Genomic DNA, 72,089 nt, shown 5'->3' on the forward strand with positions numbered 1-72,089 from the left:
TTGTGATTGATTTTCACTTGTACAAATTTAATTATACAAGAATGGAACATAACTATGTAGATTTTGACAGTTGCATGAAAGAAACATGCATACTTGCAATTTTGCCTAAATTTGGGTTAAATAGTTTTAATTATGTCTTTAGTTAAAACCCTTTTTCAATTAGCCAAATGGCTTTGATGTGTGCCTGGTTGTTGTAGTTTTTCATTTGATATGCATATATTCATTGAATTTCGATAAGTATTCCACGTTGTTTCATGTTTTCAATTTAAACTAATATTATATTATAATATTCCTAAATATACGTAGGCTGCTGCTTCATGTTTTGATTTAAATTAATATTATATTATAATATTCCTAAATATACGTATGCATTTATATATTCATTGAATTCCGTAGTTTTTTAATGTACCTACATATATTCCTAACATTAACGTGTATATTATCATAATATACTATTATATGTTTAGTTATTATTATTATTATTATTATTATTATTATTATACATGTACATTACATTATTTATATTACAAATTGATATTTAGGATATTATAGTGTTATCATAGCATGATTTTGAAAATGCTTATTGTCATGGAATTGGAAACATAATGGTTTGATTGTTATATATGTGTATGTGTATGTTGTGACCTATGAACATTGTTATAAATGTTATGAAGATGTATAAATGAACGTGAGGTGGATTAAGTGATAAATTGAGGTGTTGCATACAATGAGTTTTGAGCTATGAACTATGTAATCACATAACTGTAAGATCATTTAAGGACGACGAGTTAATGCGCAACGAGTTTGTGATGGGTTCCACTGTGGGGACCCGGCGAGTTTAATCACTTGAGGCGTGACGAGTTAAAATAAATTTTGAAAATAATTGAGATTTTGAAAACAATTGAGTAGTTGTGTGTATTGAATAGTTTATAGGCAGAGTCTGTATATTAAAATATTTTCTAGATTGGACCTAAATCAGGAAGGGGAGGCCTTGACAGACTTCTCAGAGTCTAGGCCTTGGGGATAAATATACTCGATTTGAGTGCTCCTTTAAGCATGTGTCAATCCCACATGGTTGGAGCATTCTCGCAAAACAGAGTGAGACTAACTGATCTCCCTATGATTTCACTTAGTAAGAGTGACCTGACTTATTCATTGTGAGGCATGTCTTGTCATGTACTCCTAGGTGCTTGACGAGGTTTTTCACTGAAAATGATACCACATTGCATGTAGGCTTGAGTATAGTGTATCTGTTGCATAATGCTTGTGTTTGACTTTCATTGAGTTAACGATTGAGGTTTTGGTGTTATTTTTTGGAGTGTGTGAACTTGAATAAGTGTGAATAATGTGTGTGATTTTGTGTAGTGAGGTTGTTTATGTAAATTCAGCTCTAAGTATTATATGTTTCACATGCTCTAGTATTCTATTATATACAAATGTGATAACTCATTTCCGGTGTGTATTTGTATTTGGGTTGAATGTCATTTTGTTTCAGGTGAACCAACATATGATGAGTTTCATGCTGGAGATGGAGAGGCTTAGCCTGTGCCAGGGAAATGCTCTAATAAATGTGACATCAGGGCATAGGGTTTCATTTCATATGTTATAATTCCATGAATAATATAGTTGTTTTATGTTTTCCGTTTTTAGCTTGACTTCTTCTCATTCAGAATGAGCGGCCTTGTTTTGAGCCAAGATGATTTTATCATTTATTTGGACAAGTTCTATTATGATTTCACTAAGTGAATGTGAACCTTTTACCCTTTTGAAATATTTTTTATTTAAATGTGTTTTAAAACTTTTAATTAATTCCACATTTCTATTCCTTTTATTATTAGTACATATATGTATGGGGTAGGGGTGTCACACTGATCTCCTTCGGTTAACCAAAGACCTTGGACCTTTGAAACTAACTCAATTCTTCTTGATAAACAACTTAGACTAGCTCAGTTTGTAGATCCTCTTCTAACTTCCACAAAAATAGGTTGGCATTCCCTTCATAGATCCTCCTTAGAATGCCTCCATGCGACCTATAAGATTATTCTTCTTGCCTCGAATACTTCCAAACACCTTCATTCTCCACACAACAAGATTATTCTTCAATTGAATATTATTCATGAATGGACCGTCATTTTGCCAAGAGTTCTGAAGAAGCAAAAGATAACTAGGATGAGCCATCCAAGCACATTCAAATCTAAATGGGTTTAGAAAGAGGCTCATCACCTTCTCATCTAGGGAAATTAAAATAGGATGATGATCCAAGAATTCCACCCTAGAAAGGACACAACACTAGCTTGAGGAAAAGAAAGCCTCCACCCATCATTACAAAGGGCACTATCCAATTTTTCATAAATACTATCCAACCCATGATGCTTTGGGCCTCTCCAAGTAAACCTGGGCCCAATGGCACCAAGGTCCCTATGATTATATTATCATTAACTCTATCAACAAATCTCTTACATTTTCTGTTGGAGACCAACACATCACCCTTCTTCTCTAGTAAGGACATAATGTCATTAAAATATCCTGCCAAAAGCTAACTGCCTTGCATATCCTTTGCTAGTTCTGAAATAGAATCCCACATCAAAGTTCTCTATGATTCATTTGGGTTGGCGTAAATCAAGGTGAAAAACCAGGGCTCTTTTCCATCATATAGAATTTTAAGATGCATAAATTGAGGGTGTTTACTTTCAACCATAACCTGAACATTTGAAGACTTCTAGACAACAAGGATTCCTCTCGCCTACCCCTGCCCAGCAACAAAATCAAAAGAATCATACCCTAACAAGTTGATAGTTCTAGTCAACTTGCCAGTGTTACATCTTATTTCCAAAATGGCTATAATATCAAGATGATGAACATCCACATATTGTCAATAGTATCACAGAAAGGACTTGTTAGCCGCCTTCTACAATTCTAGACAAATAAATTATGATTTTTAATTATCATAACAAACACAAAGTTATGATTCCAACCTATCAGCTCCTTGCAAAGGAATTGTCTCCATCACAATATCCATCACCCTTATCCTTGAACTCACCCTACCCACAATAATGTTAGGAAAGTCCAAAGGAAGCTTATCCAAAGTCTCAATTCCTTGGTCAGGAGACCTAGAGGAATGACGAAGATCCTCCCTGCCTTCTTGAAAGTCCATTTTTCTATTCTGGGGATCTAATTGAGACTTCCCAATTTCTTGGACCATCGGGTAATCCTCTCCTTGATTACTAATGGTAGAACCTCCCCTTGTTTTTCATATTTCCCTCTCTCCCGTGTTAAAGTATTTTGGTCCACTCTCATTGTTCTCCCAATACGATCCCTTATAGCATTCCAAATTTTGGAGTCATAACACTCAATGGGTAAGCCAAAAAACCTTACCCGTACAACAACCTTTTCTAGAGCCTCACTTGAAGGATGGAAGTTTGGCATCCACTCACGAACAACCAAATAATGGTCATATATAAGCCATGGCCCCTCAATTTGTGCCTTCATCATATCCTCTTTATGAGAGAAGTAGACTAGGAAGTAGTCATTCCCAATGTCAATCATATGCAAGATATCTTCCTTATACATATTGACTTCAATCTAGTCTCCAAAGCCCTATGACCTATTTTTCTTTCAAGAAGCTTGATCACCACTACTGACTTCCACGACCTATTAATCCTCTGCTACTCCTTCTCAAATAGAATGAAGGCTTTTCTACCACCTTAATATTCTCCAACTCCTTATTTTCTTCTTCATCTACATTCCAATCATCATCCATATCCTCTTCAATGAGCAAGGAAAACTCTTCATCACTACCCCCTAATAGAGCATTTTTATACTCATCTCCTTTAAGCCCAACCATCTTATCTTCTATGGGTTCATGAATACCAACATAAGAGACATGCTGAGAAGACTCCCCAAAGAAACCTTCCCCGTCCCCTTTAATTTTCTTCTTACTTCGGCCAAGCAAATCCTTCTTTTCCGCCATCAAGGGTCGTGAAACCCTAGCATAGTCAGTATTTTCTCTTTCGGACATTCTAGAAACATATGTATCGATAGAGATAGGATTTTTGTTTTAGTTTGATGCTGGATAAATTAATTAGAGGTTAAAAACATAATTCATTAGAAAATATTCCATGTATATATTCCCTCAAGCTCCTTAATTAATGGCATTATAAAGCACAACTCGCCAGTTGAATTGGCAATTCCCAACCTGCTCAACTGAGCTCAAATCGCCGGTGGCACTGGCGAGACCAGTGCCACGTGTCACCCCCAGTCCGAACTCGCCAATACCTTCTACGATTTGCATGGCTTTTACGTAAAAAATGACACCATATAGGAAATAGTTTGAAAAGAGCCCTATTTGCGGAAATAGTTTGTAAAACAAACCCCTTTTGGAAAATTTGCCTCTTTTTTCAGTTGATGTCCTTAATTTTCTTCAGAGAGGAACGAAGGTACATAATTGAATAGAAGTTGAGCATTTGACTTATTGATATACAGAGACCAAATTATTCATCTAAAGAGTCACTAAACGGTAAACTAAAATAAGAAAAATTAGTATATATGTTATCTATTTTCTCTCTCTCTCTCTCTCTCACTTATGCCTAATGGAGAAGTGGATATTTTCTTTTTCTTAACTCTCCCGTTCATCAGCAGAAAAAGCTTCTAACTAATCCGGAGTTTGGCTAAAAGGTAAATAAAGCCTAACTAATAATTGTTTTCATCAAAGATTGGACACGGGTAGAAGTGTATATTCTCAGCCATTTGTTGGAATGGAACTACCTTCCTCACTGTAAGAAGAAAACAAGTATTTGAAGACAGGGCACTTGAGGTTTTTCCAGCAGTGTAGAAGTTCTTCCACATACAGCAAGTCCCTCATCTTCCCTTCTTCCACAACCATCTCCACTAAATAGTTCTCAAATTTCTTGCATGCGTCTTCCACTTGAAGAGAAGCTTCCCTTTTGTCTACACTGCAAGCTATAATAAATTTTCATTTTGTTTGGTTTTTCACCAATTGATTTGGTCGTATCCATCTTCTAAACTGCTTCAGATGCTGCCTTGTCCAAACCTAACCTTTCCAACTCATCTGAAAAATCATCTGAATCTGTTATGCTGATTATTTATTGGCTATGGTGATTGGTGAGTATCAGGAAATGAACCATTTATCACATTTCCTTATACTCCAGTAAGGCTTTGTTGATGACATCTCCTACACGAGCATAATATTGCTTACACATTCCAAAAGCAACCGTGTGAAAACTATTAACGATTTTTTTTAAACTAAAAAAAATTAAAAGACTAAAGTAAAAAAAGCCCATTATTTAATAGGGGTGAAGGGCTTATTTAAGCCATATAAAACTAAAAAACACTTGTAAAAATATTATTTTATTTTATTCTCATATTTATAAGAAAGGTAGGTAATTCTTGTGCAAATCTGCTAATTTTAGTGTTTTTACTAGCAATTCTTACACTTGGTGGAACTATTCCCCTCTTTTGTTAAGAAAGAGTTCCTAAAAAATAGACTAAACATCCCTAATTACAGGTCTTGCTGACTTTGTTGTTGGGTCTTGGCCCAGCTAGTCCCCACTCAACTTGTGTTCTCTTCTTTTTGCTTATTTTTAATCCCATTGTTGAGGGGTGTTATTGTGTGCCATTTTGGGATGGATGCCAACCTAGTTGGGGGTTTCCTTAGTTGTATCAAGCTTCACTCTCTTATTTTATATGAAAAAGAAAAGTTCATGAATTTAGTATATGTTTGATTTCATATGGAGAATTAATTTTAAGTTTTCTTTTTACTTTATTTTAGATAATTTTTTACATATTTTAGAATTGATTAAGTATAAAATTAATTTTTAGAATTGATTAAGTATAAAATTGATTTTAAGTTGATATGATTCTAAATAATTATTAAGTTAAAAAAATAAATTATACTGTATAAATTTTACCTTTAAATTGACTTTATAATAAAAAAACATTTCAACATGAATAAAGTCACTTTAAAATCAATTTATCCAAAATTCTCCAATTAATTTTGCTTCGAATTTCTTGTCACAGTCTCTGCTTCGCTGCAAACAGTGATTCACTGATCATTGAGTAGTAGTGATTGGAAAGATGAACCAGAACCCGCAATCAAGTGATGGAAGGAACGATGACGATTCTGCTCTCTCTGATTTCCTCGCTTCCTTAATGGATTATACTCCCACTGTATGTAACCTACTTTCCCTTCATCTTCCTTTATTTTTATTTTATCTCGCTTTTCTTCTTCCCTATGTTACAATATTTAATCAACCCCCTTTGTTCATTTAGATACCCGATGAATTGGTGGAGCATTACTTGGCCAAGAGCGGTTTTCAATGTCCCGATGTTCGATTGTGGGTACTTCTTTTCTTTATTATTCACTATAAATCAGTTTTTTTATTTTTTATTTTTTATTTTCGTACCATTGTTTTTCTGTTTCATAATTGTTATTAGCTCCTTCAGAAAATTGGAACACTGGAATTGAATTTTGTGCAAGGTTTCTTGTGATGAAACAAATTATTAATTGCTATGGTTCTCTCCTGCCCTTTCTTGGGTTCAATGGTTCGAATGATGCTTACTAATGAATTTGTTTCCCATCTTTCTCTGCCCTAATTTTAACATTTAAGAGAGAGAGAGAGATGGGTTAAGGGTGTGTAGGAAACCTCTTAAGACCGACCAAGATTGGTTAATTACTTTTTTGCATCTTGCTGGAGTTTGGACTGTTGGCTAATGAATGTAAAATTAACCCTTTTGTGGCAGTTTTTGACTGAGCTATATAGTATTTGTTTTCAACTAATTTGCTCCCTCTCTCTCTCTCTGTGGTAAGTCTTTGTCTGTTTTGAGTTTTTGGCTGTTAATGTGGTTATCATGCTAAACGATGTAAATAAAAGGGAGATAAACTGAAAGTCCATGTATTTGCAAAAAGTTGAGTGCTAGTGCAATACGATATTATGATAAGTTTGTTGGATATCTCTACATATTTGATGTATAAAAATTAAAGGCAGAAAACTGATCTTTGCATGGAAATAAAGAACCACAGTTCTTTGAACCCATCACAGCCTTGTGTACCTCTGGCCTTTTAGCCTGCAATCTGAGAGTTTTTAAGTTGTTTAGAGATATATGAGACGCATTATCTAAAACATATAAAAATATAAGAGATTAACAGTTTATATTTCATTTACGCTTTCTGTGCAAAACATTGACTCTTGCCTTTATTTTTTTAATGTATCTTACTCTTTATGTGGGATCATTTAACATGGTACAGTCATTATATTGGGAATGAGCGCTGACTGTTAAAGCAATTTAAGTCAGAGAGTGATAAACTTCGTACCCCATTGCCCAGAAGCTCTTCGCTATGCGAAGGTATGGGGGAGGGATGTTGTACGCAGCCTTACCCTTGCATATGCAAAGAGGCTGTTTTCGGATTCGAACCCATGACCAACAAGTCACCAAGGCACAACTTTACCGCTGCACCAGATGAAATATGCAAATTGTGTTGCTCTGATTTTCTAGCTATTTTTTTTTTCTTTCCACTCTTACTGAGGTTTATTTGGATTTCTTGCTGTTTATTGTTGTTTTGAACTTCTAATAACATTGAAAATAAGTGCTTGTTCATTGGGATTCAACACTTCTTCCATTTTGGTTGACTATTGTTGACTGATTTATTTCTACATTAAGTTTGATTCTTAGCCCCTGCATGTCTTGTTCATATATTGTGTGCTTGACTTGAAATGCTCATAACTATTTCAGGACTAGGTTGGTAGCTGTTGCCACTCAGAAGTTTGTAGCTGAAGTTGCAGGAGATGCACTTCAGTATGTTCATTCTACCTATGTTTTTTTATTGGATCTTCACCTTCTATCTTTTATTTGGTTTTATTTGATTTATATTTAACCTTGAATCACTGCATCACAGCTAACTGTTTGTGTGCATAGTAAATTTGGGCGCTATTCTTCTGTTGAAATTTGTTTCTGGTTTCCTAAAATGTATTGAACATTTGGCAAAAGTTAGTTCATGCATGTGAGCAAAGGTGAGAAGTGTCTGATGGAAATTTTTTTCTTTAATGAGTGCATGTCTAAGGCATTATGTAGGAAATGCACATACATGAGTGCATTACTATTTCTTTTTTGGCTAAGTCATAAGTGCATTATTATTAGTCATTCAGTTGCCCTGTCTTTCTTTTACGTGTCCATGCTGGCGTGATGAGTTGACTAGATGCTAACTGTAGGCACTGCAAAGCAAGACAAGCAACAATTCCAAAAGACAAAAGAGACAAGCAGCAGAAGGTTTTGATTGCTTTTAACTGGTTTTGTCTTTACAATCATTCTGTGTGTAGAGTACTTACATTTTTTCCATCTATAACAGGATAAGCGCCTTGTTTTGACAATGGAAGACCTTTCAAAGGCATTGCGTGAGGTAAGAATAGTTCTCTATTTCAAAGGCATTGCGTAGGAGTCATTGCAAATTTGCAATCGATTATTGTATTATAGATGTTTACCCTTACTAGGTAATATCCACTCTTCTCCTGGCTATATATATTCACTCCGACACACCAGCCATCTTTAAGCCTTTGCTTTGTTAGCTTACCTAGCTATTGCATACAGTCGGTACCCCTGGTCTTTGGGTCTTAGCATCAGCAATTCCACTCTCTTCAAGCCTATTGCTCATCTTTTCTTAGTATGCTGCTCTGTTGCAAGTTTATAGAAAAAGATGGTGATTGTGGCTAATATTCACTAGGCCCAGTGTGACATCCTCTACCCCGACATACATATCTATATAATATCATGCATGAAAATTCAAAATTAATTAAAATGATTTTATTCAATAAACATAAAGGAGTTCACGTGGGTAAAGGATCACATTCGCTTTACTATTACTAAATAAAACTTATTAAAAACATATATCATTCATGATAAGGCCTTCAAAGGTTACAAAACAAATCTTGTTAAACAGTGAAATAAAATAAAGTAAAATAACATCATGCAATTGAATGTCACATCCTATCAAAATATTGTGTCCCAGCATCCTCTAGCATGAGATTCTTTAAAGTCCTCCACCTAATCATCCGCTCTCACGAACACAAGGTTCGACATCATTACAAGATCCAAATACAAACAACACACAGGAAATGAGTTATTACATTTCTAATTAAAATACAGATAAATAAAGACATAATCAATATAAATTATAGAAGTATTTATAACATAACTCAACTTAATACAATTCACATTACTTCACCACTTTATCATTTAAAATTCATTTTTTAATCACTAATCACGTTACACATGAATCACACACTTGAGTTAAGACGTAACAACACTCATCAATTTCATAATAAACAATTCACAGACGTTATGTAACAATTATACTAAGACTCAAGTCTATATGTAATGTGGTACCATGTCAGTGAAAAACAATACCAGGGCGCTTAGGAGTGCATAACAAGGCACGTCATACAATGGGTATGTCAGGTCATTTTCACTAAGTAAAATCATAAGGTAACCAATTAGGGTCATTCTGTTTTGCAAGAATACTCCAATCATATGGGATCAACATAAACTTAAAGAAGCACTCAAATCGAGCATATTTACTCCCAAGGTCTAGACTCCAAAGAATCCGTTAGGGTCTCACCTTCTCGATTCAAATCCAACCTCTAAAACAACTTTTGCATGTAGACACTGCTCATAAATTATACAATATCCACAACCTCACACTTATTTTCAAACACATTTAACATAATGCGCTACAATTTAATACCTCAGGTTCCTAACTTAGAACCCTACACTTTCCTTTTAACACCTTGTGCATTGCGCTACAATTTAACACCTCAGGTTCCTAATTTGGAATCCTACACTTTCCTTTTAACATCTCGCGCATAAATATTTTTTCTCAAGGTAAACACCAATTGGACTATTGTATAATTCACAACTCATAACACAAATAATATCACTTCAAGTATTAACAACACACTTATTCACAATCAAATTTCATGTTCATAATTTTAACATATCACATTACAATTCACTATCACATGTTTACGTGTATCTCACAAATCAACGCATGTTCAATTTATTCATTACACATAATTTCATGATCCCAATATAATAATTTATCACGCTAATCTAGTAAATCTTGTCCAAAATACAAACAAATTATATGAAAACACTTCTCATAGCATGTGAAGTAAAACCCCTCAAACAATTTCACATAATCATATCGGAAGAATTACAATATAATAAATATCCCAAAATAAACCTCAATTTGATCCTTTAATGATTTTTACATATCTTTATGCTAATTCCAATTGCGATAAACTCATTCCTTACCTTTAAGCGGAGTCACGTGTGTAGTTCGACAATAATAATTGCATCTCTAGCGGTTTCCTAAGATTTCTCTCTCAAGTTTTTCTTCTGGTTGCTCTGTTAGGGTTTTCAAACATTAGAGAGAAGGAGAAGGGATTGAAACTCCATTCCACTGTCCACGTGTGAGGGAAATTTCTCTCACCACAAACATAATTTCCCAAATTCCAACGGTGGGGATGTGAGAAAATGTGTTCCGGACCTGGTGTCCAAATTTCACGACGATTTAACGTTTAACGAGTTTAGATCGTAGTTTTATTGGGATAGATTTGGGTGTATACGGAAAAAATAAAGAGCTATGTGTGAGGGACATTCCCCTCGTCACATACATTATTTCAAAAATCCCAACCGTGGGTATGCACGAAAATAAGTTCTGAACTTGGTGTTCAAGACGATCTAGCGGTTAATGAGTTTTGGATCGTAGTTTTTCTGAGACAAATTTGAGTGTATGCAGGAAAAAGAGAGAATTTTGGGAGAGGAAGATAGAAAAATGAAATTGAGAGGAAGAGAAAGCGTATAGACATATCGTCAATGTGAAAACTGACCTAGTATGTCTCTATTTATAATTAGGGTACGCAAGGTCTATTATTTATTCTATTTTTCTTTATTTTATCATTTTATAAAAAAAATTCTATTTTACTCCCTATCAAATGAATAAATAAAATATTTTTTTTAAGAACATGTATTTATTTTATTTACCTTAAAATTATTATTTTAATTAATAAAATTATTTCTCCTTATTTAATTATAAAAATCTTATTATTTTTCTAAAATTCTTTATTTTTAAATGAAATCTTTTTTAATTTATTTTACGAAAAATAGGATGCTACATGGAGTGGGCAGAGGGCCTTAACAAAGTTATGACAATGTTATGGTGTTAATTGAGCTCTAGGATTAGAGCAAATTGTGCTGATATGTAAATATTACTTTACATTTAGTCCACTTATTATCTTTTATGAACAGTATGGCGTGAATTTAAGGCATCAAGAATATTTTGCTGATAGTCCTTCTACCGGAATGGATCCTGCTACTCGTGAAGAATGAGTCCTTGTTTGTGTGTTCAGGCTTCTAAAATGTCGTGTTTAGTAAGTATTTCTATATACAAATTCTGAATTGAATGTATTCTATTGATATGTTGCTAGTTCTCTAGTTTTATGCACTGTATCTGAAGTCATAGCACAGCATGCCCATTTTATGTAGTTGGATACACATCATATTACTGGCTTCAATTTGTGTTTCATTCCATGTTTTTAACTGGTTAATTACCAAATATGTTTTGTAGGAGCATAGTTAATGGAACAATTTTCAGGATATGATGCTCAAACTATAACAACCTCTTCCTCGAATCTGCCAAAGCAATGCAATTGTTCACCACTAACATTAATGGTGCTTGTAGAAATTCGTGAATCTGATTATCAGCAATGAACTCATCTTATGTTTCTCTGTTTTTTTTTTTTTTTAAATGCCCCCCGTTTGTATCAGCAATGAATTTTCACTTAGTATGGGATTTGACATAATGCATTGTAGAAGTCATAAAGGTTATTATGTCCATCCGTTTTCAATTAATCTTTTTTTTTTCTCTCAGGAAAACAGAGACACTAACAGTAGTATATCGTGACTTCATTTGTAAAACAACTTGCGTTTAGTCTGCATCATTGTTCTCCTATTTTATGTTAGCAATATTTGATGTTTCAATGTTTGTGCAGCCTTCATTCTCCTTCCACTATTTGGTTAATAACCCACGGCTGCCAGTAGGCATTGGCGGACTTTCATGTGACTGTCATGTTATTTCAAAATATTATTAACTAGTATCTTAGTAAATGTGACTGTCATGTTATTTCAAAATATTATTAACTAGTATCTTAGTAAGTGAAATTTATAGGATAAATGTTTTTTTATCAATTAACATTAAAATTTATAAATAAATAAACTATATTATGATTAAATATTTTGAACAAATAAATTATATTATGCATTTATCAGAATAATTTGTAATTTATATTGTCATAAAGATTATTTTTAATTATTGATGTGTAAATAAAATATTGAAATTCAATCTATAAATAAAGATGAAAAGGGTAGATTAAAAGAGATAAGCGGATAAGAAAATCAACTTTATGGATAAACAAATGATGGTTTGAGAATAAAATTTGGGTTAATTGTCAAATGCATGCTGGATATTTTCTGCATGTCTTTCAAATTAAGAGTTTCAAGTTTGCTTCTTGGTAAAGTATCATTCATGTTTATAATAACAGAGCACAGAGAGTTAGCAATATCATGTAACCACTTGGGATGTTAGATCTTAGTTTCCGGGATAGTTATAGAATATGTGAAGAATTCCAAAGGAGAAAAACATTCATATCATGCATTCATGAACTTTAAAGCCAAACCATCCCAACTTTTATTTAGATATCTAATATAAAGGAAATGAATGGCAAAAAATTGTAACTTGTAACACCATCATGTCATATAAAACTGCCGCGAATAATACCAAAATCACAATAATTCCAACAGAGATATGACACAAAACAACTGAATACAAGTTCATCATCAAATTAAGAGTACACAAACAAAGATAAAAGTCATGAACAACATTTGATTTCACTTTTGACCTTAATTTCTAGGCATCAATCCATTACCATAACAACTTGTCCAACGATACTATCAAATTATGGTGAAGTCCTCCTCCTCTTGGTCGTGGGAAGAAGTTGTTCCATGCTTTCTTAATTTTCTGTATTAGAACCTCCAACTCCATTTCCAATTGCTCTAGACTGTGACTCATTATCCGAGATTTGAGTAATGATTTCCAATTCAAATATTTCCTTGCTACTACTACCAAACAGCTTCAACCCCAATTCTGAGGGATACACTGGGAAGACCCCACACCCTCTTATGCTTTCTTGATCGGGTTCATGTCTAAACCGGTGACAGCAATCAAATTCAAATTTAAATTCTATGTTGCTGAAAAAATCACATATTTTAACATATGAAAACAGCACATGATCAGAAATTAAATTTGTGCAAGGTATGGAGTTCCTGTCCCTTGGAGAGAATGATGCAATAAATGAAACCACAAAAGTTTGGCAGTGGGAGATAAGGAACTGTTATTGAACTCTCTTCTGTGCGAAACCAACACTCATCAGTGACATGGTCTCCCGAGAAGATGAAATACCCACTGTCATAATCCTCGCCATCAGGTAAGTTGTGCAGGTGGCTCTGTAACATGTGTTGTAACACTAGCCGTTGAGTGAAGTCTGTCTCCAAAGAAGTGCAGTTAAAGGCCCTCATTTCTTTCAGGGATGATGGAAGCTCTGGCAGAGACATAAGTTTCCTACAACCATCTAACCAAAGCCTTTCCAACATTGAAAGGTTTTTTTATGCTTGTAGGAAAGCTCTCAACATTTGTTCCATCAAGGTCTAACATTTGTAAAGACGATAAATTGGCAATCTTGTGAGGGAGTGCTTGTAAGAATGACAGACTCAGTTCAGTGTTAAGATTGTTACAACCCTTAGAGAAACAAAACGAAGTTCCTTATTGTGCCAAATTGAGGTTGGCAATGCACATCTAGCTGTGTCTTCTAAATCCAAGACCATCATTTCCTCTGATATCACTGAGAATTCCTTGAGAGATAAACTACCATTAAGATCAAGTTCACAGAGAGATTTTGAATGAACATGAAGGCTTTCAATCTTTTTACAGCCACTTAAATAAAAATATTTAAGCTTGGGGAGAAATAACATAGATGGAGGCAGCTGACTCAAGCTTTCACAATAACGAAGAGATACACTTTCAAGTTTTTCTGTCTTAGATAAGTCTGGATCTCAATCAGGTCTTGGGAGTCCCAAAGGCCAATTCTCTTCAAAACAAGATTCTCTAATAAAAACAATGCGTGAAATTGTTCAGAAATTGTTAAGTTCAAAATCATGAGCCTTAACTAAAAGAGAAACTTAAGCATACATAGAAGCACATCATCCTAGGCACGGCTCTTGTGAATATACTTTAAATTTGTTTTTACTCCAGTGCCCTCTATGGATTTTAAGAAATCTCACGTTAGTTATCTTTGCAAGGGAATCAGAGCTCAAACCTAGATCCCTGGTTAATGTATCCAAATCTAAAATTATGCCTTCAACAACATCAGTTCCCTGACAAACAAAATTTAGAATAATAGTTAGTAGGACTATCATACTAGCCACGTTATAAAAAAATACATGCATTAAGAGAAAGAAATAATTGAATATTCCACTTACCATTTCATTTTTCAATACATCATACACTTCCTCAGGTTTCCATAATCAACTTCGTCTTCCAGGATCTTTGATAGATTCTTGACGAACAATTTCCTGATCCATTGCTTGTATCAAGTCATGCATTTCTATCTTATTGCAACCTGAAATTGTTATGAGAGATTTATCTAAAAGGACTTCTATCCCAGATGCTGCAAAGAAATTGCAAGCTTCCAGTATACTTGCTACCCATTCTCTTCCTTTTCCTTTAAAGAAGCATGCAATGTCTAAAAAGATGCCCTGTTGAGAGCTATCTAAGCCATCATAACTTAATTTTAATGTGACATTAATTTATTTTCGTACTAGGAATCATTTGAAGTTTTCTCAATTCACTTTCCCATATGTCTTTACTTCTTATACGAAGACTTGCACCCAGAGCTTTTAAAGCTAAAGGAATACCTTCGCAATAGGAAATTACACTTCTTGATAGATCTTCATACCCATGTTTAGGTTGTTTTTCTCTAAAAACAGTCAAACGAAAAAGTTGAAGACTATGATCAAAACTCAATTCTTTGGTATTATATATTTGATCAACTTGGGTCAATATTTGCTTATTTCTAGTTGTAACAATAACTCTACTTCCTGGTCCCAAGAAATCATAATCTTCAATTAGATATTCTAATTGCTGAGGTAGCCACTTCATCCAACACAACTAAAACTTTTTTACATCCAAGCCTATTCATGACAAAATGGGGTACAAAAAATGTGCATCAAAACAACAATTTTTATTATCTAACAACTTGGAAAAAGTTCATTGCGTAAAGCTTCCAGGCCACACTTGTCTGATTTTTCCCTTACATTTGTGAGGAAGCAACCACCTTCGAACTCATGAGACAGTTTGACATATAGAGCCGTAGCAAGGGTGGTCTTGCCTATGCCTCCCATGCCTCATATTCCAAGGGTTCTAACTTCACTTAACCTAATTTTTAGAAATGATTCAATTGTTCATAATTGTACTCAATTCCAACCAGTCCTTTAAGTTGGCTAGGATATCTAGGAGTCAATTTTCGCAAGACGTCTCCAACAATGTCCTTAAGGAGTTCAGATTCGGTCCTAGCATATGACAAAGGGTAACAAATGAGATAAATAATGTGTTGTATGTCTAATAAACTCAATTTTTTTTTTAAAAACTATCAATTATTACATAATCAAGGACCAATGTGGTAGTGTAATAGAGAAAAACAAAAAAAAAAGTAATTGGGTAATAAAAATCCAATGACCCATAAAAGATAATCAATGCCTCTGTTTTCTCTATACAGTGAACTTATTAAGCAAAATACTATGAAAGTGGTTATACTACGAAAGTATACTCACATGCATGTAAGTTAGCAAGTAAACATACAGGGAATGTAATGGATACTGATAGAATACTATTTTTTAAAAGTCAGGGTGTAATGAATATGCGATTATGTATCATACGATTGGTGTCATAATTGTATCACATGATTTGTGTCAAAAACTCAAAATTTATCATTCGTATCTTTTTGTTGGATTTAGAAACAAATTTGGTCAACTCAATTTAAAACAATACTAGTACATTATCTTTCTCAATTTTTTCTTCCAAGAAAACTATTCAGGCTTAATTTTATTTACCTATTTCGAGAATCCCATCCTGCTAAATTGGTTACTTCAGTCAGAGCAGCTTTCCATTTGTTGCACCTAGGTTCTTCCTCATGTTTTGAAAAGGCTTGCTCATAACTCCCATTTTGCTTCCTCACATGGGATGGATCTATATTGTAGAAAGCCGGTATGACAATTTGTGCTTGCTTTTTCTTGCATTCCTGAATCTTGCTAAGTTCAACCAAGCACCACTTTGAGGAAGCATAGTTCTCTCAGAAGATGACAACTGATGCATGAGAATCTTTGATGGCCTTAACGATTGCTGGAGAGATTTCATCTCCCTTTTCAAGCTGGTAGTCCATATAGGTTTCAATTTTCTTTTGCATCAAAGCTTCATAAAGATGGCTTGTGAAGTTCTTACGGGTGTCCTCACATCGAAAGCTTAGAAAAACACCATATTTTCTAGAAGAGTTAGAGGAAGAAGCAAAATCACTAAAGATTTGCTGCTCAGCCATTATGAATTTCAAGTGTTGCACCTGCAATGATTATAACACTACACTTGAAAGAAATATACAAAAAAAAAGCTTTTATGTTTCGATGTGTTCTTGACACTTGTCCTTAATATTATTAGTTGAAATTTATAAATCTGTCTAATATGAGATCAAATTTTTCAAACTTCTAAGTTGATACTATTGCTCACTTATGGAAGGACAAATAGACAAATGTTAGCCAAATTTCTACCGTGACTTAGAGTGTTTTGTGATCCTTGGAGATATCTTTTGCCTTGACTAGTAGCTTGCTTTTGACTTGGGTTAGCTGATAGTCCATTTGAACGTATCAGAAGTTCAATAAAAAAAATTAGATATAAAAAAGCCTAATAACATGAACAATGAATCAAAACTTCAAATTACACTAAAGCAGTGTAGATCGAAACCTAAAGTCCTTAACTTCAAATTCAGATCAATATTTCTTCGACATTTTATCAAACAGATGACTGTCTAATACCTACCATTGATTGAAAATATGCAGTATGTTCGTGAGTCATGACACTGCAGCTGTTCAATGGCCATATGTTTAGAAAATACTCTCAACTTTAAATACAAAGTAGTATCAATTAACAGAACATAACATTAATTTAACAGCTGAATCTTTTGTTTCAACTTCTTTACAGAGCAAATGGTGCTTGTTTTTCATCTGTATGCTAGAAAACAAGGACTACTAAAACAGAGGAAGCAAGTAGAAATCGGTCCAATTTGTAATAAAGCTTTATATTGATTGGCCTGAAAATAAAACCTGAAATTTGTGTTAATTGAGAGTTATAATGTGTGTTTGCTTTCCATCAAACCAAACAAGGTTGAAGTCTAGCATGCATGGTTCAACTTCTATTATTAATAGTAGATGCTATTTAGAACATTAACTAAGCCTTAAACAACTTTAGATCCTGAGAAAAATGTTGACGGTAACATTCCATTTTTCATAAAATAATTTAAAAATAATTGTTATCTATAAATAAATAGAGTTTTAAAAAAATAATCATGTTTTTATAAAGAAATAAATAATGAGAAATAATGGTTTGAAAAAAAAAAGATATTTGATTTATTAATTTGATAGGAAATAAAATATAATTTCTTTTTTATAAAATATTAAAAATAAATAAATAGAGTAATAATAAGTTGTGTGTAACCTAAGTATAAATAGCGATGTTAGGTCAGTTTTAGACTGACGATGTCTCTTCTTTCCCTCATTTTTATTTTCCCTCTTCTCCTCTCTAAAATTCTTTCTTTTTCCCGCAGCCCACAAAACCTCTCTCAGAAAAATGATGATCTCCGTCGTGAAATTTGAGTACCACGTTCACAACCCAATTTCAAGCATTCTCACCGTTGGAAATTGCAAAAACATGTTAGAGCTAAGAGAAATACCCTTCGCACCGTAGCTTTCTCTTTTCCCGTAGAAACCCAAAACGGTCTCAGTAAAACTACAATCCCAGTTTTGTTAACCGTTGGATTTTCATGAAATTTGGATATGTTGTTCGAAATTTAATTGCGCATACTTTTACCGTTGGGATTTACGAGATAATATTTTTGGAGGGAGAAAAAGGAATCGCATGAAGACAGTACGAGTGGAGGCTTCAATCAACTGACCAAACACAGGCTAAAGGCCCAAGTGGAGAAGGACGAAGACCCAAGTGGAGTAGGGCAAAGCCCCCGAGTGGAGAAGGATGAATACCCAAGTGGAGAAGAAGGCCCATACCAAATATGTTCTATTTTTACTAATAATTTTTATTTATTGTAATTTTGGCCCAAACTGTTTAGAAAATCCATGTCTATTTTTATCTTTTTGTTCAAGTACACTATAAGTATTGGTTTTTGTTTTCAATAAAAGAAACTTTTGGCATTTTCATAAAATTGGGTGTGAGCTTCTCTCTGGGTTCATTGTTGAACCAATCTTAGACTTATCAAGGTAATCCTTGTGGCGTATACCCTGACTTACCTTCCTTCACCGGAAATGACGTCTATCCTGACTTATCTTCCTTCACTGGAAGTGGCGTCATCCAAAACTCCGTAGCCTGTATCAAACGTTCCGCCCCGTAAGGTTGACATCATCTAGTATCAGAGCTTCGGCTCTTGATACAAGTTCTATCCTATCCTATTCTTTTTCTTTGTAATTTGTCCAGGTTCGTGTTTTGTCCTTGTTCTATTATTTGCATTCTTGTTTGCGTCTTGTTTTGTTCTTGTTTACATCTTGTTTCGTACTTGTTTGCGTCTTGTTGCTTTCTGGTTTTTGTTCTTGTTCTGTTATTTGTTTTCTTGTTTGCGTCTTGTTGCGTTCTTGTTTGTGTCTTTGTTTCGTTCTTGTTCTTGTTCTTGTCACGTTTTTTTTCTTGTTCTTGTTTCTTGTTTCTTTCAGACTTTGTATAAAAAAAAACTCTGTTTCAAGTTAAAAAAAAAGTTACATAAATTTTGAAAAAAAAAGAGAAGAAAAGAAGAAAAAAAAGAAGAAAGAAAGTGGGTGTTTGATCTTTGAACACAAATTTGAGGAATTTAGAGGCTTTTTTGGCAGAAAATCGTGTACCAAATCCCTTTATTTGGATTCTTCTCTGAATTCTGAGCGTTTTGATATATAGTGGGCCTCAAACGGACAACCGTAGCAAAAGTTATGAGCATTTGAAGTTTACTGGTCATATCTGTTATCTTATTTGTTATCATATCTGTTATCCAAATTAAATCTAATTTGTTATCCAAATCCAATCTAATATGTTATCCAAATAAAATCTAATATATTATCCAAATCAAATCTAATCTTTTATCCAAATCAAATCCAATCTGCTATCCAAATCAAGTCCAAGTTGTTATCCCAAATCAAATCTGTTACTCAGTCTGTGATAATTATATTGTCTTTCCTTTAATTTTATATTACCTTGTGTGTCTAATTTGGTCCATCCAGGAACTTAAGAGGGAACACGAGTGGTAAAAGACAAGAGGGAATACATTACACAAAAGCCTATATTGAGAGCATCAAACACGAGTGAACTACCATCAAAGAGAGAAACACGTGAGTAGAGTGTGGTGAGGTCCTTAATTTTTTTTTAATTTACTGCAAAATTCTTTGTTCCTTAATCATGGCAGGAGGCTCTCACCCAATTTTATGAAAATGTCAAAAGTTTCTTTTATTGAAAACAAAAACCAATACTTATAGTGTACTTGAACAAAAATATAAAAATAGACATAGACCTTCTAAACAATTTGGGCCAAAATTACAATAAATAAAAATTATTAGTAAAAATAGAACATATTTGGTATAGGTCTTCAGCAACAATTAATAGTTTTGATAGTGTCTCTGCCTCTGGGCCTTCATCCTTCTCCACTTGGGCCTTTAGCCTGTATTTGGCCAGTTTCAGGATTCTCATCAGAATTCTATCGGAGCAGTCAGAGGAATAACTGGAGGAATCTCAGGGAACCGCTAGAGATGCCGCTATCACTGTTGGAAGACACGTGAGTTCGCTTAGAGATAAGGGGTGAGTTATTCACAATTGGGGATTAGTGAGAACATGTGTAGGGATCCTTTGAGGATTAAATTGTGGTTTTATTTTGGGATGCTTATTAAATTGCAATTTTTCCTTTATAATTCTAAATAAAATATTGATGTTCTGATGAGAATTGCTTGATAAATTATGCTCTTGATATTTATACATTTTGACCTATGATTTTGATATAATTGTGTAATATTATTTGAGGGGTTTTAGTCCCCAGGTTGTGGTAGTCTTTTATATAAATTGTTATATTGAGGATATGAAATGATGATTCAAATTGTGAGTATGTGGTGAATTGAACATGTGATGAATGATGGAATACATGTATATTGAGAGGTGTATTGTGTTGTGAGCTATGAATTGTGCAATCACACAACTGTAAGACCCTTTAAGGGCAACGAGTTTTACACGACGAGTATTGTGATGTGATCCATTGTGGGAACCCGACGAGTTTAATCACAAGCGCGACGAGTTAAAATGATTTTGAAAATAATTGAGTAGTTGTGTGTATTGCATTGTTCATAGGTAAAGTGAATATGATTCATGAGGTGTGATAACATGCTATTTTGAGATTATATCATTGTAATTGAGATCGAGTGTATGTGATAAACTGAGTATGCACGTGATTGAGATGTTGTGTGCATTGAGTTGTAAACTATGGATTGTACAATCACACGACTTTAAGACCCTTTAAGGGCGGTGAGTTAATTATAAGACCCTTTAAGGGCGACGAGTTAAAACTATTTTGAGAACAATTGAGGAGTCGTGTGTTTTGTACAGTTCATAGATAGAGTCTGTGTGCTAAAATGTTTTCTGGGTTGGACCTGAATCAGGAGGGAGAGGCCCTGACGGATTCTTCGGAGTGTAAGCCTTGGGGGTCACACGGTTTGAGTGCTCTTTTAAGCTTATATTGATCCCATATGGTTGGAGCATTCTCGCAAAACACTGTGACCCTGACTGGTCTCCCTATGATATTACCTAGTGAAAGTGACTTGACTTGCTAGTGTGTGGTTTGTCTTGTCATGTACTCCTAGGCGTCCGACGAGGTTTTTCACTGGCATGGTACCACATTGCATATAGGCTTGAATCTTAGCATAACTGTTGCATACGCTTTCTAATTATTTATTATGAAATTGATGTGCTATTATGTCTTGATCGGAGTGTGATTCTTGTGTATTGTGATTGATGATTGAAAGGTGTGATTGATGATTGAAAAGTGAATTTTGAATGACAAAGTGATGAAATAATGTGAGATATGCTAAGTAATTTGTATTTGGCTACTATATGTTGTCTTGTTTCTCTCTAGTAGTTAGGAATGTGATAACTCACTCCCGGTTTGCTGTTTGTGTTTGGATCCTGTGATGATCTTGAACTTTGTATTCGGGGGAGCAGATGAATAGGTGGATGACTATGAAGAACCTCATGCTAGAGGACACGGGAACATAACGCTCTGATAGGATGTGACATTAGGATATAGGTTCTATATTAATTGTATGAAGCTTAGACGACCTTGTTTGAGCCGAGATGACTTTATTATTTATTTGGACAAGTTTGAATATGATGTAGAAGAAAGTGAATGTGAGCCTTTTACCCCTTTGAAATGCTTGTATTTAAAAATGTTTTAAAAATACTTTTAATTAATATTTGAATTTTTATTCCTTTATTAGTATATATGTGAGGGGTAGAGGGTGTCACATTGACATCAAATAGAGAAGAACTGAAATTTGCAAACCACTTGTTCACCACAACATGGACAGTCATGCAGATGGCAACAAGCAATAAATCAAGTCATTTACATTCTTTCTACTTTCTAACCATTTAAAACATATATGCTTATCAGTTATAATTCACAAATCTAATAACTAAAAGTAAGTCTACTTAGATTAAAAGCGATTTTTTTATGACTAATCTGAACAAGCTCATGCCATTGGAATTATAGTCAGATCAACAAAAAGAATCAAGACATCCAAACATGGCTATGTCTAGAAATTTGAGGGTCCACATATTTTTTTATAAAGAAACTCAAATGCAATAATCAATCGTCATATTAATCTCCTAGCTTTTTTTTATAGTATTTTAATTTATTTTACTCTCAATTGCTAATTCATTCGATTTATCTTATGACATTGTTTAACTAGGAAAAAATTAATCATTTTTAATTTTCAAAAACTTCTTGTTTTGGAAATAGGAATTGCAGCAGATATTGTATAAGTAATCCGTACATTTAGAAAAGAGTTTAATCTTTTGATATATTTTCATAATATATTGGAGTGCTAATTTCTTATTTTAATACTCCTTTCAATATTTTTAATTTTGAAAATAAATAAATTTTCTCAACATTAGAAATTTTAATTCAAAAAGTCAAGATTATTACAATAATATTTCAATTCATTCTCACAGAAAATTTTAAATTTTTTGGATTCAAATAAAAAAAATTGTTTTATATAGTAAAAATATTCCAAATCGAGTCTCAGTACAATAGATTGGCTAATCTACCCTGTATAAAAAATATCCAATTTGAGAAATGTTCTATTACAAATTTAAAATCGGTTGAAGTAAAAAAAAAATATATATATTTATAATATAGTGTGCGTGCCTGCATGTGTCCATGTGAGTGTGTGTACATGTATGTGCTCATGTGCATTTACGTGTATTCGTTGCAAATTGCGATACACAACACAACCATACACTTTCAATTTGCACTCTCAATTATTTAATTTATTTGTCTCACTAATTAGTTATTGAAATATTAAAACATAACAAAACATATATGATTATTAAGTTGCATTAATGTTAATGAGGCTTAAGAGTTTAAGACAACTACCTACCATTAAAGATATAAAGGAATGCCATGGATGAACTCAAATGAAGAAGAAGAGATAGCTAGTGAAGAAAATTATTGGAATAGAAAGAATATATGATCATAGAAAATGGTTCAGAATTATTTTTACCAAGTATCATACAAAGTATCTTTCATTACTTATATACACTTTATAACTACCATAACAAAAAACTAACCACCTCTAACTAACCTCTAACTAATTATAACACTTAGTTAGTTAGGTAACTAACAACTAACAAACTTAGTTAGTTAGGATGGTTAATATCCCCCCTCAAGCTGGAGAATGTATATCTGACATTCTCATATTGCATTGAAGAAAATTGAAGGCACCTAGTGGAAGTGCTTTAGTATATATGTCTGCAAGTTGTTGAGCAAAAGCAATGAGTAGCAACTTGATAAGGCCTGAATGCAGTTTCTCTTGCACAATGTGACAATCTATCTCAATATGTTTCGTGCGTTCATGAAAGACAAGATTAGTAGCAATGTGAAGAATGGAGCGATTGTCATAAAACAAAAGAGTTGGTCGAGTGTAAACAATCCCAAAATAATTAAGCAAATGGATTAACCATTGTAATTCACATGTAGCACTGGCTAGTGCCCGATACTCAGCCTCGGAAGAACTTCTAGGGACCGTGGCCTGCTTTTTGGATTTCCAAGAAATAAGAGAATTACCAAGATAAACTGAGTAGCCAGTGATAGATTGCCTGGTATCAATGCATCCTGCCCAGTCAGAGTCACTAAATGCTTTGAGCTACAATATGATGGAAGCAGAGAAAATATACCAGAACCTGGTGCTGCTTTCAACTATCTAAGAATCCTATAGGCTGCTTGTGGATGAGCTGAAGAAGGATGAGCTACAAATTGACTTAAGTGTTGCATTGCATATGTGATATCGGGCCTTGTATTGGTGAGGTAAATAAGGCGACCAATGAGCCTACAATATGATGAAGTTGTTGTATCATCAAGTGGAGTTCCAGATTGTTGGTGTAGTCTTACAACATAATCAATTGGAGTAGAGACAGGTTTGCTTCCTAACATGCTTGCATCATGCAATATATCAAGAGCATATTTTCTTTGACAAATATTGATCCCTTGTTTACTATGAGCCACTTTAAGTCCAAGAAAAAATTTTAAGTCACCAAGGTCTTTGATTTTAAAGACTTCATCCAGAAGCTGAGTGATGTACTTAATCTCTAGAAGATCATTGCCTGACAAGACAATGTCATCTACATAAACCAGTAAAGCAGTAAAAGATTGAAAATGCTACTTAATAAACAAAAAATGACCAGAAGAGCACTGTCTATAGCCATGTGAGATAAGGAAAGTAGACAATCGAGCATACCACTGTCTACTGGCTTGTTTAAGGCCATACAAAGATCTTTGTAATCTACAAACTTGATTAGATTTTGTTGAGTGCATACCAGGAGGCAAAGTCATGTAAACTTCTTCATTAAGGTTTCTATGCAAAAAGGCGTTATTCACATCTAATTGCTTTAAATGCCAGTTGTTGACAGCAGCTAAAGCAAGTAACAATCTCACAGTAGTTATCTTAGCCATTGGGGAAAAAGTATCAAGGTAGTCTTGACCTTTAATCTGAGTATACCCCTTGGCTACTAACCTAGCCTTATATCTTTCTACTGACCCATCAGCCTTGTGTTTGACTTTATAAACCCATTTACATCCAATAACATATTTGTTAGGAGGGAGGTCAGTCAAAATCCAAGTATGATTAGCCTCTAAAGCCTCAATTTGAACATTAATTTCTTTGATCCATTTGTCTGATTAGGAAGCTTCTTTAAATGAATTAGGTTCTGTCTTAGAGGATGTAGTGATAATAAAATTGTGGTATGTAGGAGACGAATTTTTGTAAGATAAAACAAAAGCTAAAGGATAACGAGTACCTAAGAATTGACCAGTAATAACTGATGTGAATGTAGTGTGAAAGTCTTGAAAGTCATTGATATTTGGCATTCAAAGCAGTTGTGGTACAAGGACCCCAAATATCTACATGTATCAAAGAGAAAGGACTAGAAGCATAGGAGTCACTATTGGGAAATAAAAGTTTTCTCTGTTTTGCTCTATGGAAAGTATCACAAACAAAGGTTATATCACAATTCAACATAGGATAAGTTTGTTTCAACAATTGCATCCTATCATATGAAGGATAACCCAAACGAAAATGCCAAATATCAATGACTTCTTTATTACAAGACAACATAAATTTAATAGAAATGAAATTGTTGTTAGCCTTGGGAACTGAATTGGCAGTAGGTATTCTAAGCTTGTACAAACCTTCCACTACATTAACTGTACCAATCATCCTCTGACTGCTTATATACTGAATCAAATATGAATTAGGAAGGAAGGTTAACTTGCAATTCAATGCAGAAACCAATTTTGATATAGAGATTAAATTGAAATTAAAAGATGGCAAGTATAGCACATCTTCTAAGTGTAAAAACTCAGTAAGTTTGACTATTCCAGAGTGTGTGGCTATGACTTATTGACCAATAGGCAGGTGAACTACTATGGGATTTATTTCTCTTTATGTAGAATAATAAGTCAATGAGGATGCAACATGATCTGTAGCACCAGAGTCCAAAATCCATGTTGGAGCTTCAAACTTGTGAATATTGCAAACAAAAGATAGTGTATTAGCTATGGTTGATGTATGAGTAGAACTTGTACCAATCTAGTTAACCTGTGATCCATGAGAACTATTATTGTTGGCTTGATACTGTTGCTGAGTGATTTTAATGTCTTGGCCATGATTACTAGTCTCTGAACTTGAAACATTTTCTTCTTCCTTAACAGTGTTGTTAATTGAAGCTCCTTGAGGATTATAGAACTTCTGACCAGGTGGATGACCATGCTTCTTATAGAATTCATCCACTGTATGATTAGTGATACCATAGTGGGTGCAAACTTTACCATTGGTGCTTTTGCCTCCTGTCCCCCCTCTACCAAAACCTCTACCTCCACCTCCTCTATTGGAGAAGAAGTTAGGTGGAATACCATTTTTCTTATAACATGTTTCTACTGTATGATTGTCTCTACCACAATAACTACAAGAATTAGATAATCTTGTATTAGCAGCAGCATTAACTAAACTCAGATTGCCAAGTGCATTAGAACTTGCAAATTGCCTTTCTTGTTGTGCCATATAAGAGAAAGCTTTGTTAATCAATGGCAAGGGATCCATCATGAGTATGTTTGATCTAAAATGATTGTATTGATCATTGAGACCACACATAAACTCCATTATTCTATCTTGATCTTTCCTTTTCTTTACTTCAACAAGAGCATCGCAGCCACATTTAGAAGCACATGTACACATAGGATCGGGTCGATAACTCTCAAGCTCATCCCAAATTTTTCTTAGCTTTGTAAAATAATCAATAATATTCATGTCTCCTTGTTTAATTGAAGCTAATTTATGTTGTAAATAATAAATTTGAAGCAAATCACCTTATGAGTAATTGGGCTTTCAAATCTTTCCAGATATCAATTGCGTTGTCCATCCATAAGACGCTTTGACAAATGGAAGTTGCAACTGAGTGTACAATCCATGAAACCACCATGTTATTTGCTCTTTTCCAAGCTCCGTACAATCTATGATTCAAGGTTGGTCGAGGAAGGGAACCATAAACAAATTCCACTTTATTCTTTGCACTCAATGCCGTGAGAGCTGATCTGCTCCAAGAATTGTAATTCCTTGGATGCAGAAGAGGCGAAACTAATGCGATTGCTGGATTTTCACTAGAGTGCAGGTAGTAAGAACTATGAAAACTGAGAGATTCATCTTGTTCTTCATTCATCTTGAAGAATCAACAGAGTACAAACAAGAGAAAGAGGAAGGATATAGCACAATGGAGTTCTTCAATTGAAGAGCTCTGATACCATATTAAAGATATAAAGGAATGCCATGGATGAACTCAAATGAAGAAGAAGAGATAGCTAGTGAAGAAAATTATTGGAATAGAAAGAATATTTGATCATAGAAAATGGTTCAGAATTATTATTACCAAGTATCATACAAAGTATCTTTCATTACTTATATACACTCTATAACTACCATAACATAGAACTAACTGATGAGGACACAACTAAGGGCAAAGACCATGAAGCACTTGAAGGGCCCATGACCAAAGGTAGACTTAAACAGGCCCAACATGTCATAGAGATAAGGCTGGTCATTTGTATAGCTGCCATTGATGATGATTGAAGACCCATGTTTCCATAATTTTTATTTTTATTTTATTATTTAATTATTGCAATTAAATAAATAAATTGGTGGTTGTGGCTGAAACCTATCCCTTTTCAACTGCACCAATTCATTTGTTTTTAGGGTTTGGTGAACTACATATATTTTTGTCAAAATGAATGAAGGAACTTTTGACATTCTTTTCAAATACGTGAGAAAGCTTTTCTCAGGGTTCCTGTTAAACCAAATTTTGACTTATCAAGGTTGATTCCTTGTGGTGTTACCATGACTTATCTTTCATCTCTGGAAGTGGCGTCCCTCTCCGTCAACAATCCTGTGTCAAACGTTCCGCCCCGTAAGATTCACGTCACTAACCACCTCTAACTATCCTCTAACTAATTATAACAGACTTAGTTAGTTAGGTAACTAACAACTAACAAACTTAGTTAGTTAGGATGGTTAATACCTTGATAGTCTTGACACAAGTCACACAACCCTACATCCAATGAGAGTTAGACCAATAATACAAAGAATATAGATGAATCTTTAAGCACTTAAACGAATACAAGCAGTCTTGCCGAAAATTTATTTTTATAAAAAAAATCATTTTGGACAACCACATCCTCATTCTTAACTCATTCTCTTTCATCTTTAGCACGGAAAACAATAAGAAATTGAATCAGTTTTCTGATATTTCTACTCAGAAGTAAATTTGAAAACGAAGTAAAAGACTTTACCAAATAGGCACATACCTAATCTAACTTCTTGCAACACAGAAGAATACACGGATTCTTTGATTCTCTAGAGATATATGGTTTAAAAATTTAAACTCTATCAAGTATGAAAATAGAATTAGACAAAAAAATGTAAATACACTTTTCATGTCCTGTATGTTTCTGTAAAGTTTCGATAGTCTTTAGAATTTCACACACTTGGCAGGTTTCTATTGGGGTCTTACATCTTAATCGCAATATTATATTTGAAACATGTTCATTTCATTAGTAAAATTATGGTTATATACCATAATTACACAAAAGATCCTAGACTATAATAAGAAAACTAATTATTCATAAGAGAGATCTTAGGCTATAATAAGGAAACTAGATACAAAAATACATTCGCATATATTCTAACATATCATAGGCTATAATAAGAAAACTATATACAAAATATATTGACATATATTCTAACATACCCCCACAGTCAAAGCGGGAGGTTGTTGTACGCTGAGAGTGTTCCGAAAATCCTCAAATAGAACCAAGGGAATACCCTTTGTAAAAATATATGCAATATGATAACGTGACGAGACATGTAAGACTTGAACTTCCCCACGAGAAACCTTTTCATGAACAAAGTGAATATCCATCTCGATATGTTTAGTGCGCTGATGTTGAACAAGATTTGTAGAGAGATATATCGCACTAGCATTATCATAATATACCAGGGTAGCTTTTCGAATAGGACAATGAAGCTCTAGAAGAAGGTTTTGTAACCAATAAGACTCCAAAACCACATTGGCAACACCTCAGTATTCTGCCTCTGCACTAGATCATGACAATGTAACTTGCCATTTGGCAGACCAAGAAATTAAATTATCACCAAGAAACACACAATAACCCAATGTAGAGCGTCTTGTATTTGGAAACCTACCCCAATTAGCATCTATATAAGAAAGAAGAGTGGATGTGAAAGATGGATAAAGATGCAAGTCATGATCAAAAGTACCCTGAATTTAGCGCATAATGCACTTGAGAGCGTGCATATGTTCTTCCCTTGAGTCATGCATGAATAAACACACTTGTTGTACAACATAAGCAATATCGAGTCTCGTGAAGGTAAGATATTGAAGAGCCCCTGCAAGGCTTCGATAATGAGATGGATCGATATATGGTGTGTTGGAATTAGCATTGAGCTTTGGTTTCATGTCAACCGGAGTAGGAGATGGCTTACATGATGACATGCCAGCCCGTTCAATGATCTCAACTGCATACTTCTGTTGAGATAAGAATAGACCACCTGCATGATATGTTACAACTATACCCAAGAAATAACTCTGAGCTAAGAAAGGATATGATAGACTTGTGAATAGCATCACAGAAAACTGTTAAGATGATATCATCCACATACAAAAAAATGTAAGTCATAGTTGTACCTTGTTAGTAAATGAAGAGAGAATGATCAGAAGTATTGTGAGAAAACCCAAGAGTAGAAACATAATCAACAAATCTCTTGTACCAAGCCCGAGGGGTCTGTTTGAGGTCATATAGAGATTTCTTCAACAAACATACATGATTAGGATGATTTGGGTCCCTAAAACCCATGGGTTGATGCATGTACACAGTCTCTTTAAGTTCTCTATGCAAGAAAGCATTTTTCATGTCAAGTTGGTGAATGGGGGAAGGGGGGGGGGGATGGAGGGCATGCTTTAGAGATGGCTAAACAGAGAACAATGCAAATAGTTTCCGGTTTGACTATTGGGCTAAAAGTCTGACCGCAATTCACGCCAACCTATTGTGTTTTGTCATCCCTTACAAGATAGGCCTTATAACTCTCAAAAACACCATCAAATTTTTCTTTATGAGTAAAAATCCACATAGATCGAATCACATTAACATCAGGTGGACAGGGCACCAACCCCAACATCTTATTTTCAATAAAAGCATTAAATTCATCATCCATAGCCATTTTCCAATTTGGGTCACGAAGGGCAGACATGAGATTACGCGGTAAGAGGGATTTAGTGACACTATTGTTAAGATTTAAATGTCATTTGGGTTTGAAAATCCCATGCTGACTACATGTCACAGGTTTGGGAGCCGAAAAAGGAGTGGGCTGATATGGAGGTAAACGTGCAGGCACTGGGCTAGGTGAGGGTTGTTGTGGTGATTGTGGGCTAGGTGTGGGTGGGCCGGATAAAGGTGTAGGCTAGACAGCAAGTTGTGGGTTGGGCAAGACCTGTTGGGCCAGTTGGTTTGAGCCTGGCGGAGAGGTCAAATGGTGGACCACATAAGGGAAGGGTCCATCGTCCATAAAACCATAAGTGTGAGGTTGTGGAGTATGCAGCTTAGTAAAAGGGAATTAGGTTTCATCAAAAATGGCATGGCGACTTAGTATGATTTTACGAGAGGACAAATCATAGCACTTGTACCCATGATGATCAGATGGGTACCCCAAAAGGACACATGGGGTGGAACGGGCTTAAAGTTTATTTATGGTAGTAGAGGGAAAAAGTGGATAACATAAACACCCAAACACCCGAAGATTAGAGTAGGAAGGGTCCTTTTGATAAAAAAAAAAACCTTGAGAGGTGATTGTTAGGCTAATTGTTTACTTGGAAGAATGTTGAGAAGATATGATGCCAAAAGGAAGGTGGTAAAGATGCATGGACTAGTATAGTACGAATAATGTTGTTAATGGTACAGATTTTTCTCTCGACTTTCACATTTTGTGATGATGTATGTGGACAAGAGAGGCGAAAAGCTAACCCATTTACTTTACAAAATTCCCAAAAGGGTCCATTATCAAACACCTTACCATTATCACATTGAATATTTTTTACTTCCCATTCAAACTGAGTGTAGATGAAAGCTCTAAAAGATAGAAATATGGAAAAAAAAAACTTTAGACTTCTTAGACAATGAAATGTCCACAAAAAATTAGAGTAATCATCCAACAACAAAACATAATATCGATGGCCCGAAGAGCTCAAAATGGAAGATGTCCAAATATCATTATGGATAATATCAAAAGGCATAATAGTGCAAGAATGAGAAGAAACAGATGGTAACTTAACATGTTTTCCAAGAGAACAAGATTGACAAACATGAGAACTACATGTTTGATTACACTCAATAAATTTATTTAGCCTAAAGGAGCTAAAAATAGGTGCTTCCGGATGACCCAAACGAGCATGTCATAATGATGGTGCTAAAGCGGCAAAAGTAGATGGTGAAGTGGCTTGATTGGTGGTGATGGTGGTGATGATCGGATAAAGGTTGCCCCGACTCTCACATCTCATAAGACATATCCCCGTCTGGAAATCCTTCACAGAAAAATTAAAAAGGTCAAATTCAATAGAAACTGAGTTATCAGTTGTAAACTTTCAAATCGACACTAAGTTTTTAATAAGTTGAGGGGCATGAAGGACATTTTTCAAGGCATAGGGTGGAGTCGGGGGAGACAAATTGGTGTGACCATAATCATGAATTGGAACTGAATGACCATTACCGACAGATGGCACTAGTGTCCATGTACCAATTGGCATCCAAAGGATTAAGCCCAAGAGTGTCCATCGCTACTTCAATGCTATCAAAGTGGGTGGAGCTGCTGTCGCCGTGTAGGTCTGTGGTGGTTTTGGCCCAAGGATGCCTTTCTAGCGCTGTTGGGCTTGCTGAAAATTAAGCCTGACCCAATGAAGGAGGGGGTGGGCCATTGGATGAAGGGTATGGGCAAGGTGGAAGAGCCCAAGGCATCCATGGCCACTGCCATTATCCGGTAGGCCATTGCTGGTGCCCCGGTTGTTGCTAGCTGGATTGTTGTTGTCAGCCACTATTGTGACCACCACCATCGCTACTCTTGAGCCACCGCGATTGCCACCATTGTTTTTGCCACCGTTGTTGTGATTTTGATCCTTTTTACCACCATGATTCCAATTTTGATGAGAATTTTTGGAGAGGGAGTGAGAGTCATCATTGTCGTGAACCCCCATGGCAGCACCCCCGCCAGCTAAAACCTTCTTCGTGAGACCAACTTCTTCTAAGGTGAGCATAGAGTGAGCTTGATAGAATGGTGGAAGAGGATCGCTTTGGCAAATGAGTGTGGCAACCCCATTGTAAGCCTCGGTGAGGCCGACCACCATTTGAAGACAAGACAGTTGTTCGACACTGGTGCGCCTACGTTCTTGAGTTGATCGGACAATTCCTTGAGCCATTGACGATACACAAAGGCATTCGGGAAATCCTCCATGTTGGTATGGGAGAATTCTTGCTCAAGAGTTACAACCCGAGAATTCTTATTGTCTTGGAATATATCACGCAACCTATTCCACATTGTCGCAACGTGGGTCACGACGGGACGACGAAATAAAATATTTAGATAAATAAATTTTTTTCCAAAAAAATGAAAAACTTGGGGAGTCACCACCAACGTTTATTTAAGTAAAACGTCAAAAAAACAAAAAAGGATAAGGAATGGTCTACGATTGGAGAAAAAGGATTCAGAAGTCGTTTACTTGCGGGGAAAGTGTTAACACCTCGCGTGTCCGTCATGAAAATGCCAGCTTTAATCGAGTGCGCTAAAAATAAAGTGACTTTTAATTATTTATCTTCCCTTGAAAACATGAATTATATTTTTTATTTAGAAAAGGAAATCAAATTTTATTTTTAGAAACAAAAGGGGACTTTTATTTTTTTTTAGTTTTTTTTGGGCCGACGGGGATTTGCCCTCACTCCTATGTATCCCCAGGTGCAATGAGAAAATTAGATTTACGTAATTCTTTGTAGAAAAAAAGGTCGCGTGTTGAGTAGATTTTATTTTATTTTGAAAGGTTTTAGTTTTGTGATAAACTTTGTGAAGTCAAGCAAGTCGGAGACCCAACATGACATTCACAAAATTTATTCACACTTTATTGAAACACTGCAAAGCAAGTGGAGACCTAGCATGAAGTGCACAGAAAAAAGAGAATTGAGCGATCATTTATTTGAGAATGTTACATTTTTGGAAAAGAATTTAGTTTTGTGGTAAACTTTGTGAACTCAAGCAAGTCGAAAACCCAACATGTCATTCACAAAATTTACTCACATTTTATTGAAACACCACGAAGCAAGTCGGAGACCCAGCATGGAGTGCACACGTGTACTAAAGAATGCTAATGTGGATTTGCAAAAATAAATATATAATTGACATAGTGCTACGAAATAAGATAAATAGAATGGAAATGAAAAGGAATAGAATAGAAGTAGGGAATACACTTAGTAATTATGGATGCATGATTGAAACATTGGGAAAAATAAAATGAATAACGAGATACTTACAATACAATATTAATTAAACTAACTAACAAGTTATGATAAAAAAAAGAAAATCACATTGAAGAAAAAAATAAATGATAGAGACCATAAAAAAATAAGACAAAAAAAAATATATCCACTAATATTTATAATTATTTTTTATTTCTTTTTCTTTGTTTTGTTTTTTTGTTTTTTTTTATCAAAGTCAAAGGGTTGACTTGGACTTAGTCAACACTAACGGAGTGTTGACATGGTGGGCCTAGCCACCAAACTAAGTGGCAGGGGTGCACATATAAAGAAAGGAGTGTAACCATCAATTTTATTTTATTTCAGACTTCACAAAAATGGGCTAGGCCCAAATTGAAAATAATGCATGTGTGGAAAATAGAGGTGTAAATAGCAGTTGTTCATTTTATTTTAGACATCGCAAAAATGGGTTAGGTCCAAAAAATTGTGCATGTATGATAAAATGGGGTATAAATAGCCTTTCTGTCAAATTACAGACTTTGCAAAAATGGGCTAGGCCCAAAACGAAAAAATGGAGCATGTATTAAAAAGGTGGTGTGAATAGAAATTATTATGTTCGTTTTTTTGTTGTTTTTTTAGGGTTGGGTTGGAATCGGGTCAGGGAAACCCAGCCCAACCTGTGATTATGCAACAGGGTTGGAAAACCCTAGTTGCCTCACGCAGAAAACGACACAACCAAAAGGGAACCACCACGGAGGGTGGCACGCAGCCCCCGATACCGCTAGTGTTGGGCCGGACAATAAGAGATCACCACAAGGGAGGCGACAACACGATGACAACAAAGGTTTCGCGGTAGTGCAAACAAAAAAGAGAGAAAAAAAATGAAATAAATGAAGGTGATAGGGCCCACGGGCGTGAAGCTACCACAGGATAACGACAAATGATAGCAACAAGGATAGAGGCACCGTAGGCTCGCCGGAGTTGGCAATAGAAAGAAGAAAAACATTAATCATTTGAACAGTCAGACCAAATAAAGGGATAAAAAAACAAGACAGACCGCATAGGCCTCACCGGAGGCCATGATAGAGTCACCATGAATGGTGACGCGGTGCGGTGATACGAAATAAGAAGAAGAAGACGAAGAAGAAGAAGAAGAAGAAGAGGTAGAAGAAAGAAAGAGAGAAAAGGGTCAGAACGTGAGAAAGTGAAGAAAGAGGGGTTACCTGATGACCCCTCTCTCTTCTCTGACAGAGCTCGCCAAATGGCACCGCATGATTGGCTCATTTTTCTTTTCGGGATTCGTGCCTCTCCTCTTCTCTCAAACCTTCCTTTTTCGTTTTTAATACACTGCCCTCTATCTTGACCTAAAGGACTCCCTTTGAGAGCCCAGGTCACACCAATATATATTTTTTCTCTCTCTTTTTTTTTATAGTTTTTCTGCTTCTTTTTTTTGCACGTTTTCTCTTTCTTATTTTTATTATTCTTCTTGTCTTTTTTTTATACTGTTGTTTTTTTTAACTATTCTTTTTTTTACGTTCCTTTTCTCTCTTTTTTTCTTTTTTTTATACGTTTCTTTTCTTTTCTTTTTCTTTTTTATTGTTTTTGAATTTTACCTTTTTACTATTTTTTTCCTTTTTTATACGTCTCCTTTCTTTTTTTTTCTTCTTCTTTCTTTTTGTTTTTTTTTTGTTTTTGGACCTGAACATAATTAGGGTTTGACACACGCCTCCATTGTTGTTGCGTCGGGTTCCAGAATAGTATGCAACAAGTCATGTGAGATTGTTGCATAAATCCATTGGAGGACCGCAACATCAAGGGTCGACCACAGTTCCTTTTCTTCATCGGTTTTAGGCATCTTCTCCTTGCCTTTCTCTGGTTGGACAATGTGGTGGAAGACCTTGTGAGAACATGCATGAATCTTGAACAGTTCCACCCACGTCGCTGTAGAAGCAAAGCTTCATGGTGAATGTGATTCAAAGGTGTTTTGATGATAACAATGATGACAATAAAAGATGATGACAAAGGTGAAGAACAAAAAGCTCAAAGATCAAAGAACAACTCAAGTGAATCAAAGAATATCTCAAGTGAATCAAGAACAAGTCAAGAGTTCAAGAAAAGAATCAAGAAGAATTCAAGACTCAAGAAGAAAGCCTAGAATCAAGAATCAAGATTCAAGGTTCAAGATCTCAAGAATCAAGATCAAGATTCAAGACTCAAGATTCAAGAATGAAGAAAAGACTCAATCAAGATAAGTATTAAAAAGTTTTTTCAAAACTTTGAATAGCACATGAGTTTTTGACAAAACCTTTACCAAAGAGTTTTTACTCTCTGGTAATCGATTACCATATTGGTGTAATCGATTACCAGTAGCAAAATGAGTTTGAAAAAGTTTTCAAACTGAATTTACAACGTTCCAATTATTTTCAAAAGGCTGTAATCGATTACAATGTTTTGGTAATCGATTACTAGTGCCCTTGAACGTTGAAATTCAAATTCAAATATGAAGAGTCACATCCTTTCACTTAAAAGCCTTGTGTAATCGATTACACTAATTTGGTAATCGATTACCAGTGACTGTTTCTGAAAAAAATCAAAAGATGTAACTCTTCAAAAAGGTTTTGACTTTTTCAAATGGGTTTTAAGTTTTTCTAAAAGTTATAACTCTTCTGAATGGTCTTCTTGACCAGACATGGAGAGTCTATAAAAGCAAGACTTTGTTTTGCATTTCAAGGATCTTGAATACTTTTCCAATCAATTCTTTACAAGCCTTGAATCTCTTTGAACTTCTTCTTCTTCTTTGTACCAAAAGCTTTCTGAAGTTTTCTGGTTTTCCAAACCTTGAAAACTTGTGCTATTCATCTTTTCATTCTCTTCTCCCTTTGCCGAAAAGAATTCGCCAAGGACTAACTGCCTGAATTCTTTTTGTGTCTCTCTTCTCCCTTTTCCAAAAGAACAAAGGACTAACCGCCTAAATTCTTTTGTGTCTCCCTTCTCCCTTGTCAAAAGAATTCAAAACAACACAGTCTGAGAATTCTTTTGATTCTTCCATTTCCCTAATACAAAAGTGTTCGAAGGACTAACCGCCTGAGAATTCTTTTGTATCCCCATTCACAAAGTATCAAAGGTTTAACAGCCTGAGATCTTTGTCTCAACACATTGGAGGGTACATCCTTTGTGGTACAAGTAGAGGGTACATCTACTTGGTTTTGACTGAGAACAAGAGAGGGTACATCTCTTGTGGATTAGTTCTAGTGGAGGGTACATCCACTAGGTTCAAAGAGAACAAGGGAGGGTACATCCCTTGTGGATCTTTTCTTGTAAAAGGATTTTTACAAGGTTGAAAGAAATCTCAAGGACCGCAGGTCGCTTGGGGACTGGATGTAGGCACGGGTTGTTGCCGAACCAGTATAAAAACTCTTGTGTGTTTGTTTCCTTCTTCCCTACTCTTTTATTTTCCGCTGTGCATTTAATTTCCGCTTTTACTTTCTGTTAAGTTTCTCTTCTACTCCATATTCTCTTAACAACAAAAGTAAAAGCCTTAAAAGAGTAAAGGTTTAGGAATAATTAATTCAACCCCCCCTTCTTAATTATTCTGAGGCCACTCGATCCAACAGTCGCATATTGGACGTTTTCCATCTCCAGGGTGATAAAGAAACTAATAATAAGGAAACTAATTATACACAAGAGAGATCTTAGGCTATAATAAGGAAACTAGATACAAAGATATATTGACATATATCCTAACAATATTCATATTATATTAAATATAATTTTAATTCTATTACAATTGGGGAAGGGAAAAACTCTCTTTAAGCAGCACATTTCATGTCTCTTGACCTTTTTTTTTTACTATTAAGAGGCTTCATTAATGACATCGTTTGGGATTGAAAATTGAAACCTTTAAAAGAGTGCTCCATGTGGAGCCTTGGATGAATCCAAGTTTTGAAGATTGAATGACTATTGGTGATTGTGTGATATGTTACTTGTTAGGGGATAAGTGTGTATGTGTAAGGCTTAATTTATCATGTATTTTTAATCTCTACTATGAACATTGTAGTTGATATTGTTGTGGTGTGCTTCCTGATAAAGTTCCTTTATAAATTGTAATGGCTTGAGTTGCAGTATTTATCTAAGAAAATCGGCTAGCAAGATAACTTTGTTGATAAAGTTATGTTCTATTTTCAACAAAGTGTGCTTGGATGCTAGCTGTTGCTGATAAGGTATGTTGCTAGACCTTTTTCTCATGGCTCCTTCAAGCATGTAATGAGTATTGACACATTAGCAATTAGAGTTATTTAATTTAAGGCTCCAAATTGTTGTGCATTAATTCAGAGATATAGTAGATATTTTAATGGTAGTGATAAACAAATGCATTTCTCTTTTGAACTTGCCTTCGCAGTGTTGTATGGTAAAAACTATAAGAGGTGCACGAGTTCAGCCATTTTCCCCCCTAAATTCATTTTTGTTTTGAACTTGCCTTGATTAATTTCTCTTTTGATGATTTCAGTTTTGCTAAAGCCTACTATTATTAGAGAGGACAACATAATTGTTTTGTCGTACTAGGAGCATAATTAGTGTTTTTTGTATAAGCAAAGTGATAAGAAAAATGAAGAACCAGCCACAAAGGATACAAAACCAACCACAAGGTAGAAATCAACAAGGAAGTTGACCATACCTGGCTATTTGCGGGACTACGTATAACGGTCCTCTTTGCTGAGCTGCTCTTGTCGGCCACATTGTTGCAATTTAGGATTTCTCGTGCTAGACCATAGGATTCTGTAAATGCACAAAAAGACAAATTTGGTTAGAGACCAGCCATTATAAATAAGCAGAATAATTTGTAATAAAACGCAACAATGAAAAAACTTGTTTTCTTCTATTTTCTGTTTTAAGGAGGCCACTGGCCCTCGAAGCCAACACTCTCTTCTCCCTAATTCCTAACAAACTAGTGCTCTCGTTGTCCCTTTAATGGTAGAAGCCACACGATCCAAAGCCAATTCCAACAAACTTGAAGATGCCATAGCCAAACTTGCCACTCACCAACTATCCCTCAATGACTCCCTTCAACATTTAACCCATAAGCTCAATGAGCTCATCCAGCACCTTCCGAAACCCGATACCCCTAACCACTCACCCGTGTCCTCTTCCACAACCCCGTTCCCCTGTAACCTACTCATCCCCTAACCGCATGAAACTCGAAGTCCCCAGATTTGATGGCACAGACCCTTTCGAGTGGATTTTCAAAATAAACCAATTTTTTTATATTATCACACTACACCTGAGCCTGAGCGCATCACCATAGCTTCTTTTTATATGGATGGTCGCGCCCTTGCTTGGTTCCAATGGATTAGCAGCAACGGGTAGCTAACCTCCTGGCCAGGGTTCCTACAAGCCTTACAAACACGATTTGCCCCAACCCAATATGATGACCCCACAGGTGCTTTATTTAAACTTACCCAAAAAAGTTTTGTTGCGGCTTACCTGTCAGAATTTGAAGAACTTGCAAATCGCATTGTTGGGTTACTGCCATCGTTTATGTTGTCCTATTTTATCTCAGGGTTGTCGTCGAACATCCACCGCGAAGTCTAGGCCTTGCAACCTCTAACACTAGTCCAGGCCACTGGCTTAGCACGACTCCAGGAAGAGAAGTTCTTAGACACGCGCTACCCTTTCTGTGGACGCACAACCTCTACCCCTGCCACAAATTTTTCCCCCTTGACTCTGTCTCCTCCTCGCAACCAAACCCTACCCCCTCGGCCTCGTCCCCTCTTCCCACCACTTCAAGATCACCAACCCCAGTACTGGTTAAGCGATTATCCCCAGATGAAATAATCCTTCATCGTGAGCATGGCCTGTGTTTTAATTGCGATGAAAAATACCATCGCGGCCACAAATGCTTCTAGAAGGTGTTTTTGCTTATTGCATATGATGAAGAGAATGACACCAATTCCCCCCTCCCGGACCCTAATATAGACCTAATACCCGAACCCCCAGATGACCCAAACCCGACCCAGGCCCAGATAAGTCTTTACTCACTTTCGGGTCATTTAGCTCCTGAAACCTTGAGATTGTTGGGCTCGATTGCAAGCCACCAAGTTGTGACCTGGTTGATGGGGGTAGCACCCACAACTTCATCCAGAAACACTGGGTTCACCAGCTGGGCCTTCACACTCAAGCTACACCTCCTGTCAGTGTAATGGTGGGCAACGGGCACCGCCTAGACTGTGGCCATATTTGTCCTGCCCTTAACGTTCAAATTTAGGACTTCGCCTTTGTTATTGACTTACATGTTCTCCCATTATGCGGTGCTCACCTAGTCCTAGGAGTTCAATGGCTGAAATCTCTTGGGCCAATACTGATGGATTATAATGACTTATCTATGAAGTTTTCCCGTGATGGCCGTGTCGTTGAATTCTGCGGAGACACTTCTTCCACCCTTTCACTACTCACACCACCTCAGCTCTGTCGTCTGGTTCGCAAGAGTGGTGCTAGTGCCCTATTCCACATCCGTATCCTTCCTACGACAATCCCTTCAGACCAAACCACACCCACCCAGTTGCCACTGGAAATACAAACCTTAATCACTAAATTCATAGCTCTGTTTCAACCACCCACCTCACTACCTCCTTCGTGGCAAACTAATCATCATATCCATATTCTTCCCCAATCCAATCCAGTGAATGTCAGGCCATACTGCTACCCCCACTTCCAGAAACAAGAGATTGAAGCACAAGTTGACGCGATGCTCGAACACGGGGTTATTCGTCCCAGCACAAGTCCATTTTCTTCCCCGGTATTGCTTGTTAAGAAGCATGATGACACATGGTGTTTCTGTGTGGACTATAGAGCACTCAACGCAATCATGATTAAAGACAACTTTCCGATCCCAACCATTAACAAACTTTTGGATGAGCTGGGCGGCTCCCGATGGTTCACAATGCTTGACCTTCTGTAGGGATATCACCAAATCCTAATGCATGAAGAAGATATCTACAAGACCGCATTCAAAACCCATCACAACCACTATGAGTTCACGGTGATGTCGTTTGGCTTATGCAATGCACCATCATCGTTTCAAGCGACAATGAACTCCCTCTTCCGTCCATACCTTCGTCGCTTTATAATTGTGTTTTTTGATGACATACTGATTTATAGTCAATCCTTCAATGATCATTTGCTCCATTTGGAACTGGCTTTTCAGGTATTATTGCAAGGACAATTTTTCATTAAGCTTTCGAAGTGCTCTTTTGCCCATAATGAGGTGGAGTACTTGGGCCATGTGGTCTCAAGCCACAGTGTCGCACCAATCACCCAAAAGATACAAGCCATACAACAATGGCCAACTCCACGTACTGCTCGAGCCTTGCGCAGTTTCTTAGGCCTGGTCAGATTTTACCACCGGTTCATCAAAGGGTATGCCACCCTCGTGGCCCCATTAACCCAGTTGACAACTCAAGATCCCTTTGAATGGTCCACAACGACTCAGTCTGCGTTTGATAAACTCAAGAGTGCTCTGACTTCAGCTCCGAATTCTTGTTCTTCCTGATTTCACTGCGTCGTTCACGATGGAGACAGACGCCTCAGGGATAGGGATGGGTGCAGTGCTTTCCCAAAACGGCCACCCCATCACCTTCTTCAGCAAACAATTCAGTCCCAAGCTCCTCCGTGCCTCAACCTATGTCAGAGAATTATTCACCATCACTGCAGTTGTGAAAAAATGGCAACACTACCTCTTGGGACACAAATTCACCATCATCACAGACCATCGAAGCTTGAAAGAGTTGCTAACTCAGGTGGTTCAAACCCCTGAACAACAGATGTATCTGGCATGTCTCATAGGGTTTCATTACTCCATCCAATACCGCTCCGACAAGTCCAATGTCATCGCCGACACACTATCCAGAATCTCGAACCCCATTGACAGCTTCATGTTTATCTTGTCAGTACCATCCTTGACATTTTTAGACACATTCAAGCACCAACTCTCCCAAGACAAAGCCTTCGTGGAACTCAAGCAGGCAATCCTCATTGACCCAAAGTGATCGAGGTCGTACCCGAATCAAATAAACATTAAAAATGCAATATCTAGGAAGTGATCCTAGGTTATCTCCCAACGAACAATGGTTAACCAAATGTTCATATCAGATAGTAATAAAACAGTAATGAATTGGGGGGGGGGTTGTTTGTTTTTGTAAATTAAACAGAAAGTAAATTCGAATTAGAAAATATCATAATTAAAACACGTTGTTTCCCCTTGATTCACAAGCAAGTCTTTTATCCTAGGTTACAAGAATTTATCCTTTATCAGTTCAACCACTTAATCCAACCCTAAATTAAATTACTAAGCGAAATTTAACATAAGGCTATCATTGTGTGATTAAGCAACACATACACCAATTAATAATGAACGAGACTGATTATTAAGCATGAACGTAAATTAAGCGCAGAGACAATTAATCAAGCACTAAGCATGCATGGATTAATAGCAATAAATTTAGAGTAATTGGTGAAGAGGAAAAACTGATCAGAATTCAATAGAATTAATAAAACCTCAAAGAGAGCTGTGCTTGATCCTCAAGAGAAAACAACGCTGGAGACTTAACCTTCCATTAATCAGTAGAAACGAAATTGTATATTGAAGCAGAAAATGAAATTTTATTGCTACGTGAATAGTAAAAACTGGAATTGCAAAACCTAAAATTATTCTTTCTCCCTAAAACGAAAAGTGACTAAAACGAAAAGAAGAGAGCCCCTAAAACTAGAACCTTGGTGCTGTTATATAGTTCTCAGCCGCAAAGCTTACAAATCTGTTTTAAGTCCAAGCCTATAAATAAAATAAAATCTAGATAAGATAAGACAAAATCTAGATGAAATAAAATCTAGATAAGATAAGATCTAGATGAAATAATATCTGGATGAAATAAAATCTAGATAAGATAAGATAAGATCTAGATGAAATAATATCTAGATGAGATAAAATCTAGATATGATAAGATAAAATCTAGATGAAATAATATCTAGATAAGATAAAATCTAGATAAGATAAGATTTGGTAGAATAAAATTATCTGCTCTCTTCAAATCCAAGTCCAATTGTTTATAATTCTCCTGAAATTAAATTAAAAATACAAAATTAGTCCAATAGGCCCAATTGATAAAACTACATAATTAAATTGACAATTAATGCTAATCAGTAATTAAAATGGTGACAAAAATGGTTAAGAAATAGGAGAAAATGATGACACATCACAAAGGCATATCCTGATTATTCGATGGCACAGGACCTCATTCTCAAGAATGATCGCATCTGGCTACCGTTGGGATTCTCCTTTATCCCAACCCTCTTGCTCGAATATCACTCTTCGCCAATCGGAGGACATATGGGAGAAAATTTTACGTGGACAGGAATCAGGAAAGATGTTGCGCGCTTTGGGGCAGCTTGTTTGGATTGTCAATATACAAAGTACGAAACCCAGAAGGCTGTCGGACTGTTGTACCCATTACCGGTACCATGCCGGCCCTGGGAAGACCTTTCCCTCGACTTCATCATCGGCCTACCGGAGTTTTGCGGCCACACCACCATTTTAGTCGTGGTCGACCAATTTTCCAAGGGAATCCACTTAGGGATGCTTCCAACCCGCCACACAGCACATACAGTCGTAGTGCTCTTCATTGACATGGTCAGCAAGATTCACGGAATGCCCAGAAGCTTGGTCTCCGATAGGGACCCCTTTTTCATTAGCCATTTCTAGCGAGAGTTGTTCCGACTAAGTGGCACTCGCCTGCGTATGAGTTTCGCATATCACCCACAAATAGACGGGCAAACGGAGGTGCTGAATCGCGTCATCGAACAAACACTGTGCGCCTTCGTCCACAATAAGCCATATAATACATCCTGTCACTCGAGCTCCACCATGTCTCCTTATGAGATCACTTTTGGGAAGAAGCCTTTTACTTTGCCGGAATATCTTGTCGGAATGTCTACCGTTGCCGCCATTGATGATATGTTGTCATACAGGGAAGTTGTCTTTGCCGCCGTTCAAAATAAGCTCTTGAAGGCTCAAGTCAAGATGAAACAATAATCAGATAAGAAACGACGCGATGTTCAATTTAAGGTAGGCGAGCTGGTCATGGTTAAGCTCCGTCCTCACTACCAGACCTCTGTTGCCGGCAATTCTCCTGCTTTTTCAAAATTGAACAAGCGCTACTATGGTCCTTATATGATAATGGCCTGCATTGGCAAAGCTGCTTACAAATAGGCATTGCCTGAGGGTGCCCGCATTCACCCTGTTTTTCATTGCTCGCTACTCAAACCATTTCATGCTTCCAATGACACCACTGACTCTCCATTGCAACTCCCTAAGAACTTCATTGATAATCATCCCTTAGTTACACCATTGTTCATTTTAGGGACCCGCCAAGACCCCTCTTGTGCAAACTCGAAAGTCCAAGTCTTGGTTCAGTGGAAGGGCTTACCTCTAGATGACACAACCTGGGAAGACTGGGAACACTTACAACCTTGAGGACAAGGTCCTTTTCAATGCTGGCGGGAATGAAAAGAAAAATGCAGAACCAGCCACAAAGGATACAGAACCAACCACAAGGGAGAAATCAACGAGGAAGCTGACCATACTTGGCTATTTGCGGGACTACGTATAATGGTCCTCTCTACTGAGCTGGCCTTGTCGGCCACATTGTTGCAATTTGGGATTTCTCGTGCTAGACCATAGGATTCTGTAAATGCACAAAAAGACAAATTCAGTTAGAGACCAGCCATTATAAATAAGCAGAATCATTTGTAATAAAAGGCAACAATGAAAAAGCTTGTTTTCTTCTATTTTCTGTTTTAAGGAGGCCACTTGGCCCTCGAAGCCAGCACTCTCTTCTCCCTAATTCCTAACACAGAGATTTTATTGAATGGCAAAAGAGAGATAACCTGAATCACAAATGGTGCTAAGGATTAGCTAAAACCTAAAAGAGTTTAGGCACAACAAGGCTGCAGAAGATAATAGAGAAAAAATGCATTCAGCCAACAAAACAAAGAAAGACAGAACCTTACAAGAGTGAATTGTGATAACTCTCAACTCTGCAGACCTAGAATTTACTAATTTAGCATACATACACAGTATCAGCAACCATAAATTATACATCTAGAATTGCTTTCCAGAATGAGACATGAAACAGAAATAGGGACAATTTGTGACTAGAATGCATTCTTAGGATTCGAAATCTTTTCAAACACTTGTCAAGCAGAACTTTTAATGGTTTTATTTTAATGATTTAGGGGACTTTGTTACATTGCCTACCTAATAATTGCCACTAAACAGTACCCTTGAGTGTTTTAGTCTTGGATCACCTGATCCCCATGCACGTGCACTGTTCCAATCAGAGCAAGATACATTTTAAGATCATAAACATCTCAATAGAAGTTTATATTTTACCTCCTTAACTTGTTTTACCATTTTTTTCCTTCGTGATTACTTATTATAAGTTTGATCCAAACGAATTCCGAGAACACAGGAATATAGTAAGCACCAAGTGAGAATTTATTATATGGTCTGGGACCACCATAACATATAATCAAAATTTTCAATTTACAAGAATGAAAGAGTTAAGCTAATAGTAGTGTCACTTCTTTTTATTCGGGAAGTTTATAATTCAGTGATAGTTTAGTGACAGAAAAGCTGTATTTTCACATATGAATTGCCCATAAAGCACTACAATCCATCACTATCTTGTGGATTATACTTTTTCCTCAATGTGGGAAAAAAATCATAGCGCACGATAGAGAAAGAGATCAGGGAATGATACATCATACATTCATCTATCAAAATTCAAGAGAGTTAAGGAAAAGGGCAAGGAAAAAAACAAAGGAAAGAATAAAAACTGTCAGCTTGCATTTATTCCAAGCTTGAATAATTGAGAGAATGAGAACCTTATTAGGACACAGTTGCCTGCACATGTCACCATCACATTTCCTCCAACGTGTGGTGGGGCAAGGATTAGTCTCAAGCCTTGCATGCAAAGTTTGTGATTCGAAGGAAGCTGCTGGAGACATCATATCTTGCTTATTATGACAGGCATTGAAAGAACCTTGCATGAAAACAAGAGGATGTGAACAACCTAGCCACACTCTAAGGGTAGTGATCAGTAATTCATTTTTTTTCTCCACGTCGATTGATCCATGATTCTATCATCTGTCAATCTTCATCCAGGGTCGGCCCAATGGAAAGTGAGACCTAAAACAAAAATTGAGAGAGATTTTTTTTTTTTTTTACTTTAAAGGAAAGAGTGATATGTGGGGCCTTTTATCAACATTTGTGACATTTTTTACTTTAAAAAACTTATAGTAAATGTTGGTAAGCCTAAAGTTCAAGCTTTAGTTGCTTTATTCTTGGGTTGGTTCTGCCTTCATCACTTGCTCTCAAGCTTTTGCACCAAAAATTCTATCGTGCAGAACAAGGGTGCACACACAAGAACAAAAGAACTTACATATATAACGCCTGCAGTATGTATTATTGTGCTTGTGTAGTGTCTTAAAAGTGCTCTACTTGTCCATTCAAGACCTTAACAAGCGGGTCATGTCTTAGATTTTACCTCCTTTAGTTGTTTGTCTCCATAGTCAATTCCATATGGACCTAATTGAAACTAGACAAGGCTTTGGTTCACTGTCAACCTGACATGGAAAATGCTTCATATTGAGCTTTGTCAGTATCATAGAGCTAGCTTGGTTTGATTTATATGAATGGACTTAAAGCACTTTGAATTACTTTTTACCAATAAGAGAGAAAGTTGAAGAGAAAAGAGAGTAGTGTAAAACAAAATAGGTAATATGCATACTAAGAAAAAAAAGTGTTGTACAAAAGGTGTTAAAATTATATAACTCTTCTTATTAATGTAATCATTCATACATCCAATTTCAACTTTAGTATCTTGAGTAAGCTATGATACTCATGTATCAGATAGGGTACATATCTAATAAGGCAACACGATTATTCTAAAAGTATAGAGGATATATTTGCGTAAGATATATATCTTGATATGTATAAATTTTATCAAGCATAATAAATATATAAGTGCAATTCCCAACTTAAAAACTTGGACATTACTAAAAACAAAATAAATTTTATAAATCATTATCATCATAAATCACTTCTCACTTTCTATAGATAAGAATAGTATCAAATCTCATTACTTTTTGGAGATCATTTATAAAGAAGACAACTTTTATGTTTGATTGATCAAGGGATGATACTTATTAACAAGGGTTGGTATAAGTTGTAGAATTTCAAGTCAAAAGATAAGATACATGCATATTGGAAATTAGATTTTTTCACTAAGGTTTAGGTGATTTAAATGCAAAGTGAAAGATTATATTTTACTAGATGAATCTTAGTTGAATGGATGCATTGAAAGTTATTTTTGTTTCAACTTTCAATAAAACTTATTTATTATAGTTGGTGACAATTTTCACTATAAATAAAGAAGAGATTTAGTGGAAAAACAACACACGAAAAGAGAGTGCGTAAGAAGAGAGATTGCGAAACAAAATCACTTTGTTGAGAGAAAAGTGTCTTTGTCCGAGAGTGTTATCATTTCTTATAACCAGTGAGTGGGATACTCTTGTAGAGTGATACACTATTTGGGGTGGGTTACAATCTTGTAATCGTTTTTGCGATAGTGAAATACTTTTTGAGACAGTTCCGTACACGTAGGCAAGAGGTGCCGAACCACATTAAATTTCTTGTGTTTGTTATTATTTTTCTTACGGTATAATCTTTGTTGTGTTCTTACGATCTTTTGTGAGTATGAGTGTGAATAATTTATTTATAGGAGTGTTGATTACCCAACACAAGTAATAGTAACTTGTGTTCTTTAACCAAGTAGTCTAGAGTTCAAATCTTGATTTCCAATGGGATAACTTCGTATTTATATCAAGATTAGTAAAAAAATAAAAGATCAAGAGATAACACTTTTATGTTTTAATATTATTCATGCTTATTAGTCTCGTATGTAACTATATTAGATTTTTTTTTATTTTTTTTAAAGGTTTGGATACTTCTCTTATACATATCAGTAAAATATCCAAAAGAGTACTGATATTAAATTACGATTTGTCAGTACTTCAAGTAACTTATTCTATTCAAACGTTTGTAAATTGTATCTATAAACTTGACAAAAGTGTTTAATAACAAGCTTTGGCTCGACCATAGACATTAGACACATTGCAGCTTTTGCATAGCATAATTTTAGTTGAGTCGACTAAGTTTGCAGCTCGTGTATGACATGCTAATTGTTAGCAAAAAAGTGAAAGACAGAGGACCCTCATTTTCAAAGAGTGATAGCTTTCAGATTGCTACCAAATGAAATGAAGGGAACACTACATGTGATCTCTGAAAGACTGGGTAGAAAATGGTAAGGGAAACACTAGCTAGGGCCAAACAATGTGTTTCACATGAGAACAAAGATATGCACTTTTGAGATTTCATTGGCCTCTATATTAGACTATGGTCACTACTAATTCTAAAGCTTGTCCTTAGGCCTCGGCTATATTATTGTCTAAATTCTCACATTGTATAAAGTTAGTGATGGAGTTAAAATCACATTTATTCAAATAAGAATTTGCCTAGACATAATTTATATAAACCAAGTAAATCCCACCTATAGATGTATTATCATTTTACATTACTTTTAAAATGAAAATATATCATCATAATTAGTTCATTTCCAAATATGTTAAAATTGGGGTTGTTAAAATGTTTCTGCCAAGTTGTGCCGTGAGAACAGTAACTATATAGATAAGGGGAAAAACAAAGGAAAAAAACAAAGAGTGGGAAAAAGGGTAGTTACAGTGAGAGCAGAAAGCGGCAGAGGAATTGGTTGGGGGTGGTTCTTACTTTCTCTGGGTTTGGAAATCGTTGGTAGACAGAACAAAAGCCTGCAAGAGAATCCTGTTAGAAAAATCTCCAACTGGGCTTACATTGATGAATTTATTTCATAATGTTTTCATAAAAAAACAAAGTGCATATTTGATTATCCGATTATAAAATTATGTTTGAGACAAAAATTATTTGAGGCAAAAGTCATTTTATCAACAGATCATGACTCTTATTTTTGTGTTTATTATATTTTTATTCATTAAATTTGCATTAAAATGTACATCTTAACAAATCAAACATGCACAAACCCAGATGAAATTGAAATCATTCACAAATGATTACCCTTCACAAATACGTGATATAAATTACATTGAATTTAACATCTTACTTTATAAGCATAGTTGAATAACTAAGTGTATACTTAATTGCTTGAACATGTTATGGGAAGACATAGTCCTCTGTGAGAAGGTCCCGTATCTAATCTAATCCAATCAATAACAACATTTCCAAAAACTAGAGAGAGACAGCCCACTACGCAGGTGTCATTTTGTTTTTCTTATGTGTCTCATTGAATAACTGCCGTGACAAATTAGGCACAAAGAAGATGATCTACGAATTTAACTCATATAAAGTGAAGGAAAATGTGTACGATAAAAAAGTAAAACTTTTTACTGAAAATTTAAATTAAATTATTTTATAAACATAATATTGGATAGATTCTTATTTATTTTATTTTACACATCTTCTCTCTCTAGCGAATACAGGTTGACAAATATAATTAAAGATCTAAAGTTAATTCGCATTCGCTTCATGAATTATATAAGTTCAATTTTTTCTAACATTATTAAAATCTCGCTTCGTGGGTCTCTATAATAATCTTTCAATCGAGTCTCTATAAACTTTTTCTTATCATTTACTTGATAGTATTAAAGTTTGTTCTTGTTTCACTATATTTTTTTTGGATAAAAATTATTCTTCTGACAAGTAAAAACATGTCTCCATTTATTAAACTTGGTGTACGTGTTGGTGTTATAATATCAAATGGGGAGTAAGGTTTTATGCATTGAAAATTTCAAACAAACCCGTTACCCAAACATGGTATATAGCCTAGGAAGCTATGATTCGCATAGATTCACATTTGTTTTATTACTTGCTTTTAATCTGTCCTGAGTAGTGCAAACACGTCTGCCACAACCCACACACCTCATTAGATAAGCCGTGTCATATTCGATCCACTTTTTCCGTCTTGCATCACTATTATTATTTACTCCTTATTTCTCTTCTCTCTCTCTAATAGCATGCGTCTTTATCACAATCGCAAGACACACCTCAGAGAAAAATTATGGAGTGAGAGAGTGAAAAGGAAACGTGGGTGATTTCTGATCCGATAAGAAAATATGTACACTTCAAGATACTAGTTGTACCTATATCAAGCTAGTGTGAATGCTGTCCAACATTCATGTTGAACAACATAGGTTTTAAATATTCTTAGTTGAATGTAACAGATATTTCTTTTAATTTTTTAACTTATATTTCGGCTTGATTGAAAATACCGTGTTAAATAATAAATAATATTTTTATTTCATTTTATAGTGATTAATCTTAGTAAGAAAAATTGATTAATTATGTTTAATGAAATCTTTTCTTTCCATCATGTTTTTTTAAGATTCAAATATGAGATATTCCTTAAGAAAATTGGAACCAATAATATATTGATAACTCATACTATATTTAAATTTAAGTTCTCCCTTTTGATTTAAGAATTCAATTATTTTAAATAAAATTATTATATTATCAATTCAATCATAATTTATAATATATATATATATATATATATATATATATATATATAATAAATTTATTTATTTTTATAATGATATTTGTAAACTTTACACTTAGTATAGTTTCTTATATAGGTTCACAATATAAAAATTTAGTCATAGAAATTAAATTCTTGATGTGATAGTTTTGCTTTTACATTAATGTTATTTGTTAATTTACATAATGGCCTACCCTATAATTTCTAAAATTCATGACATCCATTCTTTTAAAGTCCTAGACAAATCAGACAAATGGGCTCAAGTGTTGGGCACTTAGGTGTTTGTTTAGCTTGACTTTTGCATGGTACGTACAAGTCTCTGGTGTTGTAAACCCTACAACTTGCTTAGCTTTGAGAGTGAAGAGAGGCTCTTTAAATTGGTCAGAGAGAGAGTGTGTCAGGCATATATACCTGCAACCATCGAATAGGCTTCCTGAAGGGTGTTTCTTCTTCTTGTAATGGAGAGGAAGAGATCAAATGCTAACAGGTTCATAAACAAAACCAATCTTTGTTCCAGAATTTCCATCTATTTTATCCTATCACTTATCTTCAGCAGCACAACTACTGGCACCACCAATGCATGTTTAGGTAAGCAACACCACACCCTTAATTTCTACTTTTCCATCTCTATTCTCCACTTCTCTACTTTTGCTTAAAATTTTAAAACTATGAAATGAAACTAATCAAAATCATAAATTCACTACACCTTTATTAAGGCTTTGTCTAACTCACAAGTCACATCCCTTCATCCCCTCTCCAATGCAGATGCAAGCAAATGTCCCATGTTTGCCAAAGGAGATACAAATCATCAGGTAGAAATATTCATTTTTTTCACATAGCATTAACCCATATTTGTTCTTTACTTCTTTTACTTTAACCAAAATTATGTGTCCCCCCATGTTACTTTTTTCCTATGACTTTATAGTAACTCTAATTAATTACTTAGTGTGGCATCCAACTAGAAATTACCACATCAGAATTTGTTTTAATGGTAATTAAGCTATACGATAGTATAACTTTAATTCTGGAATTGCAGACAACAGCATTTTTTTAAAATCTCGAACATTTTACCCTCCTAAACACATTCTTAGAACATACAATGCGCCAAAATAGTTGCAGTGTGCAGTGACCTTTGCAATGTGAGCCGTCCGATACATTGAGTTCACTTTGATTGGGTAGCACAAGGGGTCAGTGGACCATGTGCTTCCTTACTGGGTCCACAGTACACTGAATTGATCACTGACTATTCAGTATCCATGCATGTTATTAAGGATCCTGCATTTTTCATATATGGTCCCACATGCACATCCACTAGAGATTAGAGAAAACATATAATTTGTTACGTACACTCAAATTTGTGCTTGTATGGGGAATGGCTTTCGTGTCTTTGTTTCAATTTCATTAATGACTTAATATATTTTTGGTTATTGAAATTTAAAGTTTTTTATTTTGGTTTTTGTAAAATTGTTTTTTTTTGTTTTAATTCTTATAAGATGTGTTTGTTTTATTTTTCGTTCTTAGAATGATTTATATAGCTATTTAAATAGTGGAAAAAAAAATTGAACACTAAAAAATTATTATTTAAAGTAGGACGAAAAATAAAGTAGAAACATTTTGTAAGGATTAAAAAAAAAATTACATAAATAAAAAAAAAATTGTAGGGACCAAAATATATTTAAGCTTTTATTAATTATTAACTAAGCACTAATTATTAAGTGGCTATTTTTTTTTATCAGAAATATGAGCGGAGAATTGAACATGGCTTGGTGTACTTTGAAGGCAAAACAAAAGTTTCCCTAGATTGGGCAAGGAGGTTCCTAGGTGGACCAGGGTCATCCCCACCACAATGCACCTCTAAGTGTGGCAAATGTACACCGTGCAGGCCGGTCCATGTGACGGTGCCGCCGGGTACTCCGGTGACCGCAGAGTACTACCCTGAAGCGTGGAGGTGTAAGTGTGGCAACAAGCTGAGCATGCCTTGAATTTCTCCATGGATTTAGTTCTTGTAAAGTGTCTAATATAAAGGAAGTGATTTTACTCGTTGACTAGAAAATTAATGGTTAATATTTCAACATATCCCTAACTTATTATGCATATGTGTGTAATATTGACTATTAATATTGTCATCAATGGTTGAAATTATTTACTTTCACTTTAAAGAAAATTGTTCACTTCAGAGGAGTCGAATCTTTTGTCAGATTATGTATTTTTGTTTAGGCAGATGTTTCTATTGACTGTGCAGAGACTCCACTTTAATTAGTATTTCTTAACTTTATTGTATGGTTGATATTGGATATCAAAACAACAGCACGTACGACTTGTTTTGATATTAAAGAATTGGTTAAAATGTATATCTTCATAAAATTGAACATATAAAATTGGACATATCATGTATGTTTTATGTTCCTATAAAACTTTTTTAAGTATATTTTTTGTTTTTGTAAAATTTAAATATGTTATTTTTTTATTTAGAGTAAGATTTAGTTGCATCTAAATATATGATTATAGCTTTTGTCTGTATAACCGATGTAAATACTCTAAATTTAGATGCCGAATTTTACTCGAAGTAAAAAAATAACATATTTTAATTTTATGAAAATGAGAAATATACTAAAATTTTTTTTACGGTAACAAAAACATATATTTCTAATTTTGAGAAGAAAAAAGACATGTTTAAGCTATAAAAAAACAAAACAACAGAAAATATATGTGGACAACACCAAATTAGTGGCAGTAGAATTATGGTGTTACATTGGGCTATGACGCTTGGATTTTTCCTCCATTTGTCTCTTCCTCTGTTTTATTGAAGGTTAATGCATAAAGTGGTGGCCACAAGTTCATTTAATAGACCCAAATCCAATGTCGGTTGATTTTTGGTTGACAGAGGTGGTCTAGCTGAAAAGTGAAAATGCTGCCTTCTCTTTGCTGCTTCTCTTAGATTTATTCTTTATTTGTTATTTCAATTAGCTGCATTAACAAAAGATTTTGAAAACAGAGGAGAAAACATTTCTGTTACTACTTCATTTCTGTTTTATTTATCCATTTTCAAACTGTGATGCATGCTAATTTTCTTTTACTTTTATAATAATTTTCGTAAGTCATTTAAAAGATAATTTTTAATTAGTAGATAATGTAAAAAAAAATTACACTAATAATATATGTCTATTAAACTCAAAATCTATTTCTATTTTAGTTATCCTTTCGAAGTTCAATATAAGTTAAATTATATTTTTCTTAATTATACTTCATCTAATTCTCAAATAAAAAATAAGATAAATTAAGTGATAAGAAAGAAAAATAAAGAAAAAAATATAGAATAAGTAACATATATAATGAAAAGTTAAAAAACATTTTAAAAATAATTACATTCCTAAATTTTTAAATGGGATAAATAATTTTTTTATTTGTAATTTAGCTTTTTTTTATTTGTTTTTGTGATTTTTTCTTTTCATTTTAGTCTTTGTAAAATATATTTATTTTATTTTTTGTCCTTAAAGTGTTTTAAATAGCACTTTGAATAATAAATAAAATTGTTTTGAACAGTAAAAAAATATTATCTAAAACACTTTAAAGATGAAAAATAAAACAAACACATTATATAAGTATTAAAACGAAGAAAAAATAATTATAAGAACAAAAATGAAAAAAGTAATAAATTACAAAGATAAAAATAATATTTAAGCTTTCTTAAATCTATATACTATTTAATGAGCACATACATGAAAACAAGAAGAAGACGTACAAATGAAAAAGAAACAACAATAATGTTAGAGGTTCTGGTCAGAATAGAAACCAAAGGACTTCCTTCACCAGAAGTCTAAGGATATACTATATGATAGGTGGCCCTAATTGTTGCAACATTGTCATACAGGGGTATTTGGTAGACGAAAATTTTTCATTTTTTTAGGAATTTTACATTGAAAAATTATGATTTTCATATTTGATTAATTAAAAAAGATAATGAAACTATGATTCTCGTAATTTTCTAACAGACCTCGGTTACAAGTTACAACTCAACAAACTTTTGGTCACGTGCTTTTATTACATATTACTCGAAGGAACTAATCCCCCCCCTTAAGTTGAAGGATGGAAGATGTTTATTATCATTCTCAGTTTAGAAAGGTGATCTTCATTAGAAATACTCATGATGTAGACGCCATAGTAAACGTAAACATGTCCACTACTTGCGCATGAGAAGTGACTACAAGAAGACACACGAGACAGCCTGAATAAAGTTTCTCTCGAACTACATGATCACAGTTGATGTCTAAAAGCTTTGTTAATTTGTTCATGAAAAATTAAATTTGCTATAATGTCGAGTGCACTGATTCTCACAGTTGATAATGGAAGAGTGACTCAAATTTTGTTGAAAATTTGTCATGAAATATAAGGCTGATCTAATGAGTGGATAAGAGTGAAGAGAAAAGAGAGAAGAAGAAATCACAAGTTCAAATCTTCAAACTGACATTTCTAACAAAATTAACAACATTTATCAATCAAATAAGATATAAAGTAGTTCTAGTGATGGAGGAAAGAAGGGAGAGGGTGGTGGGTTTGAATCTCCTACTAACAAAACTAATAATACTAACACTAACATTTGCCCATCAAACACAAAATGAGGAATGTTAACCATTAATTGGAGCAATTTTGTATTCTTTCTCAAAAAAGGAAGCATATATTATTATTAGTTTCTTTGATTTCCAAGTCATCAAAGAATAACCAAGAAAAAAGAAATATTTAAAGAGTGGGTGACAGTGTCAATACTATGATATCTCGGGCACTTACGAGGACAAGGAGTGATCATCAATGTAAAAGAGATAAGACACAAACAAGTAATGACTCCTTATAGGCTTCTAGTGAGAGGGACTCGTGAATGAATCAAATACACACTAGAATGAAAAAGATCCAAAAGTTATCTAGATATGAGACTATATAGTTGAATGAATCAAATACACCCTAGAATAAATCAAATGCTCCATTTAGTAGTACCTACACTAGCACGATATATCTATTTTTCATTAATTCATAACTTAAAAACTCTATAGTTAAGCACATTTTACTTGACTTGGAGCAATTTTGGAATGAATGATCCCTAGGATGTTTCTTAGGAAGCATGAGTAGAGACCAAACATATTGAACGAAAAGTCTTATGCTAGTTTGTGAGCATATTTGTGAATCTTGAAAGTGTTCATTTATTAGAAACACATCTCCCCTAATCAACATCACTAAAGCCAAGGGATCTGCAAGTCAAAGTTCTCATAATGTAGCTTGATCTTAACTTTATATGGGTTTACCCACAAAGTGGCTAAGTTGTTGGGTGGCACAACAAATGTTTGATCATGTGATAGTCAAGAAAAGTTAGTGGCTTTTAATAGTATGTGTTTTTAATACTTTTCTCCAAAGAAAAAATTTTTAAAAAAAAGAATAAAACCAAAAATTGATTCAATTCAATCCACTTTAAATTGAATTGGATTGGATCAAATTGTAATCTTCAATCAAACTCATTGGATGGACGATTATTTAAGAAAATCAATGTGATTGGATCAGATGAGTTTTTTCTTCACAACTGATCCAACCCAATCCATGAACCCCCTTAGTGCTAATAGATCCATTATTGATTTGATTTTTTATCTGATTTTGGGTTTCCTTTTTCAAATACATTGTTAATTTGAGTCTGATTTGATCTTAGGTTTCCTTCTTCATATTCATTTTTAATTTGATTTTGGTTCGCATATTCATTGTTGATTATGAATTGTTGAGATTCTTTTATTTTTCATTCATCTTCCCAACTTTTATTCTCCCCTCTTTAATTTATTGCATTTTTTGAAAAACAATAGTACTATTTTATGGTTGACCAACACATTCTTTAGAGTTTGTGGTGACAAATGGATCTGTCACATGTTAGAAAATTAAAATAAAATAAAAGAAATAAATGAAAAGAAAATGCAAAGCCTTAAACTAAATAACAAAACATTAGCAGCAAAGTAACTTCAGAATATGACAAAACATGAATAAAAAATACAATATAACATACAATCAGCACAAAAGAATGTAATTTAAGGGAGAAATTTTTAATTAGCCTGGGTTAAAGCTCGCAAACGCCATCTTTAGAGAGAAAACACCCCCACTCCAAACCTTCTGAACACCAATGATCTTGCTCTCAAAAGGATAATTTTTTTGTAGGAAAAGGAAAAGAAAAAATTTAGAGGAAAAAGAAAGCAAATTGTTTTGTTTGTTTGTGTGTTTTTGCTAGAGGAGGAGACATAGATATATAGGTATAGACCCCCTTATATAACAACAAAAAATTTCAAAGTAAAACTAAATGACCATTAGAAACCATGTAGAACAAAATAAACGTAACAAACTGCATTGACCCACTAAAAGCAAAATCTTGAAAAGATAGAAATTTTAATTTTACATACAGATTCTAAAATAAATATTTATTTTATAAAAACAAAATTAATATAAATAATATATTTGTATAAATTTTAAATTATAAAACAAATATTTACTAACATTCCCCCACATAATTTAAAATTTTAAAATATTTTAAAATATATATATATATATATATATATATATATATATATATATATATATATATATATATATATATATATAATTTGTATAGAAACATAAAAGAAAGAGCATGTGATATTGTATTTTAGTATAAGGAACCTTCCGGGTTTAAGTCTTATAACTAGTGTTTATGAACTTTCACCCAAGAAAAATGTAGTGACTTAATTATTTTGAACTACACCTTCTTTAACCAGACTTTAGTACACAACCCTTACAATATTAGTGTTCATTTAGGTTTTAATCATTGGTAGCGTGTTACACATCCTTGCACATGTATCTTTTTTCATGAGTGTCACTTAGAGATTAAACCATATCTCACAGTGGCAGCCCCACCACTACACTCACTAGGTGAATCCTCAAAGAGTGGTTTGTGACCCCACTCCTACAATAATTGTCATCGGATTCATTAAGAGGTATTTTTTTTACCGAAAAATACAAATATATAAATACATCAACCTCAATATTGCAACAATTTATAATATACCTTGTCATAGGAATGAGAAACGGAACAACTTCACAAAATTTTATTTTGGTGTACTTTAGTCAACAAGCAATTTCATTGTTACCCATTGAACTTCATTCATGGGATCACCAATCAAATGGAGACGGGTGTCCATTGTTGTAACTAAATAATGGGCTCTAGTCTCATTTTCCTCGATGACTCAAGTACTTGTTGGCGCGTTAACCCTTTTGTAAGTGGATCCGCAATATTATTTTCTGACATGGCAAAGTCAAGAGAAATGACATCTTGAGAAATCAAATTTTTGATAGACTTATGTCTCGCTCGTAAGTGTCTTCTTTTTTCATTAAAAGTTTTGCTAGTAACTTTAGCTATAGCAACTTGACTATCACAATGCATTGGAATTGGATGTATAAGGTTTATTCAACAATGGAAAATCACATAACAAATTTTCCAGAAACTCAGCCCTGGTAGAAGTATCTAAAGCAATAATTTATGCTTCCATTGTAGAATGTGAAATAATAGTTTGTTCAGTAGATTTTCATGGTACTACACCACCATCTAAAGTAAAGACATAACCACTTGTCGATTTTGTTTCATCAGAATCATAAATCCAATTTGCATCACTAAACCCCTCAATTACTTCCTAATCTACCAACTACATATGTAATGTGAGGCCTAGAGAAGTTTGTCAAATGCAACAAAGAACCAATAATTTGAGAATATTTATGTGAAGAAATTCCTTTACTCAAACTTTTCTTTAACTTAATGGATAAATCATAAGGAGTAGAAACATGTTTCACATCAAAATAATTAAACTTTTTCAATAGCTTTTCAAAATAATGTGATTCGGTTAAAACCATGTCATCATTTTTCTTATAAGCTTAATACCCAAAATAACATCTACATGACCAAGATCTTTCATATCAAAATTACTAGATAAGAAAGACTTCATATCATTTATGAAATGCATATTACTACCAAATATTAGTATGTCATCCACATACAAACATAAAATGACACATCCATTATCATCAAATTATTTCACATACACACATTTATCACTATTATTGATTTGAAAATCATACGAAAGAAGCACTTGATCAAACTTTTTGTATCATTGCTTTGGAGCTTGTTTCAAACCATTTAAAGATTTAACAAGTTTGCAAACTTTCTTTTCCTTACCCGATTCTATGAAGCCTTTAGGTTGGCTCATATAAATTTGTTCTTTTAAATCACCATTTAAAAAAGCATTTTTTACATCCATTTAATGATTTTCTAAATTAAAAACACAAACAAATGCAATTAAAACCCTGATAGTAGTAACTTTAGAAACCCTGATGTTTACAACCAATCACAACAAGTCTTGCCTTAAATTTTTCTATAGATCCACCAATTCTTAGTTTCTTTTGGAAAACCCACTTACAACCTATACTTTTACAACTAGGGGAAGATTAGTAAGAAACCAAGTTTTATTAGTTTTAAGAGAACTCATTTCATCATTAGTAGCTTGTTTTCCAAAAAGATGCATCAATTGACCTCATGGCCTCACCATAAGTTTTAGGATCATCTTCAAGTAGAAAGAGTAAAATTCAAAACCAAAATCATTAACCTTTTAGATCTTTTACTTCTCCTAGGTTCAAAAACAATGTCCTTATTAGCATTACTACAAGATGATAAATTAGAACAAGAAGTATCACAAACATATTTAGACAATTTATTTTTCAAAGGAAAAACATTTTTAAAAAGTGGTATATCTAGATTCCATAATAGTATCATTAGAAATTTCATACACTTTTGAATTAACAACCAAGAATCTATAAGTAGTATTATGCAAAGAATATCTAACAAAAACACAATCAACAATTTTTGGTCTAATTTTCCTTTTCTTATTAACAAAGATCTTAACCTTTGCTAGACACCCCCACACTTTAATATATTTCAAATTTGGTTTTCTTTTTCTTCATAGCTCATAAGGGGTTATTCAAAATTTTTATAAGGTGCTCTATTAAGAATATGACATGCAGACTATAAAGTTTCACCCCAAGTGTTCATTTTATTACTTTTGTGTGTTGTATTTTTACATGTTTTTGTTTTTAACAAGGAGTTACATATATAGAGGCATTCGGTCACCAACATGTAGCAACAAAATACTTGCAGCAATAACGTTAAACAATAGAAAATAAAAATCAAACAATAAACTTCCTAATTTTAACGTTCACAAAGGAATTTGACCAAATAAAAGATAACTTCCTAAAATATATGAATAAAAGTAATGAGATGCTTTTAGTTTTTCACATAGACTAATTCTAAAAGCATTTTATCTTAAAAAAATATAATTGATAAAAAAAATTTAATTTTAAATTTTAAATATATTTTCCAACAATCTCCCACCAATTTAAAATTTAAAGAAATGAAATAATATAATAAAAACATTTTAATGGAGCATAATACATTGTGTTTCCATCCATTAATTTTTTAAGCTTGCTAGAAAGGGACTCAATCATATCCATGACAGACATTCTGGTAAAACAAAATGCTAAAAAAGACTATGCAAAAAGAAAGTAGATTTCCTCTCTAATACTGTTAGAAAATTAAAATAAAATAAATGAGAAGAAAATGCAAATTTTTAAACTAAATAACAAAACAACAGTAGCAAAGTAACTTCAGGATATGACAAAACATGAATCAACAATGCAATATAACATACAATAAGCATAAAGGAAAATAATTTAAGGGAGAAATTTTTAATTAGTCTGAGTTGAAGTGCGCAAACGCTATCCTCATAGAGAAAACGCTCCCACTGCACTAGTAGACAATTCTGATTGTTCACCTTTCCCAAGATACAATAATTCGTTAGTTTCAATCGTGTGCAGTGAAAGGATTCTCAAACTTTCTGAACACCAATGATCTTGTTCTTAAAAGGATAATTTTTTTATAAGAAAAGAGAAAAAAAATATAAAGGAAAAAGAAAGCAAATTATTTTTTCTTTTCGTGTCTTTTTGCTACAGGAGGAGAGAGATACATAGGCATAGACCACCTTATACAACAACAAAATGTGTAGAACAAAACAAACACATAACAAACCACATTAACCCATTAAAAGCAAAATCTTAAAAAGATAGGAATTCTAAGTTTACGTAACAGATTTTAAAATAAATATTTCATTTTATAAAAACAGAATTAATATAAGTAATATATCTTTATAAATTTTAAATTATAAAACAAATATTTACTAACATTCTCCCACATAATTTAAAATTATTAAATATTTAAATATATACATATTATATATATATATATATATATATATATATATATATATATATAATTTGTATAAAAACATAAAAGAAAGAGTATGTGATATTGTATTTCAGTATAAGGAATCTTTCGGGTTTGAGCCTTATACCTAGTGTTTATGAACTTCCCCCAAGAAAAATGTAATGACTTAATTGTCTTGAATTATATCTTCTCTAACTACACAACTCTTATAATATTGACGTTCATTTAAGTTCTAATCAGTGGTAGCGCATTACATGACATTACGCATGTATCTTATTTCATAAGTCACTTAGATATTAGTTCATATCTCAGTGTGACACGGCCACCATACTTATTAGGTGAATCCTCAATTTGATTTTGATTCTCATATTCAGTGTTGATTCTGAATTGTTGAGATTCTTTGATTTTTCATTCATCTTTCCAACTATTATTCTCCCCTCTTTAATTTGTTGTGTTTTTTAAAGAAAAAAATAGTACTATTTTATTGTTAACCAACACATTCTTTAGAGTTCGTGGTGACAAATGGATCTCCCACGTTGGCAATTAATCTCATGTCGTACTCCAACAAACGTTCAGAAAGAGTTGCATTCGTCCGTGTTAATATATATCAACAATCTCCCATTGTGGATACTCTAAGACCATGTTTGGAGTGTCATTCATTATGCGTATTTCCAAACAAATTCAACAGCCATTTGCAAAAGATACTTCAAGGATCCTTTTAAAAACCCGATTTTGAGGACCCCAACGGAGACTCAAACAGGTACTAGCTTGTTGCATTTGAACTTTAATTAAGGAATTGGCCTAGCAAAATTGCACATGAACCACTCCTTAATATATATGCATGATGTTATATAGCCTTTGAGTCCATTCTTTTTGTTTATATTATATTCATATAATAAAATTATATAGTAACTAATATAATATATTTTCTTTCTATCACATTAGTCAATGTCATATTTTTTCTCTCTTCTATTTTTTTAATGAGATTATTTTCAATATTAAAAATCATGTTAGATATAACTTTTAAAATAAGTGTTTAAAACTTAACAAACAAATCATACATAAACATATGATTAAATTAAATGAGAATATGAAAATTGTTGGAACAAAGAAGCTCTTCACACACACTCACACTATGCACTCACTCTATGTTAGAGAATAAGAGAAGATGAAAGAATTGATTGAGAAAATAGAGGGAACTTAGAATTCTGAATAAAACTTTTGCACTCTCATTCTCATTCATGATCACTAATATTTTTATACACTGCACATATAGCTTTAACAACATTCATAGCTGTCAAACTAATTAACTCCTAACTACTAATTAACTAACTGAATTACAACATACATCAACATCCCTCCTTAATTCAGATTTGTCAAGGATGTCACTCCTAACTTGTCTCTCAATTCCTTGAACTTGATAGATTTCAATGGCTTAGTTAGTATATCTGCAACTTGATCTTTAGACCTGCAAAACTCCAATTCAAGCTTCTCCTTACTCACTTGATCACGCAGGAAATGAAACTTGGTTTCAATATGTTTACTTCTGCCATGTGCTACAGGATGCTTAGCTAAATCAATTACTGATTTGTTATCCATCAACAACCTCATAGGACTGCAATTTCTCAAGTTTAGTTCTTCCATTAAAGCTTCAAGCCATAGAGCTTGACAGGCTGCCATAGCAGCAGCAATATATTTTGCTTCACATGTTGACAAAGCAACTACACTCTGCTTCTTTGAGCACCAAGAGATTGGTGATGTTCCAAATTTGAAAACATAACCAGTAGTGCTTTTCCTATCATCCTTATCACCACACCAATCTGAATCACTATAACCAAACACTTCTCTTTCTATATTCTTCTGACTGTAAGGATATAAAATGCCAAAATTCAATGTTCCTTTTACATACCTCAGAATCCTCTTTGCTGCCAAGAAGTGAGGTGTCTTTGGTTTCTCCATAAACCTGCTTATCAACCCAACACAATAAGCAATATCAAGTCTGGTGTTACATAGGTACCTCAATGAGCCTACAATTTGCTTGTGCAAAGTAGGATCAACTTCTTTCTCATCCCCATCTATTTGCAGCTTAATTCCATTTTCTGTTGGTGTGATAACAGAATTGCAATCCATCATATTGAACCTCTTTAGGATGTCTTCTGCATACTTCTTTTGATGCATGAAAATCCCTTTACTGGTAGAAACAAATTCAATACCCAGGAAGTATGATAGTTCACCAAGATCAGACATCTCAAATTCATCCATTATTCTTCCTTTGAACACTCTTATATCTTCTTTACTACTGCCAGTCACTAGCAAATCATCTACATAGAGACATATTATCAAAAACTCACCAGAATCTGTGTTTCTGACATAAACTCCATGCTCAGTAGTGCACTTGGTGAAATTCTGTTGTACTAGGAAGCTATCAATTTTCATATTCCAGGCTCTAGGAGCCTGCTTGAGGCCATATAATGCCTTATTCAACTTGTAGACTTTATCCTCTTGTCCTGCAACTACATAACCAGGTGGTTGAGTTATGTAGACTTCTTCTTCAAGTGGCCCATTAAAAAATGTTGACTTCACATCCAGTTGATATAGAGATCAATTTCTGTTGCAAGCAGCTGCCACAATGAGCCTAACAGTTTCAAGTCTTGCAACTGGAGCGAAAACCTCATTGTAATCCAAGCCATGTTTTTGCAGAAATCCCCTTGCTACTAATCTTGCCTTATACTTGGACACATCTCCATTAGGCTTTACTTTAGTCTTATAGACCCACTTCACATCAATTGGTCTTTTTCCTTGAGGCAAATGGACTAACTCCCAAGTCTGATTCTTCTCAATTGATCTCAATTCTTCTTCCATAGCTGCTCTCCAATGTGAACTTTGTGAGGCTTCATCATGACTCATTGGTTCTGATTCAGCAAGTAGAGCAAAGTGCACAAAATCCCCTTCTGCAGTGATTGTTGTATCAGGATACAATTCATAATCTCTAAGTGTTTGTGGTACTTGTCTCTCTCTTTGTGACCTTCTGAGTTGCTCTCCACATGATGGTACATCCTTTTCACTTTGTTTGTCTTCAAGGTTCACAATCACCTTTCTTTCACCATTGTCAACAGCATTTATTTCCCAATTCCAGCCCTTTGTTTCATCTATCAAGACATCTCTGCTAATCACAACCTTCCTCATTCTAGGATCATACAGCTTGTAGGCACTAGTTGGATGATATCCAATGAGTATCATTGGTTCAGCCTTGTCATCAAGTTTCTTTCTGTTATGCTCAGGCACATGCCTAAAACACAGTTAACCAAATATTCTGAAATGACTCACACTAGGCTTCTTTTCTGACCATGCTTCTTCAGGTGTGTATCCCTGCAATCTCTTAGTGAGACACCTGTTCAAAATATACACAGCAGTAGAAGTTGCCTCTCCCCAGAAATAATGAGGCATTCCCTTCCCTTTCATCGTGCTCCTGGCCATGTTCAGAATGGTTTTGTTTCTTCTCTCAGCAACACCATTAAGCTGAGGTGTATAGGGAGATGTCACTTCATGAATTATCCCCTCTTCATCACAAAATACTTGAAATTCATGTGAGTTATACTCACCACCTCCATCTGTTCTAAGCACTTTGATCACCTCATCACTTTGCTTTTCACTCAACAACTTAAACTTCTTAAAAATGTTAAACACTTCATTTTTCTGCTTAATGAAATAGATCCACATTTTTCAAGTAAATTCATCAATGAATGACACAAAGTAATTGTTACCTCCTAGGGATTTCACTTCAAAAGGACCACACACATCAGAATAAATCACTTCAAGCTTTCTTTTGGATCTGATTGGAATTTCTAACTTGAAAGAATTCCTTGGTTGCTTTGACACACAACACTCAACACATAATTGTTTTGGTATCTCAATTTGGGGAAGACCATGAACCATTTTCTTACTTTTCAATTCACTTAAACTCCTGAAATTTAGATGACCAAACCTGTGATGCCACATCCAGCTTTCATCACTTATGGAAGCAGTCAAGCATTGAAATTCTGCAATCTGAATTCCAATCTTGAATGTTATGTTTCTTGACAAAGAGGCCTTTAGGATTAGCCTCCTCTTGCTATCAAATATCTTCATTTGACTGTCCTCCATCTGCATTGAGTAGCCCTTTTCTAGCAACTGTCCCAAGCTCAGCAAATTATTCTTCATATTGGGAACATATAACACATCATTGATAAATGAGTGTTGTCCATCCTTCCTCTGAATCATCACCTTTCCAATGCCTTCTGCAATTACAGAGCTGTTATTTGCAAACTTGATCTTGCTCTTCACCTTATCATCAATGTTTACAAACCACTCTCTATGTCCAATCATGTGATTGGAACAGCCTGTGTCAAGATAAAACAGATTAACATTGTCTTCTTCTGAGTTTGTTGTTGCCATTAGTAACACTTTATCAGAGTCAGAATCCTTATCTTGTGCCAATTGAGCCTCATCTGCATTTCTTGGAACCCTTTTATTTCTGCATTCATCTGCAAAATGTCCCCATTTCTGACAGTTATAACACTGAATCTCTTTCTTGTTGAATTTCTTCTTGCCCACTTTGTGATTCCCTCCACCTTTCTTGTCTGTTTCTTCTTTCTGGTTATGATTTCCAGAACTGCTAGAGCCTTCACTTGACCCCTTCCACTTATTGTTCTTCCACTTTCCCTTTCCCTTCTTATTCTTGCCACCATCATAGTTGTTCCCTTTGGTTGTTTGGGCTTGCATAGCTTGCTCAACTGATCTTTGTGAATTTCTTTCATTGAGCCTCATCTCTTGAGCTTCAAGAACTCCTTGCAGTTCTTCAATCTTCATTTCTTCAAGATTCTGGCCTTGCTCAATTGCCACCACTATATGATCAAATCTTGGTGTCAAGGTTCTTAATACCTTGTCAATGATCCCCAAGTCTGATTGCTTGTCACCATAAGCATCCATTTGATTTGTAATTGCCAAGATTCGAGAAAAGAACTCACCAATGCTTTCTTGATCACTCATCTGTAGAAGTTCATACTGCCTTCTCAAAGTCTGCAACTTCACCTTCTTGAGTTTGCTATCCCCTGCATAGGATTTCTCTAGAGTATCCCATGCCTTCTTTGCAGTATCAGCAGATCTAATTTTTTGAAAATTATCTACATCTACACACTGATGAATAATGAACAACGCCTTTGCATCTCTTTTCATCAAATCACGGTGAGCCACCTTCTGTGCATCAGTTGGGTTCCTATCAAGTTCTTGAACCCCTTCTTGCACCACTTCTATCACATCTTGAAATCGAAAGATTACCTTCATCTGAGCACACCAATCATCATAGTTCTTGCCTTTGAGAACAGGCATGGATGCTGGAAAATTTCCATTCGAGGCCATCTCAATTTCAGTATCCAAGGATCTTGAACTTCTGCTCTGGATACCAGTTGTTGGAACAAAGAAGCTCTTCACACACACACTATGCACTCACTCACTCTATCTTAGAGAATAAGAGAAGATGAAAGAATTGATTGAGAAAATAGAGGGAACTTAGAATTCTGAATAAAACTTCTACACTCTCATTCTCATTCATGATCACTAATATTTTTATACACTGCACATATAGCTTTAACAACCTTCATAGCTGTCAAACTAATTAACTCCTAACTACTAACTAACTAACTGAATTACAAAAATGTTTTATACTGGTTATACATTTAATACAACATACATCATGTATAAATTACAACATACATCAACAAAAATGTTTTATACTGGTTATACATTTAAATTTAATTAAAAATATATTAAAAAAATCATGTATAAATATTTTTTTTCTTTTCAAAACGTACACCTTCACATGTTCATGATCATGGGTAGCTTCTCAGTTCTCTTCACTCACGTATAGTCGATTCCATGAGATATACACATATTGTTGGATTAAGACAATACAACGATATAAAACAAATCTGAGTTAATTAGATGGATTGGTATTGTTGTGTTAATCAGTGTGTCGGCCATTCACTTCCACCTTTTAAGCTACATCAAGTGTACCACTGAATGTGTAATTTCTCGTTTCCATTGCGGTATCTAGCTTGCCATCACTAATTGCTTGAAGGATCACTTAAACTCACTGTCATGATGTATCTGTTTCAAATACCTAAATACCTCGATATATTTTAACGGAAAATGTTAATATCCTTTTTAGTTAGAATGTATTAGTATTTAATATAAAAAAAAAATTTAACTATAAAATTATGGGTTCTCTTTTTTCCAAAATTTAATTTAAGAATATTATAATATTTTATCATTTAATTTAAAAAATAAAAATAAAATCTTTTTTCTCGATTCTATCTTTTTCACGATTTTCCCATATATATATATAATTTATTTATTTATTAAGTTAAATATTAAAATACAATAATGTACTTAAATTAAATTTTAAAAAGCAAAACATTCAATGATTTTTTATATTAGCATTCCCCTGGCCTCCCCACACACACACAAATATATATATATATATATATATATATATATATATATATATATATATATATATATATATATATGAATTAATTTTAACCGTTAAATTATAATTAAAAAATGATGGTTAAGATTAAAATTCAAATTAAAAAATTAACTTTTAAGATCGGTTAAGAACATATTTAAAAAGTTTAATTTAATTTTCTAAGTCGTCTGTAAAGACATCGATTTTATAATTGATTTAAAATGTTTTTTTAATAATATTCTTTTAGCTAGATGTGATATTAAAAATTAGAATTTTAATCTCTTAACCATCAATTTTTTTAACTATTATGTAACAGTTAAAATCAATCATTCTTATTTCTCATTTTAAACTTTTTATCATTTAATACATCTCATATATATATTCTGGATAAAGTAAGTTGTATATATATGATCCTAAAACAACGTTAATTCAAGGAACATTATAAGTTAGGTTGCACCCAGTGGACCTAATTATAATAATAGAAAGACTTTTAAATTATTGGTAGAAAAACATTATCCGGAATCTATTGAGCATGTTAGTGAATAGGAATAGAAGTTTTGTTTTACAATGAAATCGAACTTATGATACCGACACCTAATATTATATGTGATTTATCCTCATATTTGTTCGGAGTTTCAGTTTATTCCCTCAGTGATGCCATTCCTGTGCTGATGAATGACAAAGAAAGGAATTATAGAAAATCAACCAATTAACTCCGTTGATGAATTCTAAAAAATAAAAAAAAAAAAGGCCAAGAACCCTTATGAAGGAACCCGAAGGTTCTAAATATCATTCATTGCTGCTTCGAAGAAATAATTAAAACCGACCTTATACAACATATTTTATATTATATAGTTTCTATGGCAAAAAAATAAAATCAAACTAAGATCCCGAAAGAGGCTTTTATATCATTCAAGCCTTTTTTTTAATCACACAATCAGATTACTAATAATATATATGATCAAATAAATTGATATTATATAATTATATTTATCTTTCTCTTTTTTATGCACATATCTCAAAAATCACATTTCAAAATTAATTAAAGAAAATTATAAAAGTTAATTTACTTTATAAAAATTAATAAAACTAGAAACAATGGCATCATAAAAATTATCTTGAATATTTTGCTAATTAAGTTGTGCAGATCTCTTAATTTTTTTTTTTTGTTACAAGGGTTGGAGATCTAGATTTCGTTAAATGCATAATACAAGATTGCATAAGAAAAATATACAACTGATTATATATCTTCTGTTTGAAGAAGGCAAATCAACTCCATAATGGTCTAAATTCTACTTCAAACCCTATAACCTATTCCATCAAATGACCCCTCATATTCTGTTACCCCATGCATCTGCATCTGCGCGATAACCTAACACTGTTCAGAGTTCACTTTTCACTGTTCAGCATGCATGCATCTGCAATATTGTGAGTGTCTAATCGCCCAGCCCCTGCTTTACTGCATTGGGTATCTGTTAGAATTAATGAAAGTTCTCATCTGGGGTCTATCTTGCTAGGTATATATAAATTGCCATGTCATGCTACTTTGGTTTATCTCAATTTTCAAATTAATTAGCAACATATATACTTTTATTTCATTTCTAGAGACGATGATAATACGACCACTCTGGAACTTCTACTTTTTCTGCTAACAACAAAACAATCTTTATTTGCCATAATATATGTGGGCTAATAATTAATCACCCTATCACCAGCCTTGTACATGCTGCGGGTCACATCATGCATGGGAGGTGGTGATGTCCTAATTTATTTTTTATGAACAAACATTAATTTGTTAATTTATTAAACAAAATAATGTTAACCAGCGTCTTAAATATATTAATTAAAATTTTTAAAATAAATACTTTTATTAAAAAATGAAAAATTATGATATTTATGATTAATTTTACATTTTTTTATGATTTTTATAATAAATATATTTTTGAAAAAAAATAATCAATATTCCAAGAACCTTAATAGTTATACCCTTTGAAAAAATATCTAAAATTATAAGATAAATATTCTAATTTTTTTGTCAATGCGATCCACCCCTCAAACCATCATGTAGTCCTATTTAATAGAAGTGATTGAGTGATTGGATTGGGCAAATTTACGTGGGAGGGTTGATTTTAGAAACTTTTTATTGAATAGGGTCTGATTTATAAGAAATTACGGGGGGGGGGGGGGGGGGTTTGTTTTCTACGTGGGTGCCGCCATTGACACCGGCGGGAAGCTTGAACCGCCAGTGGCAATGGCGGGATAGGGGCTGACTAGGAGAGAGGGGGAGGGGTGCCGCCAGCAGCAATGGCGGGATGGGGTAAAACAGGAGAGAGAGAAGTGTCTCGCCCTTGGAGATGGCGGGATAGGAGAGAGGGGGTGGTCCCGCCCTTGAAGCTGGCGGGGCAGGGTGTTGCAGGCAGTACCGCCACTGGCGGTTGCAGGACAGGGGGAGAGAGGATCCCGCCAGCTCGAAAGGCGGGATAGGCTTGTTCTGAAAACCAGCTATCTTCACGTGAATGAAGGCTTTGTTCACGTAATGTAAACTTTTATTACTCTCTCACTTTCATAATCATGTATTAAAAATTGAAGTTTTAATCTTAAGCATCAACTTTTTATAATTATAATGTAATGATTAAAATTAATTTTTCTCATTTTTCATTTAATACATGTTTATCATATTATTATATACAGCATGCAAGCATGCATATAGACACACGTATAAAGAGAGATAGAGAGATAATAATGTTTGTTTTTCCAAAATGTTCAAGTAGTAGGAAAAGCCAAATCATGAAAAAGGTGAGGGTATCTTTTTCATCTTTTACCTTTTTATTTATTTAGAAGACTGAAAACATTTTTGTAGGAATAAACTAAAAAATTATTCTGTTCAAAGAACATGGAAAACAAAAAAAATATACTCTTTCATGCACAAATTAAATAATTTTTTTCTCATTTTGATTTATCTTTTTAGTTTTAATTTTTTTTATAATTTTGAACACATTTTTTATTCTTGTTTCTATACAACTAAACAAGAAGAGAACAATACTAATTTTCTTATCTTTTATTTCTTTCTTATCATACAATTTGAAAAAAAAAAAAGGATTTATATATTTTGTATTCCTTTTCCTTCCTTATTTTTCTCTTCTTATACTTTTTTTCCCATAAATCAAACATACAGTTCTCTATATAATAATAATAATTTTAAACCACTCCACTTGCATAGATTTGATGGGACTGAAGCTTGGAATTGATGCTCAATGAGGAGACTCAAGCCTGATGCAGTTACGGTTCACATGCATTGAAATTTTTTTTCTATGCAGACTAGGGAGGAGAATAGGGCACTGTATTGGATAGAGAAATCATAAATGACATGCATGCATGACAGCTTAATCAGCTACGCATCAGCTACGCATGTAGGAGGTGACTTCCATACAGAGTTACTTTAATAATGGTGTACCTTGCTTTTTGCTAAAAAAATTCTTTAAATAGAGCAAACTTGAATCACACTCTGCACTGGCATAGATTTGAGACCGAAGAGAGTATTGTGAAAGAGGAAGAAGCAGTTTTGAAGTTTGATTCTATAGTAAGTAAGGATGTTTTATATTTATTTAATTAAAGTTTTCTATCATTTTGTTTATTTATGATGTACAAATTTTTTATTTTGAAGTAACAAATATTATGGTTAGAATGAAATTTGAAGCTCAAATTTAAGTGTATTAATTTTGTAAATTACATTTTAAATTTAAAAAATATTAGTAGTAATTATTTGTAAGCCTTTTTGTTAATGGTTTTTGCGTCTGAATTATTATTTGACATATAATTTAATTTAAGACAAAAAATAATTACATGCTATTTCTTAAGTATTTTGTTGTTTGGTCTGAGTAAGAAGTATTATTTTACTTGTAATAAAATTTAATATAAGTTAACAAAAAGAAATTGTAATTTTAATTATAAAAACAATAAGAAAAATATTACCAATTTTAAAAGTCCGGTCATTTAAATTTACTAACATGGGAATAACAATTTTTCGTGACTATATTTATTAGTAATTTATTGATTTTTAATAATCATAAAAGAAGTTTACTTGGATTTTTAGATTATTTTATACTAGATCAGGTCTAATACTTGTCCAATTTTCGAAAAATAGTAGGTGAATATTTTTTCTCTCCAAGCAATCACTAGTGCAGAAAATTAAAAAATATAGTTGAATTAATTCTTTAACACTCACTAATTTTGTATCTCTTTGTTTTTATCACATATATCATATTAGTTATTATACTTGAATTGTATATATTTCTTTTATCTCCTTGTCTCACTAAGTTTTAAATTAGTTGTTCACCGAGTATTTTTTGCCTTACATATACATGCATGTAATTTAATTAATTAACCATTGAGACTATTAAGTAGAGATGGAGGAAAAATTACGCCTTATTTATCTGTGTCCTCCATTCCTATATATAGATAGTATACTTTCCTACTAATTTTGTCATATGTATATATATATGATATATCCTTCATTACCGAATATATGTCATTTGAGTTAAGTAAGTTCTTCTCGTTAATTAGTACTGAAAAACGACTTCGAAGATACAAATATGGGGGCGCCTAGGCGTGTTGGCCATGTTTCGTCTGAAATTTTTTTAAGTGTAATCCTTTCATTTATAACCCTTCCATTTTGTGTTTGTCTGAAATTTTTTTTTAAGTGTAATCCTTTCATTTATAACCCTTCCATTTTGTGTTTGTCTGGAATTTTTTTGAAAAAAATTGGAATTTTCCATAAATTATTTAATTAGAGTACTTTTTTTTAGAATAAAGTATGAATGTGAAGTTTAAGTTTAATAGAGGAAGCAAATAAATATTTGATATTTAATTGAAGTAATGATTTTATTTGTTAGACTAATATTTGAAGGCAAAGTTTAAGTGAATTAATTTTTTTAATTAGAATTTTTATTATAAAATTAGTATGAGTAATTATTTATTTTAAAACTCCTATTGTTATGATTAATTATTATTAATTTTGATGATGTAGGTATATCATGAATTCAATTATTACAGTGTTGTATTTCAATGGAAGAGTATATGAAGACAGTGATGGTGTAATATTTGAAGGCAGTAAAAAGGCCATTCAGATTAAACGCGGAATTAGTTTCAATGCTTTGAAAAAAAAAATTGGAGATAAGGTAAAGTTAGAAAATAATGAAATTATTTCTACTATAAGTTGTAGATTTTTAGTTTCAGGAAAATATGTTGCATTGCAAATTTGTGATGACGAAGATGTTGAAACTATGATCGAAAGTTTTCAACAACAACAACAAATG

General features: G+C 33.9%; 3 protein-coding genes across 3 annotated transcripts; 2 read left to right on the top strand and 1 right to left on the bottom strand.

Annotated features, from left to right (window-relative positions):
- The first annotated feature begins 5,634 nt into the window (after positions 1-5,634).
- Positions 5,635-12,051, top strand: LOC100809339 (transcription initiation factor TFIID subunit 10). The gene is made up of 8 exons (XM_003524699.5): positions 5,635-5,676; positions 6,037-6,186; positions 6,289-6,353; positions 7,750-7,812; positions 8,226-8,283; positions 8,363-8,413; positions 11,320-11,441; positions 11,639-12,051. Exons 2-7 carry the CDS (start codon positions 6,094-6,096, stop codon positions 11,398-11,400), a joined length of 411 nt encoding a protein of 136 aa, XP_003524747.1. The 5' UTR covers positions 5,635-5,676; positions 6,037-6,093; the 3' UTR covers positions 11,401-11,441; positions 11,639-12,051.
- A 1,785-nt stretch (positions 12,052-13,836) lies between these two features.
- On the bottom strand, positions 13,837-15,525 carry LOC112998350 (uncharacterized). The gene is made up of 3 exons (XM_026124303.1): positions 15,439-15,525; positions 14,407-14,499; positions 13,837-13,977 (listed from the first exon to the last, which is right to left on the bottom strand). The coding sequence occupies exons 1-3, from the start codon at positions 15,523-15,525 to the stop codon at positions 13,837-13,839; spliced, it is 321 nt and encodes a 106-aa protein (XP_025980088.1).
- Positions 15,526-50,199: 34,674 nt separating this feature from the next.
- On the top strand, positions 50,200-52,205 carry LOC102659890 (polygalacturonase). Its single transcript, XM_006579934.3, has 3 exons — positions 50,200-50,536; positions 50,714-50,760; positions 51,685-52,205. Exons 1-3 carry the CDS (start codon positions 50,407-50,409, stop codon positions 51,928-51,930), a joined length of 423 nt encoding a protein of 140 aa, XP_006579997.1. The 5' UTR covers positions 50,200-50,406; the 3' UTR covers positions 51,931-52,205.
- The last annotated feature ends 19,884 nt before the right edge of the window (positions 52,206-72,089 follow it).

The sequence above is a fragment of the Glycine max genome, chromosome 11 (assembly GCF_000004515.6).
Source record: "Glycine max cultivar Williams 82 chromosome 11, Glycine_max_v4.0, whole genome shotgun sequence".
Lineage (NCBI taxonomy): Eukaryota > Viridiplantae > Streptophyta > Magnoliopsida > Fabales > Fabaceae > Glycine > Glycine max.

Bases quoted from the DNA above. Each gene is read 5' to 3' on its own strand.
- LOC112998350 (XM_026124303.1), bottom strand. From the start codon at position 15,525: ATGGGAGGCATAGGCAAGACCACCCTTGCTACGGCTCTATATGTCAAA. The intron at 14,500-15,438 runs GTAAGGGAAAAA...TTTGTTTGTCAG, and splicing joins GTGGTTGCTTCCTCACAAAT to GGAACTGATGTTGTTGAAGG. The intron at 13,978-14,406 runs GTGAGATTTCTT...TTATCTCTCAAG, and splicing joins CCCTTGCAAAGATAACTAAC to GAATTCTCAGTGATATCAGA.
- LOC102659890 (XM_006579934.3), top strand. From the start codon at position 50,407: ATGGAGAGGAAGAGATCAAATGCTAACAGGTTCATAAACAAAACCAAT. The intron at 50,537-50,713 runs GTAAGCAACACC...TCTCCAATGCAG, and splicing joins CACCACCAATGCATGTTTAG to ATGCAAGCAAATGTCCCATG. The intron at 50,761-51,684 runs GTAGAAATATTC...TTTTTTTATCAG, and splicing joins AAGGAGATACAAATCATCAG to AAATATGAGCGGAGAATTGA.
- LOC100809339 (XM_003524699.5), top strand. From the start codon at position 6,094: ATGAACCAGAACCCGCAATCAAGTGATGGAAGGAACGATGACGATTCT. The intron at 6,354-7,749 runs GTGGGTACTTCT...TAACTATTTCAG, and splicing joins CAATGTCCCGATGTTCGATT to GACTAGGTTGGTAGCTGTTG. The intron at 7,813-8,225 runs GTATGTTCATTC...TGCTAACTGTAG, and splicing joins GTTGCAGGAGATGCACTTCA to GCACTGCAAAGCAAGACAAG.